The sequence below is a fragment of the Mya arenaria genome, chromosome 14, assembly GCF_026914265.1.
Source record: "Mya arenaria isolate MELC-2E11 chromosome 14, ASM2691426v1".
In the NCBI taxonomy this organism is placed as follows: Eukaryota; Metazoa; Mollusca; class Bivalvia; order Myida; family Myidae; genus Mya; species Mya arenaria.
Genome location: NC_069135.1, coordinates 924,431 through 996,519, shown reverse-complemented (window position 1 = coordinate 996,519; position 72,089 = coordinate 924,431). Strand labels below are relative to the sequence as shown.

Genomic DNA, 72,089 nt, shown 5'->3' with positions numbered 1-72,089 from the left:
CTACTGTACTACAGTTGGAGAAATGAAAAAGTTACAGACCCAAGGTCTGCAGGTTCAGTTTTCTGTTTTAAATGGAATGAGTGGATTTTCCTTCTGCCATATCAGGTAAACTGGATTGAGCGGGTCATGCCATTTAGGATTGCTAGCACGATTTCAAAATGAACATGACACATGGCAAGTTAAGGTGAACTCCCTGAAGTGTCCTTATCAGAGCTGGTCCTTATCAAGGGGCCAGTTACCACATTGGGACACCAGCCTGTTGCTCCCATACTTTCACTGATAACTTATCTCCTGACAGTGCCCATTAACACAAATAGTGTTACCAACATGCAAGATCAGCATGTCTATATTAAAATCTTAGTCAAGAACTAAATCAGTCACAGAAAAACATGGCGGCATTGCCACATATTAAGGACATTTTATTTGCTTTTAACTTACATTTATCACCTGAATGTACTACATTTGCCTAGTTAACAGACATTTTCAATAGAGAGACATGTAGAAATTTCAATTTAAGAGTGGATTATTTATTTTAAACCATTGGCTACTGGTGACAACCACAATTTAATGCAATTTACCTCATCCCAATGTGCAGTTAGTCATTAATTAAACGAACGAAGTATATCTGAATAACAAACAAGGCAAGGAGTGATTAATAAACTGCATCAATCAAATGCCCTTTTTTGCTACCCCAGTTCTTACCTTGTTCAGAGAGGGAAACAAGCTTCCTTTTCTTTATGGCCCACTGTCCCTCGATGTTTCCAGTAGTAGAGAAGGCCCAGCAACTGCCACATGAACCCTGATATACACAGAATTGCAGAGCTACAGATAACTTTTTAACTTAAAGTGTATTTTACACCCTTATGCAATCAAGTAAAGTGTATGGTACACCCTTATGCAATCAAGTAAAGTGTATGGTACACCCTTATGCAATCAAGTAAAGTGTATGGTACACCCTTATGCAATCAAGTAAAGTGTATGGTACACCCTTATGCAATCAAGTAAAGTGTATGGTACACCCTTATGCAATCAAGTAAAGTGTATGGCACACCCTTGGGTCATTCATTAAAGTGTAATGGTCGCGAATTACAAAATTGAATGACTTATTTTACTTATTAACTGAACTTTATAGTACAAATTTTATTAGAACTTACACAAAATTGAAATGTTGCTCAGCTAATTACAAGTCCTCATTAATTTAAACATCTTTACTACATTTACTTTGCTTTCTTGGCTTACAACCTTCTATAAGTTTCTTAGGATAGTGATTTTAACAAAACAGTTTAGCATTTAGTTAAAACCCCTAGTGTTAAACGGTAAAAAATACTCAGAAGAACGTTATGCCCTTTTTATCTTTTTAATCATACTGGTACAAACAGCTGTTTGATATTGTGTCTTAATGGGCGATTTTAAAGTGTATTTATGCCCATTACAACCCTTATCTGTAGCTCTGGAATTGAATAACAGTCATCATTTGGTCCCACACAAGTTCTTGACAAGATTGCCCTTTCTTAATAAATTATGCAGTATATTATATCTTATCAAACAGGTCAGTTCTCAAGAATATGGCCAAGTCCAAGAAATAAATGTGTAAGCAATCTTTGAAAAATTTAAATATATTAAAATACACATTTTTAAGCATTTTGAGGCTTGAAGAATTTTGTTTAGCTTCTTAGCTCTGCCCACTTCTGTCTTAGCACCCCTATAGTTTTAATTTGACAAAACTATTGAACAACTGAGTAAGCTAAAATGAGGACAACATAACATATGCTTTTAAGGTTAGAAATTACCCATACACCCACCACCCTTCCACCCAATATATTTCTAAATGATGAGCCTAAAAAAATCATTTTTCCTCTGGTCTATAAATCTTGGAACACTTTCAGTATCATTCTTATATATTAACAAATGACAAATATATCTAATACTAACAAATCACCTAATCAACCTTGCCATCATTCCAATGTACCTGGTTTTTGACGGGTGTGACAGCTCCATGATCACGCCAGTCGAAGGAGTCAGGGACTGGACCGCCTGGGATTTCAGCCTTCTTCATCCACCAGTTGGCCCCTGTGCCCCACCGCTTGCCCACGTGACGCTTAAATTCCTCCTCTGATGAAGCATAGATAAAATTCAAGGTTTTATGTAAGTCTGTTCAGACATTAGTTTTAGTGTCAAAATCATATATTTGTTCATTTACTTGCATTTCAATGCATTGTTACATCTTATTGTGCAATATTGGAAAGCCCTTTAATACCATGCAATAAGAAGTGCTGGATAAATTATATACAAATACCAAAAACACACACGCCACTTATTTCATGGTACCATCAAGTGACAATATGATACATAACAGTTACTACAACCACTGCCCTCTTGAATGAAATTATACATAACTTACCTTTTGCACTTGCCTATAGTTTCAATCAACAGGATAGTGAGTGTTGCAATGACCTCATAACTCTTATAAGCAATCTTATTTACAAAAAATGTGATACATTCCAAACAAAACAATATTTAAATCTGTAATTCGGATAGTTGTAAGATCAATTTACGTTGAAAATACAGACAAAAAATAATGCCTTACGGTATTATAGCTTTTTTATATACCGGGTAAATACATGTTAATCACCAAATTAGCCCCCCACCGTCACCACCTCCCTTCACCAACCCCTTGGGCCAAATGTAATTTTGTTTGTGTAATGTGAAAGCCAGTCTCAATCAGCACCCCTTTGCCCATACATACTAGTGAGGTCAGCAAACTTGGTGGCCCCGTATCTAGCAGACCCCTTTTCAGTTTGCTGCAGTTTCCTCGCTGCCCGCATGTTGTCACAGAACACCTGGTAACGCTTCTCCTCCTCTGTAACACACACACACAACCTTGTCACTTCTACCCATGATTCATAGAGTATACCACAGTAACTGGAAATCATTAAAACAACTAGAATTTCGCAGAATTGGATGTATCCCCTGTTTGATGCGCTCATAATAGTCAAAAGTTGAAAATCTAGAACATCAACAAAGCCAACTGTATTAGTTAGGAATAACTCTGGTGCTACTTCAGCAATACATTTAACAACAGGGCCCTGAATCGCTCCCTGATCCTATAAAGATCATCAACAATAACATTCTGATCAAGTTCCATGAACATATGGTCATAAATGTGGCCTCTAGAGTGTTAAAATACTTTTCCTATTATTTGACCTGGTGACCTAGTTTTTGACTACATATGATCCAGATTCAAACTTGGCCTAGAGCTAATCAATATAAACATTCTGACTAAGCTTCATGGACATACATTCATAAATGTGACCTCTAGAGTGCTAATAAGCTTTTCCTTTGATTTGACCTAATGACCTAGATTTTGACTGATCATGACCCAGATTAAAACTTGACTTAGAAATTATTAATATAAACATTCTGACCAACTGTCATTACGATATAGTTATAAATGTGACCTCTAGAGTGTTAACAAGCTTTTTCTTAAATTTGACCTGGTGACCTAGTTTTTGACTGAACATGACCCAGATTCAAACTTAGCCTAGAGGTAATCAATATAAACATTCTGACAAAGATTCCTGATGATACAGTCATAAATGTGACCTCTAGTGTGCTAACAAGCTTTTTCTATGATTATATGACTTTATGACCTAGTTTTTGACCGCACATGACCCAGTTTTAAACTTGACTTAGAGATAATTAATGTTAACATTCTGACCAACTTTCATAAAGAAACCTTTATAAATGTGACCTCTAGAGTGTTAACAAGATTTTCCTTTAATTTGAGCTTCATTGTTGGTGCTAAAAGCAGGGATAATTGGGCTGTTTTGAATATAAGGTAGGCCTCAATAAAAGATGGAAAATAGTATGGCCTAGTATATTATTTCCACCATAGAACTTCTTTTAGTATGCATTTTATTTTTTCAGTATTATTTAACATCTTTACAGAACATTGATAAAATATTTTGAATTTAAAAAAAAATATATATATATAAAATGAATTCATCTACACCTTCCTATGTCATAAATATATTGACGCTGATAAAAAAACCATTGTGTTAAACATCATAATTGTTATACCTTTCTGTGATCCATATAATTTATTGAACTGCTTCTTGAAGTCTTTGAACATTCCAATGTGGCAATCATCATGTCCGTCCCCACCCAGCATTTTGGTGCCATGCGGAACTTTATCATGGTCATCCCCACCTAGCATTTTGGTGCCATGGGAAACTTTATCATGGTCATCACCACCCAGCATTTTGGTGCCATGGGAAACTTTATCATGGTCATCCCCACCCAGCATTTTGGTGCCATGGGAAACTTTATCATGGTCATCAACACCAAGCATTTTGGTGCCATGGGGAACTTTATCATGGTCACCCCCACCAAGCATTTTGGTGCCATGGGGAACTTTATCATGGTCATCTCCGCCCAGCATTTTGTTGCCATGAGGAACCTTATCATGGTCATCTCCGCCCATCATTTTGGTGCCATGGGGAACTTTATCATGTCCGTCCCCACCCAACATTTTGGTGCCATGGGTAACTTTATCATTGTCATCTCCACCAAGCATTTTGGTGCCATGGGGAACTTTATCATGGTCATCTCCACCCAGCATTTTCGTGCCATGGGGAACTTTATCATGGTCATCTCCACCTAGGAGTCCATTTCCATGAGGAACCTTATCATGGTCATCCCCACCCAGCATTTTGGTGCCATGGGGAACTTTATAATGGTCATCTCCACCCAGCATTTTGGTGCCATGGGGAACTTTATCATGGTCATCTCCACCTAGGAGTCCATTTCCATGGGGAACTTTATCATGGTCATCTCCACCCATCATTTTGGTGCCATGGGGAACTTTATCATGGTCATCTCCACCTAGGAGTCCATTTCCATGGGGAACTTTATCATGGTCATCACCTCCCAATAGTTTTTGACCAATAGTTTTTCCATGGTTGAATAAGTCATGACCATCTTTACCAAGCATGTCTTTTAAATTGTTAACAAGTTCATTTTCATCCCCTGAAGTAAATGGTCCACGCCAACTCTAACAAGTTTAGGTCCATTCTGTTCAATCAAATCCTTGTCATTATTTATCACATCATTATCATCACCGCCACCAAGTATATCCTTTGCTTTATCCAAAAAGTCATCAATGGCTAACAACTTCCGCCCTGTTCCCTTTAGTTGTTCTACATTGATCTATTTTCAGATTTATCCATGTGTGTTACATAGTCATGCCTGTCCCGGCCTAGCAGAGTTTTCCCATGGATTTGCTGGTCATGCCAGTCCTCAGCTAGATACTTTCCATCATGCAGGTTCTGGGCTAAACTTTTGGCAACTGTCTTAAGCAATGGAATGGAACTGTCAGGGATTTTCTTAAGGCTAATTACAGTTCCTTTGTTTTTACTCATGTTGACATCATAAGCAGGCCCATTATCTTTTGGGTTTTGTGCATCCATCTGAAAAATAAAAGGATGAAGTGATGAAGTGTTTCCTAAAAATGATACACTGGATTTGTAAGGATTGCGTTATATGGATTCACTTGAGTTGAATGGATACACTGGCGTTATATGGATGCACTGGTGTTATATATGGATGCACTGGTGTTATATGGATGTACTGGTGTTATATGGATGCGCTGGTGTTATATGGATGCATCAATGTTATATGGATTCACTTGAGTTGAATGGATACACTGGCGTCATATTGATGCACTTATGGTATATGGAAACACTTGCCTTATATGGTTACACTTAAGTTGAATATGGATGCGCTGGTGTTATATGGATGCGCTGGTGTTGTATGAATGCACTGGTGTTATATGGATGCACACTGGTGGTATATGGATGCACACTGGTGTTATATAGATGCACTGTTGTTATATATGGATGCACTGGTGTTAAATGGATGCACACTGGTGTTATATGGATGCACTGCTGTTATATATGGATGCACTGGGTGTTATATATGGATGCGCTGATGTTATATGGTTGCACTGGTGTTATATGGATGCACTGGTGTTATATGAATGCACTGGTGTTATATGGATGCGCTGGTGTTATATGGATGCGCTGGTGTTATATGGATACACTGGTGTTATATGGATGCACTGGTGTTATATGGATGCGCTGGTGTTATATGGATGCACTGGTGTTATATGGACACACTTGTTTATATGGATGACCTTGAAGAATAAAGACACGTGTTTAAATACAACAATGTTACATGAACACATTACCGTAAATGACTGGTTATAAGACACACTTTTTTCCCTCATATTTCGATGTAAAAAAATGCCTGCCTCTTTCAACCAGTAACAAGCTTTTGACATTTTTTCTGAGGTCGATTTCAGGCCGAAATTGGCTCTTCAGAAAAATTAGCTAAAGAACTTAAGCGAACATGTTATCAATTACATTTTGGGACGTGTTAATGTGAAGTAAACATCAAAAAAATTCTACATTAAAGTTATGGAAGCCAAAACAACAGAGAAATAAATGGTAACAAGAGATATTTGTCAAACATTATGCCCCCCCTGAGCGCCATGTTGTCAGGATTATATGGACAATTGAATGAAATATGCATGGACCGAAATGACAGCTGATTTGTTGCTGTTTTAAGATTATGACCATTAAAGTGTGAGTATAAAGTGTGTTATGACCGTCATGACCTTTGACTCTATGAACTCAAAATCCAGAGTCATCAGCTGGTCACCAGAAACCTAAATGTCAAGTTTGAGGGCCATGGGTGCAGGCATTGTCAAGTTATCACAAGACAAGTTTTTTTCGTTCAAGGTCACTGTCACCTTGACCTTTGACCCGATGACCCCTTAAATCATAAGGGGTCATCTACAAGTCAGATGCAACTCCAAGTCAAGTTTGAAGGCCATGGGTTCAGGCATTGTTGAGTTATCACTCGGACAACCTTTTACCATTCAAGATCACTGTGACCTTGACCTTTGGCTCTATGAATCCGAAAATCAATAAGGGTGATATACTGGTCAGGCTTAACATCCATGTCAAGTTTAATGATCATAGGTTCAGGCATTGTTGAGATATCAGTGGGGGAAGATTTGTTAACTTTTTAGCGTTAAAGGTTACTGTGACATTGACCTTGGCCTAATGACCCCCAAAATTGATAGGGGTCATCTACTGGGCAGGCCCAACCTTCATGTCAAGTTTGATGACCATAGGTCCAAGAATTGTCAAGTTTGCTTTCAAGGTCACTGTGACCTTGACCTTTAACCCCTAAAATCAATAGGGGTCATCTAGTGGTCAAGCCCAACCTCCAAATCAAGTTTGAGGGCCATGGGTGCAGCCATTGTCAAGTTATCACTCGGATAACCTTTTACCATTCCAGGTCACTGTGACCTTGACCTTTGGCCCAATGACCCCTTAAATCAATAGGGACCATCTTCTGGCCAGGCCCAACCTCCAAGTCAAGTTTGAGGGCCATGGGTGCAGGCATTGTCGAGTTATCACTCGGACAACCTTTTACCATTCCAGGTCACTGTGACCTTGACCTTTTGCCAGATGACCCCCAAAAACAATAGGGGTCATCTCCTGGTCAGGCCAATTCTCCAAGTCAAGTTCGAGGGCCATGGGTGCAGGCATTGTTGAGTTATCACTCGGACAACCTTTTACCATTCAAGGTCACTGTGACCTTGACCTTTGGCCCAATGACCCCCAAAAACAATAGGGGTCATCTACTGGTCAGGCCCATCCTCCAAGTCAAGTTTGAGGGCCATGGGTGCAGACATTGTTGAGTTATCACTCGAACAACCTTTTACCATTCAAGGTCACTGTGACCTTGACCTTTGACCCATTGAGCCCAAAAAACAATAGGGGTCAGCTACTGGTCAGGCCCAACCTCCAAGTCAAGTTTGAGGGCCATGGGTGCAGGCATTGTTGAGTTATCACTCGGACAACCTTTTACCATTCAAGGTCACTGTGACCTTGACCTTTGACCCATTGAGCCCAAAAAACAATAGGGGTCATCTACTGGTCAGGCCCAACCTCCATGTCAAGTTTGAGGGCCATGGGTGCAGGCATTGTTGAGTTATCACTCGGACAAGCTTTAAAATTATTTTACCATTAAAGGTCACTGTGACCTTGACCTTTGACCCGATGACCCCCAAAATCAATAGGGGTCATCTACTGGTCAGACCCAACCTTCATGTGAAGTTTGATGACCATACGTCCAGGAATAGTTGAGTTATCACTCGGACAAGCTTTGGTCTACCGACGGACCGACCGACCGACCGACCGACCGACATACCGACATGCCTGTGCAAAGCAATATACCCCTCTTCTTCGAAAGGGGGCATAAAAACTAGTTTGTTTAGATTCATGTTATTGTATAAAGCTGAATGCGTCATCTCGATCAAGTTTATATGGGTTAAAATGGCATGGCAGTTGAAGATTGGGATGAGGTGTATCGTAAAACGTTTATTATTTTAAATTTTCATTATTGTACGAATAAAATTATTCAATATTTTGTTTAATAAAACAATAATTAAACCTGCAATTAAGAAGCATAGCTGTGCACTATCGAACTATTTTTAGTCAGTTTTTAGCCTTTAAGCAGTTTAACATACCAATAGTATAAACTGTTGCGATAAAAGTCTTGCTCCACATTCTTTATACTTTCCTGTGTTGGTGTTGACATTTTGAGAACAGAGACGAACAAGTTTTTTGCTTTACAAAACTTTTCATTCTAGACAGATTATTGTTTACGATACACCGTCAGAAAGAATATTTTGCTTTGTATTACTATTGTATGGTTTTAAAAATAACCATTGCCATTTTCACGAATAACTAATATTTGGTCACTGTCAACAAACATGGTGGCCTATATTTGCAGACGATTTTAACATTTTTTCTAAGAGTCCTAAAACCCACTTTTCTTGAGTTTTTCAAGGATTGTTTTGCCTGCATCCTATAACCCCTATCATCTTATAACCAGTCATGGTTTTTGGATATACTTGCATTATATGGACACACTGATGTTATATGGATGCACTTGTGTCATATAGATACACTTTATGTTGCATGGATGCACTCGTGCCATATAGATACACTTTATGTTGCATGGATGCACTCGTGCCATGTAGATACACTTTATGTTGCATGGATGCACTCGTGCCATATGGATACACTTTATGTTGCATGGATGCACTCGTGCCATATGGATACACTTTATGTTGCATGGATGCACTCGTGCCATATAGATACACTTTATGTTGCATGGATGCACTCGTGCCATATAGATACACTTTATGTTGCATGGATGCACTCGTGCCATATAGATACACTTTATGTTGCATGGATGCACTCGTGCCATATGGATACACTTTATGTTGCATGGATGCACTCGTGCCATATAGATACACTTTATGTTGCATGGATGCACTCGTGCCATATGGATACACTTTATGTTGCATGGATGCACTCGTGCCATATGGATACACTTTATGTTGCATGGATGCACTCGTGCCATATGGATACACTTTATGTTGCATGGATGCACTCGTGCCATATAGATACACTTTATGTTGCATGGATGCACTCGTGCCATATAGATACACTTTATGTTGCATGGATGCACTCGTGCCATATGGATACACTTTATGTTGCATGGATGCACTCGTGCCATATGGATACACTTTATGTTGCATGGATGCACTCGTGCCATATAGATACACTTTATGTTGCATGGATGCACTCGTGCCATATAGATACACTTTATGTTGCATGGATGCACTCGTGCCATATAGATACACTTTATGTTGCATGGATGCACTCGTGCCATATGGATACACTTTATGTTGCATGGATGCACTCGTGCCATATGGATACACTTTATGTTGCATGGATGCACTCGTGCCATATAGATACACTTTATGTTGCATGGATGCACTCGTGTCATATGGATACACTTGTGCGATATGGATACACCTTGTGTTAAATAGATATTCTATTGATTGTTGATTATACTTGTGTTATATGATTGCATTTGTTCCATAGTGATGCATTTGTGTTATATGGATACTATTGTATTAAATGGATGCAGGTGTGTTGTTTGGATGCACTTGATTGATATAAAATTTGACACTCTTAAGTTATACACACTTGTTTTGTATTCAATTGTTTTTTATATTTATACGCAAAGCCTGGAAACACTTCTTTCATACCCTTTCAAAAAAACAAACAGCAAGTTCCATTGTACTAAATGATTTTGTTTAACTGGACTGAATCTGAGACATAGTATAACTTCATAACAAATTCTGTGTCCTTGACTGTTAGCTTTGTTTTGGATCTTGGATGTACCATACTGACTACATAACAAGATCACATTATGTGCTTAGTTTTAAGGATATATTTCTCAAAGAATAACAACATGAATTTTTGTTGATACACACATATTTCTCCCACCTCAGATAAGTAGATCCAAGAAATTGACCATGCTAGAAATTCTTATCTTGCCCATTGGCAAAGATTATACGTATCTTCCATAGCCGAGTGTGTAAGATAGGTTCATTCCGACCAGAGTGTAGGGTGTTTTGCGGAAATGAGGTTTACCGAGTTTCCACAAAACACTCTGCGCGAGGGTCAGGAAGAACATATCTTACACGAGCAGCTATGGTAGATGCTTTTTCTCCCGGCTCAGTTAAACAAAATTAGGTAAAAATGTATTTTGTGCTTAGTGAAAATAATTGCGCATGGATATGCGATAATTTGTGTTTGTCATGGATATGCGAGCAGTGATTCAGATTATGTTAATAGTCAAATCGGTCTTTAAATAGTTCTAAAGAGAGTGAAGCATTATTTCTTGAAAGGTACATCAAAACTGTTTTATGGTGACATTTGAAGCGAGAAATAATTAATTAGCGTTCTAAAGATTGCCACAAGAGAAGGTTTCCATGATGCTACAGACGACAGTCTTCAACAAGGGAGGTTATTACAATGTAGTGACCATTAAAAAGGAGTTTCATACAGGCATTTTATCTTCGCCCGTGGGCAAGATAAGAATTTCTAGCATGGTTAAATTATTGGAGCTACTTATCTGAGGTGGGAGAAAAGACAAGTACCTGTATGAAACTACTTTTTATTGTCATCACAGAACTACCTCCCTTGTTGAAAACCATAGTCTGTAGAGTCATGGAAACCTTGTCTTGTGACAATAATTAGTATCTTTATTAATTATTTCTCACTTCAAATGGTACCATGAAAATGTTTTCTTAATACTGCATTCAAGAAATAATGCTGAACTTTACTCAGAACTATTTCAGGAACGATTTGACTATTTTTAACATAATTTGACAGGTTAATACTGAGTTTCCGCAAAACGCCCTAAACTAGGGTTGGGATGAACCTATCTTCCCTGAACCCAGAAATTGTGCCAGGCGACACAAAATGTGCATGCTTCACATTGTGTGATTGGGATGAAAATGTTTGTCGAATCATTTAGCATCAGATATGGATTGGATGGGGAACCTTTATCATGATGACCTTAATCTCTAGATATGACCATGATACAACCAGGCCTTAACAAGTGCTCTCCAAATTGTTGTGCCAAACTATGGTTGAAATGAAGAACACCACAAACGATACTACATGAATTGGCCTTCAAGTGTAACCTTGAATTTACATCAACATGGTTTGAGCATGTTGTTCCAAAAAAACACACCACAATTTAAATGCTCAACATAATGTGTGGCATTTAGCTGGCACAAAAAGGAAAAATCGACCTTGAAAACTGAGTCAACATGACTGGCATAATCATGTGCTCTTAATCAATAATGTGGTGACCATCAAAATCATTCAAACCATTAATTTTTTGTAAGCAAGACAGTCAAACAGAAAAAACTAGAGCTGTCACAGGAGTGACGAATACCCCCAAATGCCGCCTGGACACAGGAATGGCAAACCATTCCTTTGAAAAGAGGCCATAACTCCAAGGTTACTGCACACTGCATCTTCTTTTATCATGCATGTATTGTTTTATTTAAATCTGTTGAGTAATTTAGAAGTTACACTGCTGACAAGAAAAACTAGCTGATGCTCTAGCTGATCTCTTCTGGAATAAGACATCTAGAGCATTCACGAGCTTTTCTTCCAACACGATCATCATCAAATTTTACAAGTACATATTTGGGCTTGAATGCATCCTTATCCACCTGGGAATAAATCCCGGGATTGTTCCTGTAGCCGAATTAACAAGTCCATCTGACAGGTCAATATTTGTAGTAAGCACTACTGTGGCAAATATGCCATACTTAAGTTCTGCTGGTATTCCACTGGCATCTGGTTCAAATGAAGCATGCTGGATTTGTTTTGTTTGTTCATCTTTCCAAGTGTCAAGTGTCAAGGTAAATATTTGCTCATTCAGTTTTTGAAGTTATACAAAACAGAATATATATGTGGCCTTTCAAATATAGAATTACTACACAATTTATGACTGTAACATTTCACAGTGTGCAAAGTGCTTAAACATCACATATGAATACATAATATATCATTGTACATTCAGACCTAATATTTAGTACGCTTAATTAGGTTGAGTCATTAAATCGTGACAGTAGGTGTTTACAAAAAGTCTACAAGCTGCACTCTCACAGATTGACCATCCTAAAACTTTTTAGTACGAGTATATTGGCATGTCGTTATATGACAACTAGAAACAAACACGTATAAATCGCCGATGTAAGCTAACTAAAAAGGAAGTTAGGTTTTACTGTACATAGTGAGTGAACATGAAAAAACAACGCACCTTGAGGTCCTCATTGCAGAATGCGCCTAGTCGCCAGACGTGACTGTCCCCGAAAATTGCAACTTTCTTCATTTTTAATAACAAGAGTGAACACAACATACATGCAATATATTTGAACACACCTTTATACATACTGACAATCTGACGATTGTGCTCAAGCCATGCCAAGGTGTTAATTCTGCTACAAACACTCATTACACGGTTCTAACTTTGATATATCAACAAGCGCTTTCATTAGGTACTGCGAATTCACACCTTTTTACCAAACACGTGAAATTTAACATATCACGTTCTCAAGGTGTTCCGACTTTAATTAGCCAATTTTAAAATCCATATTCGCTTTCAACTCTTTCCCAAATATTCTTCGCCTTTCTTTTTAAAAGCAAATGCTTACAACGCTTTTCCTAAAATGTATTCACTAAATCTATATTGTACTATTATTATACCAAGAACAATACGAATATAATTGATAAAACATACATATATATATAAATAGAAACACTGACGTGCAATGTACTCTTGAACTGCATTGCATTAAGAAATAAATATTCCGACTTCAGATGTTTTTCTCATACACCGCGTACTCCTACTTGTTACCTTCGTGTAAATAGAACAGAACAGATATTTTAATAAGACTTGTACAACGTACATCATCTTCTTAACCACAAATGAATAATAAATAAACAAACACATGGTATGACATAGGTTATACATAATATGAAATAGAATCATAAATACATTCAAAAAAATATTCACATCAGATGAGGATGAACAAAACTATTATAATTATAAGTCAATGTTTAAAGTTGATCTTCAAATACTCCTTTGTGTAAATATAAGATTTAATTTCTGGTTCACAGGAGCATCCCGTTTTGAACCTGACCGCCATTGGGGTTCAATACACATCGTATTATAGTCATCAGTGACAGCATGGTTTCAAGTACTGACCGCACGATAAGAATCCGTCACAGCGGGGTGTCATTACTGATAGGTATCAGACATGGACCAACATCAGGGGCGTAGCCAGGCCATAATTCGAGATACTCCCGCCTTTCTAGGGGGGTCCGGGGGCATGCCCCCCGGAAATTTTTTAATTCACAGACCGTCTTAGACGGCATCTGAGGGCATTATGGCATCAAAATTGTAAGACTTATACCGTGCAATATATCTGGGGGTTTTAATGGAAATATGTAAGGAAAATGCAAAGTCACATATATTAACATTCGATACGTAACAAATACTAACTTCATTATACATTTTTGTAAAGTTGAAATAACATTCATATAATATCAAACATCTATCGTTGCGGCGTCAGTTAGTTCATTAAGTGTTTATGCAACCACTTAACCAATGTTTTCGTCTACAATATGGTTAAACTTTGAAAATAAGAGCAAGGCGACGATCTTTTTGACGGGCAAAAGCATCCACCACTTGCTCAACGTTAATGTTTCGCTCCTGGTAAATATTCAGTAGCCCAAGCCCGGATAACCTCTCTGTGGTCATGGTGTTTCGGAGGTAGGTCTTGACCCGCTTCATCGTTGAAAACGACCTCTCTGCCGTAGCTGTGGATACAGGCATACACAACAAAATCATCATGCATATCCGGATATTAGGATAGGACGCCTCAGTTGCCACGCCCAAGCTTGATTCTAGGCATGGATATGGAGCAGGGGATGTTGTCGTCCATTTAGCCGTCCATCTGTTGCACTCCCGCACGAACGTCTCCTGGTCGCACCCTGGTAGGTCTGGCTGGTACACTGCGTATATCTCTGCAGCCCGAGCAGGTGTGAGCCCAGCAGCCTATAGTTATAATAAAACAATAATCATGGTTATAAAGTTTGCAATTGTTTTTACCGCGACTAGTTTGTATCATTACCAATATGATGAAGACATTTAACGATATAATATCTACACGCCAATATATTATTAATAATAAAGAAACATGTTTCGCTACTCGTGAAAATATTATTTCTCTGACCACTCGTGAATGATAACATGATCATACACTCAAGTCAACAAATATCCTCTATATCATTGTTGAAACATGTATTAATTCACTAGTCATATAAAATATAAATATAAGACAAAATTAAAGACAAACTAATTTGTACTTTTGTTGGCAGTAGATACTGAGCAGTGAATCTTCCATGTGGATTTAACAGCCGATTCGTCAACTCCACAATGAGATGGTCTACGAATGGTAGATACATGTTGACTCTCCAGAATTGCGAAGGGGTTTGGGCCGGAGCGTTTGGTCTGTTGGCTTGCCGACCGTGGCAACGAGGAACGGTGGCCTCCACGCCGATGTCGTCTGCTAGAGAAACGGCTTTGTCATATAGGTGGTCCCACAGCATATCGTCATTTCGTTCATTCTGTAATGAGTTCCGGTTAAATGTATAAATATAAATATGACCAGAATACTGTTTTAATACCACACAGAAATGCGGTGGTTTGATATTCATATAAACGCACATTGTTTATAAGCATTAATCCAGCCATGACACAATCATACATAATACTAAGTCTTATATTAATGGCTAATTCATCATTTCATATAGTACATAATTATTTTTTTCGAGAGTTGCTATGCGTAAAACTTATTTGTTAATTCCAGTAAGTCGAATTATTATACTATATCTATAGACATTACGAACATGTCTGGAACAAGACAACTTGAACGGCAATTGATCATACATACATACAATATTAATACTATATTATGTATATACATATTACATATAAATGAAATAACGAAAATACCTCCAGCATGGTGATAACAACTCGTGCTTCCTCGGCTGCCTCAAGCAAGTCGCAGTCTTTCTTCTGGAGGATCTTTGATATGTTAACAAACCCGACAACGCATGCTCTACCGCGACCAATGTAATGACAAACTCAAAGTTCTGTATTGAGCGGCTATATCCCGCGGCTTTTGTGTCCCCATAGTCGCTCGCTAGGTCGTCCAATGACCCCACATCAACTCTGAAATATGAATAGTTTAATATGGAAGTAAAGAATTAATAAAGTGGTTTTGAAACATACTATTTCAGGCATTTACAGGCATTTTAATCGCAAAAATCAGAGAATATAAACTCAATTTAAAATGTTCTTATGTTTTTAATACAATCATGTAGAGTACAAATTATATTTAATGTTTTATGCATGTTTATAAATATAGTATGAAATAAGTTAAAAACTGTTCTTTTCATCAGAGTATTCATTATATTTGCAAAGTATTGAATGTTTGACTATGAAAATACCTATATGAACACAGGAACGTGTGCAACGCCTCTGCCCTTGCGGCCCAGCGGGTCTCGCACAAAGATTGGAGCTTCGTGCGCCGGTCCATCTCTTCGCGTGCAGCAGCGTCATTCTCAAGGTTTTCTTGGAACCTTAGAACGCGCTTGGCGGAATAGTTAAACTCAAAAGCAATTTGCTGGACAGTCCCCATCATGTTCCGGGCGTACATTTCCTTCGAGGCATGGATAATTGACAAGTTAAGGCTATGTGCCTTGCAATGGGTATACACTGCACCAGGAATACGCTGCCGAATACTAGCTTGTACACCCCTATGGATCCCTGACATGTTGGCTGCGCCGTCATATCCTTGGCCACGCATGTGATTGATGTGCACACGGTTGGCTAAAAACGCATTTGCTAATGATTCGCCTGTGGTCGATTCACATTCTGCAAAGCCTAGAAACTCCTCACGTAGACCTGTTCCATCAAAATAACGGCGACACATGGCCATTTGCTCCATTATACTGTCATCGGTGGCTTCATCTGCTATGAAGCCAAAACATTTTGCTTCGTTACACTTCGAGACAATACCGTCCGAAATCTGTTTACCGCAAAGCCTAATAAGTTCGTTTTGAATATCCGGACTCAGGTATCTCCATTTGTAAGATGATATTTCAAGACTCTATCATGTTTAGCTTGAAAGCTCAATAAAGCTTTGAAGTTTCCCCCATCATCATCGTGCCCCCTGAGTGCAATGTTCTGCTTTGCACAGAAGATAATTGCTTCAGTGATGCTTATCATTATCTGTCTGTTCTTTTAAACTAGAGTGTTGTATTGTGATGACAGTTTTCGCATTATGTCTGGTTGATTGCCATTCATGACGGACTGAAAGTATCAACAAAATCACAGTTCGCCAAATGTGCTTCAGACTTAGCATGATTAGCAACAATTTTTGCGATATTGCTCCAGTCACGGAGAACCGAGCTAACAAGGGTTTTCACGCGTGAATCAGGGCCAGAAAATAAGTGGCATTGGGCGCAATAGACACCATCCGTCGATAAAGAATATCGCAGCCATGGGAAGTCCACAAAATACTTCGCTTGTAGTGTACGAAATCGTCCTTGGGCGTACCTGAATGTATACACAAACAAAAAAATATAAATATATTAAAATATTTATGTACGCGAGTCATATTGTCAGTTTTATGTCACATTTAATGATTTTGGTATCTCGGTTTAATTTAAAAAATAAAAAATTTAAGACGTCGGCTCGGATCGAACTCACATCGTAAAGTTCGTACGTCCCCCATGCATCCTTTACACCACGGTCTCATTGCTGCTGTTGTCAGTGTATTGAGTACTATTTGTATTGAGCTGATGGTACTGCTGATTGAGATGGAATGAAATAAAGTCGTATAAACTAACACTGTATAAATTAATGCTAATATGTACCAATCATTTAATGATTATAACATATAAATCATTAACAACAGCAGTAATGATGTAATAAATACTGTACTATTTTACGCTTTAGAATTAAAGTGTGTAGAAGGGGGAGGGGGGTGTATAAAACATTTCTAATCTTGTTGGAAATTTAAATGTAGAAGCGCCAGTCCATTGTTGCGACATCAAATTGTGTTTGAAGTTGTCTTCATATGCTCTCGAAGAGGTACAGGTGCCATCTTCCCGAAAAAGAACTGGATACGGCGGACCGGCTGATGTTGTGGAAGCCATATTGGTTTAAAATTACCCGCTCAATAAACTTTACTTGGCATGTATATAATGTATGGGAGACAACTCAGATTTATACAGATATGTAATTGTACCGGTAGTTTACCTTCGATTGAAAAACAAGAAAAAAATATTGCTGAAAACAAAAGCTAGTATAGAAACACATTTATGAATGTGGTGAAAATTTTATTTTATGCGAATTGTGACTGTTTTCATTGTGTAATATGTTGCATGTACCCCCTTTAGGGTTCAAGTTTTACATCATTTTTAGGCCATTTGAAATTTTCATTTTTCAAAATCGAAATACTCCCGGGAGTATGGGAGTATGCCTGGCTACGCGCCTGAATATCTCACAATGACATGTCCATATCAATATTGAAACGAATATTTCATGTACGAATTTAAATAGTATGCTTTATGATATTAAATATTATATTAAGCCTTTATTCATTAATAACACTTTCCTATCATTGTCATGACAAATGTTAAAATATGTTGATGATTCTTATTTAGGTACAGTGATGGTATTTATGTGAAATTGTACAATTTGCATTTCTTTCTTCGCGGGATTGTGCAATGAAACATACCAAGCGATTCCACATAACAGTTGAGACACATACAAATCGTTATGATACACATAAGAACAATTGTATAAAGTAGGCACACAATTGTTAGATATTCTTTTTCTTCTGTACAAGTGATTCAAAGGTAATATTTCTACTATTGATACAACCTTATTCATTGTGATTTGACTATAATGTTTTCTGGCTTCATGTGAATGACCGTCCGACACTCGTATTGGGTATCATATGAATTGTAGTTAGAAATTTACATTATATCTGCCGACATGTATATATGTTTTGTATATGACCTCATTTGCCATGTTTATGGTATGAGAGAATAAACCGTGTTTGACTTTGACTTTGAATATAATCAACTCCCGCTTGATACCAATTATTCACCTTTCTCGACACACAACTTGTTCACAATACACAATTATTATTTATCGATTAACTTATACAGCACCATTTTTAACCATACGTTCAAAGGCGCTTTACAACGAAATAAACGGATAACTTATTACAGGAAATATCAATAACAAATAATACACCTTTAAAACATTCAATATACAATATACAATATACTTAAAATACGAATAGCAATCAAACACAATAAAATGTGATATTGAACTAGTCATTAAAACATTAACATATATGAAATTAAAAGGACTTCCCGGGATTTAGCCATCCCCCTCGTCCGACTTCCACACCCCCCTCCACCCACCAACAACTTTGGCATACAGGACGACCAAAATGAAGTATTAAATATCGGCGTACACACCCTCGCATACTTTTTTGTATACGGTAAGGTACGACCCTACCCTCCCTTACCTCTAATTGGAAATAAGATATGTGAATTAGTATTTGAGACTTCTTCGTAGCAACCACCCCCTCCTCCGACTCCCCCACCACTCTCCAACCAACCTCAACCACGACATACAACCCACTTAAACACAATACAGTTTTAAACCATACTGCATACTCTTGTGTATGTACTTAGAAATATGAATGGGGTTCCCGGGGTTTAATCACTCCCTGCCCCACCCCAACTACTCCGACTCCCCCACCCCTCTCCAACCACCAAGATATACAGCATACAACCTACTAAAACACAATGCAGTTTTGAAGGAACGGCGTAAGAACCTCCTCGAATACTCTTCTTTTGTACGAACTTTTGAAAATGAAAGGGGTCCCGGGTTTTAGTCACCACGTCCCCACCCCCACCCTCCCCAGACTTCCCCACCCCTCTCCAACCTCCAACAATTACGGCATACAACATTCGAACACAATAAAGTAGTAAATCCGGGCGTATTAAAGAAAACGCTATATACCTCAGAGAATGGAAGGGATTTTCGGTATTTACGGGGATTTTCGGGATTTCGGTAATTCCACCGACCGGATTACCCTCCATCTGTGAATTCATCAGTTTAAACTGCTACTGCGTTCTAGTCGACTACAGCCCTCGACAATATCGCCAATGAATGTAAATTAAAGCTACAGTGTCCATGCATGCCATGGTAAATCTATTTTACTATTAGTGAGTAGTCTAATAACCACCCAGATTATATGTTTTGTTAGGAAATTTACTAATACATGTAGGTTTGAAATAGTGTTTGGAATCTATTCCAGTTTGACTCTTGATAATCATATCCACTCAAGTAACCAACTGATTTTAATACCATCGCTCATCGGATCATCATTAATTGTAAAATAAAAAATCTTTAAAATTAGTAATATTCGGACTACCATCTTGTCATGAATGTGTAAAAACCTTCTGATTAGAATGAAGATGTGGTTGTGCAGGCTGAAGTCAGTCAAGTCAAGTAATATTTATTTATAAAGTCCGGTTTACAATATATAAAAACGCAAGCTCTGTAGAGCTTATAAAGCCGACTTGTACTTATATTACATGATAACAGACATAACACATATTTAAAAAATATTATTTAACACATAAAGTACAAAATACATCAAATAAAATTATATTTTACCTTATAAAAAGCATCACCTGAGCAAATTAGGGACTGAAGATTACAATAATATATACTATCAGAGACACAGTTGGTACATATATATATATATATATATATATATCACAGAATTATTTGAAAGAACTCTGGTAGTAAGTTTTAATATATGCTTAGATGAATACAAAACAAACATACAAGCTTATGAGTACAAATATTAAAATTTATGTGGAAGAGGCTGATCATGGCCTTGGCCTAAAAACTGCTCTAAAAGAAAAAAGAAACTGAAACACTGAAGAGGAATAGAAACACAAAAGTGTGACTGAAAAGAGGTTGCTAAAAAAGTTTATCCCCCAAAATCAGATTTTGAAAGAACTGATCAGCAACTACCTCACAAGGACACATAAGGCTGCAAACTAGAACAAAGCAGATAAGCAAATGAAGCAGCATGGACAGTCAGTGGCCTTTTTGCCTGCTTCTTTCAATTACATATCCGTGGTAGCTATAGCATTACAACAAGCAGAAGGCAAGTGACAAAATAAAGTGACATATGCAACACAGAAAACATGCATTAGCAAAGGAAATGAAAAAAGGATAACTAAATAAATAAATGCAAGCAACTGAAAATGAAAAGCAAGAACAATTTGTAACAAAGAAAGTAACAATAAAAAAGCGTAACATTACATGATAACTTACTCGTCAGCCAGCATGTGGACCCCTTAATCCGCACACGCAGAGCAGTGGCACTTTGTTCCATTCCAGCAACTGATAAGGGACTTGAACTGATTGTATGACGAACACTGTCTGAGTGTGTCAGGCAGAAAGTTCCAGGTTCTGGCTGCCGAGTAGCGGAAAGAGTTCCTTCCATACCTTTCAGTTCTAGGTTGGGGAAGTTCAACACAGTTACTGAACCTAAAATTATCTTTAGAGTCATTAAAAGTAACAAGATCGTTTAAGTAACTGGGTCCTTGTTTATTTAAAATTTTGAACGTTTGCAGTGCTACTAATCTCATCCTTCTAACTTTAAGAGACGGAAGCCCAGGGCAGGTGTCAAACTGGTGGTTTCTACTAGGATTGATGTTTAGTGATTAAACTTGGTATGTAGCAACTAACTAGCAAGCCCATGGAGCTTGGGATTGCATTTCGGGTCAAGGTCAATTGTACTTTAAATAGAAAAAAAATGGTTTTGGCTTAAACAGTTACATTGAAGATGCAATGTACATTTAGGAATTATGTTCATGTGTACGGTGATGACATTTGGCACGTTGCAAGCTATTGCGCAAGCATACCTTGCTTGGGATTTAATTAAGGATGGTGGTTTAATAACTTACGTTATGTTTAATATTAAGGATGAAATTTGTGTGTATAATTTTAGCTCATGTGAACACTTATTCATGTTTTTAGGGTTTGTATATGGAGTTGGAAGTGTCAAGGCTGTTAAAAGTAGAAAAAACAGTTTCTATTTAATAACCTTAGTAGGAATGAGTATAATGTAATAAAACTTAGTGTATAACAAGCTCATGTTGAGATATACATTGGGATTGCGTTTCCAGACGGTAGTAGTATCTTGCTTTTAGTTATTTATCTGGCAGAATGTCCATTAAAGACCATACTTCTATAACACAATGACCTCTTTCTTCCAGAACCATCCCACCTGCTGAACCAAGAGAGAGATGGGTCCATTGTATTCACCTGGGATGACATCTCAGACACAAATGAAGTATGTATACAATGTACATGTCTGTTTAATATGCTTGCTTAATTAATAACATGAAGATTAACTACATGATTATAAAATCTTGAATATCCTAACATTTCTGTCGAATATGTCTGAGGGAAAAGTCTTTAGCTATTTAGTTCGTTGTTTTGTTTATCATTGTATGAGAAATGTTTATATCTACATGTACATCACACCTTACAAATCTGTTTCATTTACCAGGAATGAATAATATATATTGTTTTTGATATATACTTTTTATTTGTTTTCTTTTCATATTCATGCCTTTGATTATGTTTCAGGGTGCTGTTGTTACTCACTTCGGCATGTACAACCCAGTATCGAAACACTTCAAGGTATGGATTCTCTTGTGTAATTTTGAAGAAATTGCTTTAAGAAGTTTATGAAATCAGGACAGATTTTATTGAGTGTTTATGGAGACTTATAAAAAATTGGACAGTACTGGGTTTATTAAATGTTTAAACTGCATGTTAAAATGCAATTTATTAAACATTGTCCTGGACTTCTTTACAACAAAACCATTAAAAATTAAGTTGGCATGAGTTTTCAAAGATGGCAAAATGACTATTGTGGCAAAAAGCAACAATTTGTGTGAAATTTGACCTTTCCTCAAAATTGAAAGTTACCTTAAAATTTATGCATAAATATATCCATTTTTGCATAAATATATCGCTCGTTGCTTGAAAATATATATAAAAAAAGTATTAAAAGTTTTCAACGCCTTGATTTAGCCAAACGTCGTTAAACCCCATTGATTCTAGCATTAGTTTTACTTTATATGCCCAATCAAAGTGGCCACTATTGCATGTCTGATGTTATTGAGTTGTATGAAAGTTTTATCTATTATCTGTCATTCGCCATTGTCAATTTTAACCAGTATCTGATAACAGACGTCATTCGATAAACATAGAGAGGGGTTCTTCCGATTTCTCTAAAAATATAAATGTTAGTTTTACTCCATGTTTTAAAGAAATGTTAAAAGTGTGTGAGTCTAGTCTTACGAATCCCCATAATTCTGACCCATAATTGAGTATAGGTAATATAAGTTTATCGAACAATGAAACGATGTGGCCTTATTTGATGTAGGTATATTTCGATTAATATTTGTTTAATTTGAAAATAGCTTCAAATGTATTATTAAATGAACCGCCGTTATAAAATGTAATTCCTAAATATGTTAATTTGATAACAATCACAATTTCATAATCTCCATTAAAGAATTTGATATTATGTCGTAATCTTCCGCCTTTCCGGAATACCATGATCTTAATTATTGACATTTAAAAAAACGTTTCCAGGCTTGACAGTAATTTTTGAGAATATTTAGTCTGTTTTGAAATTCTACTTCCGAATTTTTAAATATCGCTGTGCCGTCCGCGTAAAGCAGTAACAAAAGTTTTAATAAGTTTAAATAGAGTCCCTGAGAACCTTTGAGAATAGATTATTCCTCTTAATCATTAATGTAAATGGTAAATATGAAAGGGGATAAACACTCCCCTTGTCCTACCCCACGTGAAGAAAGAAATGCATCACTTACTCTTTTATATCAGATACAAATGGTGGAAATGATTGTGTTGATATTATCCAACAGCTACAAGCAGCATCAATTGAAAGATTTTGATAGCTGCAGAAGTAGACGTGAATTTAGTGGTAAATTTATCAAGAGTTAAGTGACAATGCATATAAATGCAATAATAAACATGAAGGGGAGTAAAACTGACAAGTTGTGATTTAAATATCTCTAATTGCTAGAAAAAAAAAGATTCATTAAAGGCGACCGAACTGGAAACTTGATACTTCACTTACAATGCTTCTTCGAAATGCGCCCATTCTTTGCAGCGACTGTCTACAATGCAATTGCGAAAACTGCTTACATTTACCTAAATAAAATGCTGAATTTTCCGACCACACATCCTTAATTTTGCAAAGTTTCCATAAATGATGCGCAGTGTTCAACCCGGAAGGGCTTTCAAAGGGGAAATGTGATCGACGAGGCTCAGCGGGTACAGTAGATTTTGTTCCGGCCAGCATGTTCAGAAATCAAATACAAAATTGAACTAATTCAGCAGGTCAGAAATTGGAATCAAGCGAACAAAACGAAGAAAGTGCAGAGTCAAGGAAGATAAAAGACAATGATGATATTCAATAAATGTTTTCATTTCTTGTGCTTAGAAACCCATTTATGGCAGAAAAATCATTGAGAAGTATTGCCTAGTGGAGTAGTTGTAGAGTAGCAAGTAAATGTGGACAAAGCCCATGGAGCTGGTGTGAATATTGTTCGAGCTATGAAAGGGAAGACATAAAGAATATTTCAAGAACGTTCAGGTTATCATTGTGAACATGTACATGTACATGTGGCTGTCCAGAGATGAGCTTCAGATCGATCCGCAGCTTCGTTTCCAAAGACTTGTACATTTGTAGTGGCTGCCCACGAGCTGTGCCTGTGTATGACATGCTTTATTTATTTTCGTATGAGCTGTGCCCCTGCCTACCAGCACTGTTAGAAAGTGTAATAAACTATTTTATATATACATGTAGTTTTTTCCAAGAGATCATATCTGGGTGGATAAAACCGCCAAAAAGGAGAATCCTACACTACCCAGAGAGACTGGACTGAGATTGAGAATGTATTCCGGATGTGGTAGAGTACTGTTTATAGATGTTCCAGGAGCGTAGCTATAATGTGCTCATTTAGAATCATGTGTGAACCATAGCGGCATTATATCAAAGACGTGCCCTCCTGACACAGAGACTGATCCTACCATCATCCCCGCACCTGTCCATCCCATGCGGAAGGATACTGTCTCTGCCTCGGAAAGGGCCGCCTTATACCACTCGCCCGCCCCACCTCAACCAACAAATGTTTCCCCATCTCGCACTAGGAAAGACACCAAACAGCAACATAATCGCATCCCAATCATAATCACTACCCGCGATAAGCCAGTTTTAAAACGGCAAAAGCAGTGGAACTCTCGCCCGAACGAGATCGTCCCTCGGTTTGCTGCACAAAATATGAACTTCTATCATGATCATGTAGAGCACCCCTTTCAAAATGAATCTCATCATGATCCACTTGACGAAACTCATGATGATTTTAGTCAATATGTACGCAAGCGTACAAAACGCTTTTACGTCGGAGGATTTAGGCGCAATATTACCGAAAACAAAATTGCAACTTTCGTAAAAACGAAGGGCCCCAAACCCACAAAGGTTACAATATTCCGAAATAAACAAAGGCGAACCACTGTGGTTCGAGTTAACGTCGAGGACGACGGAAATGCCAATATGCTGATAGAGGATCCATATTTTTGGCCCCGCGGTATATCCTGCCGTCCATGGATGTCTAATGGTAGCTTTAGAAACCGTAAAGCAGACCATAATTTAAACTTACAGGACAAACCATCTGAAACGGACACACGTCCGATCAGACGGTTAAGGTCCGATCCTGGGTATAGTAATTATGGTAATCAAAGCGGTTACGATAATGACGAGGACTTTAATCCGTTTACCGTCCTCGACTCCGAAGTTGACTAGGTCAACACGCTCATGAACAATCATTCACGGTCATTCCTAGAGTATTGAATTTAGCCACTTGGAATGCCAGTGGAATCATGTCAAGCGCAAGTTATTTAAGCCACTTGCTGGAAACGAATAACATTCAAGTGTGTGGCCTTTCAGAGCACTGGCTATACAGAGCAAATTTGTCATTTCTCGATTCTATAAATAACAAGTATATGAGTTATGCCTTTTCCGATCCCGACCTAGATATTATGTCCCGAAGGAAGGTGGGAAAAGGCGGTCTTGCTTTTCTCTGGAAAAAAGACATAAACCACATAATATCGCCTTTGGAACTTAATTCGGAAAGGATTATTGGTATACTAATTATGACAGCCCCAGATGCATATATCTTTGTCATACAGGTCTATGTACCATGTAAAAACCATCCTATGTCTGTGTATAATGGCTATCTTGAAGAGCTAGAAAACATTGCATGTAAATATAATGATAAGGGAACACTGATTATTTTAGGAGACTTTAACACTGAACTCCCTTCAGAGAGATGTATAAACACAATATTAGGATCAAGGGGAGCACAACTGTTAGATATAGCAAACCGACATAATCTTAAATCTTTAAATACAATGTCATTTTGTCAGGGTTCGAGGTTTAGCAATGTACCTTTTAATACTAACAGAGAAACGCTTATTGACCATATTTTTGTATCAAAAATGGCACTAGATTGTTTTACATATTGTGAAATTTTAGAGGATCATGCAACAAATGTTTCTACCCATAGGCCAATAATTTGTAAACTTAGCATTCCAAGTAACGAGGGCTCTCTTCCTACTAAACTTGGGGGCGTTATCAACTGGCACAACGTCAAACCAAACAATATAGATAATTATAGGATTTTTTTAGAAAACAGCGAGGTCCTACGTCTTGCGCTAGAACTACCCATCGTTTCCACATCAGATATTGACAATCTCTATTCGGGTATCGCTGTGATAATAAATCTAGCCACCGACTTGTTTATCCCTAGAGTAAAATTTAAACCGCATATAAAACCATATTGGAATGTAAGTCTAAAAACACTTCACAAAAAGATGGAAGTTGCGCGGGCAGCTTGGGTTACCGATGGACAGCCCCGCGACGTCACTTCCGGAAGCTACATACATTACAAACAATTAAAAGCAATATTTCGTCGAACTCACCACCATGAAGTTCTCGCATTTATTGAAAAAGAAGAAAACCGGTCTGATAGTGCCGCTGATCTTGATAACAATGAATTCTGGAAATTAGTTAACAAACACAAAACAAAAAAGAACTTTACACCCGGCTTTGAAATGAATTTTGATGGCAATAAAGTCTCAGACCCCGAACGTATTAACCATGGCTGGAAAACATATTTTTCAAAGTTATACTCAGTGAACGGAGACAAATCTTTTGACACCGAATACAAAACGTATGTTGAAAGGGAACTGAACGACTTAACAAATAATACACGTCAAGGGTGCATACAGTTTCCAAGAATATCTATCGATATGGTTACAACAGCGCTAAAATCATGCAAAAAAAGAAAAGCTTGTGGATACGACAATTTGTTTTATGAAAACTACATCCACGGCGGAAATCACTTAATTAAATGCATAACGAAATTGTTTAATCATATGATACAATTTTCGCACACTCCAACAGAGATGAAGAAGGGCGTGATTACAGTTCTGTTCAAGGGAGGCAACAAAATAAGATCTGACCCGTCAAGTTATAGAGCTATCTCCCTTTGTTCTACTATGTTAAAACTTTTCGAAAAGATAGTTTTAAACCTTCTTGAAAAAGACGGTTCTATAGAGTTAAACCCCTCTCAAGGTGGCTTTCAAAATAACGTAAATTGTACTATGACGTCATTTATGTTACGTGAATGCATTTACTATGCCAAAGAAAATAACTCGAAACTATATACATGTTTTCTTGACGCCAAACAGGCCTTCGATCATACTTGGCTATCTTCGCTTCTTCAGAACCGGAGTTGATATTTCTCTATTTAGTATATTAAAATCGTTCTTTGAAAATAGTTTCAGTTGTGTCAAAACCAACGGATTTTCGTCTGAATTTTTCCCGATCCTACAAGGCACTCGCCAAGGCCAATGCTGTAGCCCGCAATTTTATATCCTCTTTATTGATGAATTACTACATAAGATTGACGCCTGCAACAGCAGCTTTAAGATACATAACATGGTCTGCGCATGTCCTACATCAGCAGACGATATGGTCATTATCTCTAATGTAAAAAGGGGTCTCGACGATCTCCTAGATGTCTGCTTTCACCATGCCGGAAAGGAAAGGTATTACTATAATCCATCAAAATGTAAAGTTTTAGTATTTAATGAAAATAAACAGAGCCCTAGGACATGGAAACTTGGTGATTATTTAATTGATGAATCCGATTCATATAACCACCTTGGAATAATTTGTAATAAACAATTAAATATCAATGAAAACATATCAGAAAGCTGCCTTAAGCTTCGAAAAACGTTTTTCAGTGTGACAAACTGTGGAATCGGTAAAAACGGGCTAAACCCAATCACTTCAATACGCATCTACGAAACGAAAGTTCTCTCAGCCGCTCTATACGGGAGCGAACTCTAGAGCGGTGTCACTTCGAACCAGTTGCTCCCCTTGGAAAGAATCCACCGGCAATGCATTAAGTGGATCCAAGGGGTCCCAAAAGAATCACGCACAGACATTGCACTCAGTTGTCTTGGAATCCAACCAATTCAAATTTCATTGATTCGAAAAAATTAGCATTCTTATGTCAATTATGTCACGCTGATCCAAATATGAAAATTAAAAAAGTCTTTGTCAACAGACTTTTATCGTTTATATCACAACCTATAAAAGCTCAGGGATTTATCCCTGATATATATAGTATTCTAGGTAAATACGAACTCACATCATACTTAACAGAATTTTCTAAGTCTTCCGTGTTTCCAAACAAATTCGTTTGGAAAAGAATTTGCAAATCAGCCATTGATGAACATGTGACAAAATCGTGGAAAAGTAGAGTACACGATGACGAAAACCTCAAACTATTCTCCCTTTTTCACTCCAATTATGAATTTTGTCTGATATGGCGATTTCTAAAAAGCTTCCCAGTCTATAAAAAGCAATGTTTCTCAATGTTCGGTTTATTATGTAAATTTTTGGCACGGAAGTATTTCATTACATGCTATCATTGTAATGCAGTAACAAATGAAATTGTTCTGCATAAGGTGTTCTTTTGTCCATATTTTGAAAATGAACGATGCCGGTGTAACGTTGTAAAGTGACCCCCATAGAATAATGACCCCCCGGTCATTATTTTATATAAAATAATGACCATTTTCTATAAAATACTGACTCCCCTTATAAAATAATGACCCCCCGATTTTATCTGTAAAATATTGACCCCCCCCCCCCCCACTTAGCCTGTTACTAACATATCTATATCAATTCAAGTCACTGTCGTGTTTCTATGGCTTTTATATTTGTTGTTGTTGTTTTTGCTTCTGGAGCCGCTGCATGTTACTGCTGCAGAAGCTGCTGTGTCTACATCTATTGAAATGAAATATAAAATTGCTTCCATTTGAATTTCATTTAAATTATCATCAATGTAATACAATATACATAAGTCGCTTTAACGTAGCTGTATATGATTCAACTTCAAAGACAACATTGTTCTACTTCATCTGACGTTAGATAGCCTTTGTTCATACCGTGGAGGCATTGCTTAAAACGAATGTGTTAAAAATGCAAGGCTTTGAGGAGCTATTTAAGCAGTCACTGTTCGTGCCATGACTTACATCAAAGTCCATGATGTCACTGAGCGGTGTTTTTTATGTTTTATGCAGACTGCATCATTTCTAAAAATAGTTCCTTTGATTTACCTCAGAAAAGCCGCTCGTTCAACATCAAAGAAAACGACAGCGACACCGAAAGCAGTTCTACGTAAACGCGTGTATATATAAAGGTCTGTGGTAAGCAGTCAGTCCAACCTTGCAGCATGGACGAGAAAGATTACACAGATGTTGTAGAGTTTGTAAAAAATGGGAAGTATCCCGTTTCTGTAAAAGACAAGAACAAAAAGAGGAATTTTCGTAGAAAGTGCAAACCTTTTATTTTTGATGACGGGTTGTATTATAAGAAAACCAGCTCATCAAAACGTTTGCAAGTTGTTAAGAAAGGGAAGACAGATGACATCATTCAGAGCATGCATGCATCAGATCACGGAGGACATTTGGGAGTTTCAAAAACGTAAGTTTGATATAATGATTTCATTATCATGACCAAAAAGGAACTTGTGATTCCTGTGAGCCTGTGTTAGATATGACATTTAAGATTATTTAAATTAGTACGAAAGCTGAATAACAAAAGCGTCAAAACGTGACTGAACTCGTAATAACGAGATAAATATCTCGTAAAAACGACTAAGTATCTCGTTATAACGAGACAACTATCTTGTTATTAGACTTGTACGGATTATGACGGACACGGACACTGAGAGCGAACAACCGACAGGCAGGGGATACTCTCAAAGTTATTTCATGCTTTAAAACAGTCATGTATGTATAAATAAGGCGTATCAGATGAGTCGTTTTACAAACTAACATTAAGCTCTAGATCTTTGTATCAGTTATGATTAATTTTCGATTATAATAACTGTAAATATATTGTGAGAACAGTCCGAACGCAATATTTTGGTTTTCGCTGACAAAACCATTATACTGAAAAAGGTAAAGAATATATAACGGTACTTGATTTTAAAGTTTATAATATAGGTGAACAGGTCTTTGGATCATTCCATTATTAGATAAAACTGAAATAAAGTGTTTTGTCTATATATTGTCCGCTTTTCATGCCAATAGTAAATGATACTGGTTTATTTTGATATGCAGTGTGCAATATTAAAGTATAGTCCGTTTAAAAAAGCTGATTATGAGATACGAGTTTATTGTCAATAAATAGGGGTGTAATGATCGGATGACTCCAGGTAAATGTTATTGTTTTGATAAGTATTTTATTTACTTGATGCATTAGCATATTCACTTTAATTTAATTGTCCTCTAAAATGCTCTGTACTTAATGAAATTACAGATATTAATTTCTCATATAGAGTCGCTGGCCCAGTGGTATCGTTCAGATCTATGACGATAGCGGTTGTGGGTTCGAACCTCAAGTGAGGAAGTTTTTTTTATGCCCCCCCCCCCCCCACAAAGTGGGAGGCATATAGTGATTGCACTGTCTGTCCGTTCGTCCGTTCGTTCGTTCGTCCGTCCGTCCGTCCCGTTTCGTGTCTTCGTCATAACTTCTTAACTGTTGAATGGATTCGAATCAAACTTCACAGAATTGTAAAGCACCATGAGAAGGTGTGTCGCGTCCAACTCTCAGTTCCCCAGGTCCAAGGTCAAGGTCACACTTAAAGGTCAAAGTTCAAATCTTTCGTGTCTTGGCCATAACTTCTTTACTATTGAATGGATTTGAATCAAACTTCACAGAATTGTAAAGCACCATGAGACGGTGTGTCGCATCCAACTCTCGGGTCCCCCAGGTCCAAGGTCAAGGTCACACTTAAAGGTCAAAGTTCAATTTTTTCGTGTCTCAGCCATAACTTCTTTACTATTGAATGGATTTGAATCAAACTTCACAGAATTGCAAATTTTGAGTTCAAACATTTCAAGGTCAAGGTCATCCTTCAAGGTCAAAGGTCAAATTAAGGTCAATGTGCTAGGGGGGCATTTGTCTCTTACAGTGACAGCTCTTGTTATTTCATTTTTGGAAAGAATTACATAGTTTGTATTTAGTAATGTTATGTAAAAATCTAAATCACGAGAACCTCACTTATCTCGATTTTGCATGTATAATTCAAATAAGGTCCGAGTACACATAATAAGTAGACAGTATCCTCCAAGTAAACTATAAGAATGCCAGGAAAGTATTTGAATTCCGCCGAAAAGGAAAAGGTTGTATCTGTGCACTTATGAGGATCGAACCCATGATCATAACATGTGTAGTGTTCCGCATTCTTCCATTATACCACTACGCCACAGTCATTGAAAGTTGCTTATGTAAACTCAAAACTAATTCTAATAATTCTATCGTCATTTAGAACATTTAGAACAACATGTATTGGATTTCAACTTGTCTCAGGTGCATCCATGGCTAGCTTTATTTTTAGTAATGATACTACAGTGAAACTTGTAATAGGTGACTTTCCGTGAGACCTTAACAAAAAGGTCACGTATGACTGGGAGTCTTTTAATTCAGGTCCACTAACGTCAAGTGTTTCAATTTATTATTTGTTCTTGTAAATCCTGATGCCTGTCTTTTTCTTGGATTATGGTATTTAAATTGATATAAGATATTCCCTATTTAGAATATGTATACGTATTTGCATTATTATTTGTCTAATTCCTTTTTACTTGTTTTGCAAGCCATTTTGTCTGCCGTGATATCATATTACTGCACATCGGTTGAGTTTTCAAATCCCGCGTTTATTCATCGGGTAATGGATAGGTTTATATGAGATTATATTTCCATCATATTTTATTATTGTTTGGTAATACTAAAAGGAGCAGGGATTTTGAAATTTCGAAATTTTAATTAGGTTGGTAGCTCCAATTCGATTTTCTCACAAGAAAAGTTGTTCGTACGGATTATATAAAATGAACTCGTGCATCCACAGATCGTCCAATTTTGGACATATTAGAAGTTATGGTTAAATTGACTTAACTCAGATAATAAAAGAGAAAAATAAACATTTTTGCCATAGCACACAGTAAAGTTAACACGCTGGTAAGAAATCCAAGATCCGAAGCGCTATATGTTAATGACTGAAAAATGCATGAAATTCGTTTAATTAAGCCATATTATCATCACGGGGTGCAAACATTACGGTCGTTTGTGGCGTCAGACAGGGAGTCTTTTAATTCAGTCAGTGACTTTATATAGATTTTTTTACGTCAGGCGGTCGTAAACAGGGTCGTATACGGCAGGAAGTTGTCTAAATCAGTGAGTCGCTAAGGCAAGGTTGACTGTATTTTGGTAACTTATCTGGACTAATAGTTATGTTTGCTTTGTTTCAGATGGGAAAAGATTTCGACTAGGTTTTACTGGAAAGGATGTTTCGAAGATGTACACACGTTTATACAGAACTGCGACAACTGTCAAAGAAAGGTGAACCTGAAGAAAGCAAAGAAGCCACTGCGACCTATCACAGTTCCCGCCGAGGCTTTCAAGCAAGTGGGCATGGACCTTATAGGTCCTCTAGAAACCTCTTATCAGGGTAAGTTTTGTCTGTCGGTTTGTTGGGCTGCTTTGGTAGACCCTGGTGACTTTGACTCGTAGACAATATATGTCGGGGCATTGTGGTGCCGCATAGCGGTGTTGCTGCATAAAGATGGTCAAACAAAATTATGCGGCGATTTTCAACGCATGCAGAGGGCATGTTTAGGCGGCAGAAAGGCCCCCTTTCGCCGCATAAAGAAACCCATTAAAACATAAACGATAATTACTAGTTACTTCTATGAAGTTTCAACCAGACCAGGATCTAGTTTTATGTACTCACTCTCTCTTCCTCTGAAAAAGTCTTAAGTTCCGAAGGTCATTCCATCTTAAGTGGGGGCATATTTTATTCACTATACATTATATAGGGAAAAAAATTGTGAACGCAACTTCTCCTACACCGCTTGGTGGATTTTGTTCAAACTTTCACAGATGATCAACCTTAATGTGTAGATGATCGTAAAGACAGGAATTTTGGCTGTGATTGGTTTTAGCAAAATTATGGCCTTTTGATGTTTTATTCACTATACATTATATATGGAAAAAAAATTGTGAACGCAACTCCTCCTACACCGCTTGGGGGATTTTGTTCAAACTTTCACAGATGATCAACCTTAATATGTTGATGATCGTACAGACAGGAATTTTTGCTGCGTTTAGTCTTAGCAGAATTATGGCCCTTTGTTGTTTTATTCACTATACATTATATAAGGAAATATTTGTGAAGTAATAATTTTGGTATTAATATACTTATTAATTTCATATTTGAACACAACAAAGCTTTGAACTGGACCTTCAAAAAATTAATATGAAGATAACCTTGGCCTCTGAATGACCTTGACCTTCAAATTTAAAGCCTCATAAGGCCTTTGTGTTTGGAGTGGCTGCCACTATTTTTGTGACTAAAGTATACTAAAGAAATTATATATTTTTCAAGTTAAATTATATAAGAAATAACTGTTTTCTTAAAGCTTTTTAACAGATTTGTATATCCAATAAGCATTATAAGGAAAACAAAATATTTTATTACCTCCCTTAATTCTTTTTACTATATGTTTACATGTAGGATAATTAAAAGTGAGTGTTTCTTTACGTTTTATTGTTGACATTCCCTATTTAGACAAATGTTAAACCCATTTTTAACATAAAAATAAAAGCCTTATGGGACTTTAAAGTTTGAAATTTCCCAAAAGTGACTAAAACTTTGCTATTTATTTATTAGTTTTCTTCATGCTTGAGCACAACAACCTTTTTAAGACAAACTTAATATGCGCTAAAGATCAAATGATATAACATGTTACTAAGCATCATGTAGGGGTGCACCAGTGTCCTATGGACACATATCTAGTTGTTTTATGCGTGGCATGTCGCCGCATAAAGGTGGTCACCCTCTATATGCGTTGAAAATCACCGCATAAACGAGTCCGACCACCTTTATGCGGCAACACCGCTATGCGGCACCACAGGGCATAATAATGTTATGACCCCCGTAATAATACTATGACTGGGGGTCATAATACTATGACCGGGGGTCATAATACTATGACCGGGGGTCATAATACTGTGACCGGGGGTCATAATACTATGACCGGGGGGTCATAATACTGTGACCGGGGGTCATAATATTACGACTCCTCCACACATAGGAAAATGAGTCTCACACAAACCACTATATGAGGGTTATTTTCTGTGTGAGGCAGAGTCATAATATTGTGCCCCCGGTCATAAACTGTGACTGGGGGTCATAATTTTACATCTCCCCTACACATAGAAAACGCCCTTCACATAGTACCAACGGTTGCACTGCTCATTTTTAGTCACTATTATGCATAAAAGTAATGATGCGACTCATATTTCTATAAGGATCAGTTTGCTAAGTTACAATATACTTATATTGATAAAATCACCATGTCCAGTCTTCACGTGGTTTGACGGTGAAGTTAATGCTAAATGATGGTGGAAAACAACCTACTGGGTATTTCACCTCTGTACCACCGTACTCATTTGAAACGTTGTAATACATTGTAGTCAGTTTAACTTGAGATTTTTAGTTACTGGAGCGGTAGAGACGTATCGGTAATGCACCTGTTGAGTGGTGGTAAACTGAAATAGATTTTACGCAGTTTACGATTAGTTACAAGCAAAGCGACCGCCCATGTGAAACAGGGCCATGTGCGAAAGCAACTGCATTTCTTTTTAAGCACTGTAAATATATGTCGTATTTTTACGGGAAAACCATAGTTTATTAAATTAAATTTTGATAGTTCTGTATTTTTACGGGAAAACCATAGTTTATTAAATTAAATTTTGATAGTTCTGTAACTTAAACGCCGTCGACGGTTGCCAGCTGATATGTCAATGTACCAGCTGTTTATGACCTGTCAGTCAAATATGATCAGGCTTATTAGTCCCCTACGAGGACTATAGGAATGCCCTCCGTCAGTCTGTCCGTCCGTCCGTCTGTCCGTCCGTCCGTCCGAAAATCTGGATCCCGCGATATCTTCAAAATACTTAAAAAAAATTCATGAAACTTGGAATAGTGATAAAGGGCAATATGGAGATTATGCACGTCTTTTTATTTATTTATTTTTTTCGTTTTTGCGTCCGTCTGTCTGTCTGCTTTAAAAAACATTCAACACATCTTTAACCTAACTGGATTCCACTATATCTCCAAAAGTACATTGAATTTTTTTATGGAACTCCCCTACCGGTGTAACCGAGATAGGATTGCCCTCCGTCCGTCTGTCCCGTCTGTCCGTCCGTCCAAATTTTGTTTCCGGGCTATTTCTTGAAGACTATTGGCCAGATTTCAATTATTTTTTTTAAGAGTTATAGCATTTGACTAGCAATTTGCAATTTTCAAGCGAAATGAATGGGGGATTTTTTTCTTAAAGTAGTTTGTATAGAACATATCAACTGTAAACTTGAGAAAGATATTATTAAGAAACAGAGTAGTGCTTTTTTATTTTCCTTCCATTTTTGTCGAGCCCACCTTCGGTGAACTCGACCCTTAGTCGCCAGGTTTTGATGTTCGCTATATGTGCGTGCATGTGTCCGTCCTGATTTTTACGGACCATAACTCCAATTTGAATGAAAATGGAGGAATTTCTGTAAAAACTTCACACAAGTGATCACCTCCATGAGTTCTAGTTCTGCGCGCATGAACTGGGTTTATGGGTCAAAGGTAAAGGTCTTCTTAGAGATCACTGATAAATGCTTGTGCAGGGCATATCTGGTAACTGCATGAAGAGATTTTTTTTACTATAACTTCACACAAATGTTAACTACCATGAGATCTAGTGTCGCACGCATCAACCAGGTCTCCAGTTAAAGGTAAAGATAACAGAGGTCATTAGAAGTGCTTTTCTAGAGGATATCCTATATGCATGAGGGAATTTTTATGCAACATCTTAAAACTGCGATGCTGGCCCGTAGACATGCAGAATGAAATTCTAGTTTCTATGCAAACTCAAACTTGAAAAGAAACATCTATCGGCTGGGGATATACTAGTATTGTCTTTGACAATGCATCGTTGATTAAAATAAGTATTGTAAAATGCTTACATTTATACATTTCAGGAAACAAGTACATTGTCGTTATAACAGAATATTTGACAAAATGGGTAGAGGCAGAAGGGATTCCAGACAAGTCATCTGAAACTGTACTATCAGTATTCACAAAGTTTGTCACGACACATGGTTGCCCCAGCGTATTAATAACGGATCAGGGGAGAGAATTCTGCAACGACTTGAATGAAAAGTTTTGCAAGCAGTTTGGGATAGAACATAGAATTGCATCAGCATATCACCCACAAACAGGAGGACATACTGAAAGATTTAACAGGACTTTGTGCGATATGCTTGTGCACAGTGTAGATTTGTCGCAGAAAAATTGGGACATTAAGTTACCATACGTACTGTTTGCCTATAGAACGTCTAAACATGAGTCGACGAAACAAACACCATTCTATCTTGTGTTTGGAAGGCACGCACGCTTACCAATAGAACTAGACTTAGCAATGCAATCGGATGATAACCAAGACTCTGAATTGTCACTAAAGGAAAGAATAGACTCGTTCATTAAACTGTCGTGCAACAGAAAAGAAGCATCGTCCAATATTAAAACGGCACAATCGAAGCAGAAGAAATATTACGATTCTTCACTACCTAAAGACGATACAGCAGGTTTTGAAGTCGGCGACCAAGTCCTTCTTCATAACACCAGAAAATTGACGAGAAAAGGAGGGAAATTGGGTCTAAAATGGAAAGGACCATTCAAAATAACAAAAGTAACTGGAAAAGGCACTTATTTCCTAGAAGGAATGAAAACAAGTGTAAGTGGGAACAGACTGAATCGCTATAGGCAGAGTAATGACGATGCTGCTACAGATAACACAGAAAAGCGACCAACTGAAGGTCCAAAAGATGACCACAGTCTAATAAACAAAGAAACAGGAACCCAAGCAAACGAGAAAGCGTTTGAAAGACCTGCAAAAAGAAACGATAAATCTGACGACTGCAATCTCCCTCCAAAAAAGAGAAGAGTATCGCGAGAAGATGTTGCAACACAACCTACCAATTCTACAGAATCTACTAATCAAGAACCCCAACCATTTCAATTCAGACCATCTAATCAAGAATGGCAGGAACAAATCTCGAGTGTATTTAAGTCGGCAGTCAAAAACACGTATGCATCCGGTCCAGACAAATATATACGACGAGACGCCAAACCTACTAAAACTGTAAACATGCGTGGGGATGGCAATTGTTTGTTTAGAACATTCAGTTATTTAGTTTTTGGCGTACAAACACACCATAGCTTGATAAGGCAAGCGATTGTTGACTTCATGAAAGAAAACGAAACTCTAATGAAAGGCATTACACGTGATTCGGTTTCCAGATATCTAGACACGTCAATGATGGCCTCCGAAAACACTTGGGGAACAGAAGTGGAGATATTTGCTTTTGCAACTCTCACCAGAAGCGTTGTGTATGTTTATTCACAGTATGGCAGTAAGGAACAGTGGCGTTGGTTAGAATACAAACCGTTAGGCCTCATTGGTGGTAATTTAAGGGGTCGAGCAGTGTACATTCAGAATTCCAGCGACCATTTTGTCCCGGTGCTAGAGGTAGATGGCGAAGAGTTCTCAAGAAAGCCATACAAACGAATTCGGAACCACATTCCAGAAAGATACCACGCCCTTATAAGTGATGACATATTAGATGCTGCTTTAGTGAATTGTTACGCAGACGAAGCCTTGCTATTAAAACTTGACAAAAGTGTAAAGACTGTATATGTGAAGGCTTTTACTAACACGCCTTACAATGTAGAAGGGCTGCGTGGGTTATCTGACGAGGTGGATGCAAATATTTTCAATATAGTATGTGACTGGAGCGATGTCGAAAACATACTTAATTGATAAGTGACACGTGCAAGAATAAATCAACAACTCAGTGGAGAACGATACAATTTATGCTAAATTTGGTTTAACATATTGCATCTGATGAGCATAACAATGCGTGCTAAATATACCTTGTGTGATTTACTAACTAAAATAATAGCTTAAGATATAAACATATGTGACATGTAGTTTTACCAAAGCACAGGTCAACACCCTGGGACGTTTTGTTGGATTCGCCTCTATATTCCATACAGTTTTAAATAAAAAGTCCTTTCGTTTATGAAATTGTCCTTATTATATACCGAACAACACTCCCGAACCACGGATATATAGGATCTCACATGAGTTGTCATATGATATAAGATTTTATTAAACGAGCTCAAGAAAATGTTACATAGCGAGCCTCGGGCGAGCTTTATAACATTTTCTTGAACGAGTTTAATAAAATATTATATTTTTTGACAACGAATGTGAGATTCGTTTTATCACATGACTTAAAACATAAAAATAAAACATATAAAATAAACCCTTTTTAACGCTATGAGTACGCACGCTTTTCACGCCTTTTTTCTATATGGAATGTATTGGCGGAAATGAGTCACGTCAAAGTTATATTACACGTGTTAAATATAAAGAAATTCGTAATGATTATATTACATGAAAAACAAGCGATGTCATGTGATAAAATCAGATCTAGCAAATTCAACGATAATGCTACCAAGACCCGTATCTATATTCACACAAAAGTAAAAACACTCTAGAGGCCACATTTTTATATGAATCTTTATAAAATTTGGTCAGAATGCTAGTTAATTCGAGTGAGTTTAAAACTGAGTCATATTAGGTCAAAATTAGAAGTATGTCCGTCCGTCTGTCCGTTTGTCCGTCCGTCCGTCTGTCTGTCTGTCTTCCGGTAATGTCAAACACCCCCGGGGACGTAGACATGGTTGCGCGTCAAAATCGCAAGAAGGTTTAAAGAGTAGTTTAAAAAGATTTAAAAGAATGTTTAAAAGGGTTAACTAGAAATACATTCTGCATGCCCACGGGCAGATGTCGAGCCCGCTTTGTAGGTTTAAATTTTCACAGAAAGATTCATAATGGACATTTGTGAAGATGAAAGAATGATAATGACCTTGACCTTTGATATTGTGACCCCAAAAACAATAGGGGTCATTTACTCAATATGGGTGATCATCCTATCAGGTTTGGCAGCTGAAGGTTGAACAATAATTAAGTTATTGAGCGGAAACCGTTTTCAGTTTTAAGGTCTATGTAACCTTGAACTTGTTATTTGACATTTGACCTCTAAGTGTGACCTTGACCTTTGCCACAGAGACATAATTTTTTCGCGCGACACACCGCCTTGCCATGGAGAACATTTATGCCAAATTATATTAAAATCCCTCCATCCATATAGAAGTTATGCTCCGGACACGGATTTTGCGCCGACTCCAAGTGTGACCTTGACCTTTGACGAGCGGATCTGGGTGGTGTGCGCGACACGTCTTCTAATTAAGGTTAAAATATATCTCAAGTTAATGTTAAATTCCTTCAAAAAATGAGCGAGATATTTCGTCACGCAATCTGATTGGCACATACGAAATAAACAAGTCTCCGTGACGTCATATGGGCTGGCCACCGCTCTTCCGAATAACGGACGCGATCGTCGTGTTAATAAGATGCAATCGATTTTCTTAGAAGATAATCCAATAAATCGACTATTATTCTTTTGATATAAGTAGAAATAATATAAATGATAATATAAATATAAGAAATGAACGCCTTCTCGCTATAGTTCAACGGGTATATGAATACAACAAGTAGCGTGCATAGTTAACGTAAACCCCTTCGGGGTTTACGAACTATGCACGAGACTTGTTGTATTCATATAATCGTGAACCGACGCGAGAAGGCGTTCATTTCTTAAATATAGCTGCACTGAACTGCTCAGGGGTAGGGAGGAGGGCAACAGTAAGTGGTAGGTTGTTCCAATGGTACACAGTCCTGGGGAAGAAAGAACATTTATGATAATAAGAGGTTGCTGTAATTAACCTGTAACTCAGATCTTTTGCATGAATTGCTTATCCTTTTTGTGCTAAATGATTTCTAAAACCACTTTTCGAATGGTCATGAAAAGAAAAAAGGGATAATATTTTTAAGTCATTCATCATTGCTAGTTCCATTAATCTGTGTGGGACGTTTAATCACTATACAACTTTGATGACTACGAAAATGATTCAAATCACTAACAAACACTTGTCACTTACAGTGCACTTACAGTGATTCTGCTTGTATAATTAATAATTATTTAATTTCAATCGCAGAGAGGTTTATATAGTTGACTCCTAATCCAGTTGCACAGATTCGATTCTTAGGCGAGGAAGCTATCGAAGTATGTTACATCAGATCAGGATTAGACGAGTTCTGGTAAGAAGTCCAACGATACTAGATTGAAATCCAGCCACCCTCGCCCCCTGAAAACTAGCTAGTTCTGTGATTATAAATATTTTTGATTGTTGATATTCAAACAGGCCGTAAATTACAACAAGTAGTTGCGTATTTTGTTGATGGAACGTTCCTATGCAGTCCATCGCCTATGTTTTAAATGATAAACTGAGCAGCGCACAGTTTGTATGCCTGTCACCCATACACGACCCTGGTAGGCGTCGAACTCACAACGGTGAGGGGCAAGTGATTCTCGGTCGGAGACTTTAACCATTTTTTCTTTCCACACAAATAGGCATCGGTAGTGGTAATCCCTGAAGCTTGGATCAATTCCATCTAACTGCGGTCAAAAAAAAACGTGCAGTATGGACGCATGCACGGACGGGTGCCATCTCTCCTCCGATGTCTATGGATGAAGATAATTATGTTGTGCAAGTGTACCTTAGATAGGTTAGGTCAAGGTTTGGATTGGGGGGGGGGGTCCTTATTCTATAGGGGGTCACATTTCTACGTGAGGGGTCATTTTTCTACGTGTGAGGAGTCATAATATAATGACCCCCCAGTCATAATATAATGACCCCCCGGTCAATATTTTATATAAAATAATGACCGGGGGTCATTATTTTATATAAAATAATGACCGGGGGGTCATTATTCTATGGGGGTCACTTTACAACGTTACACCGGCTATGGTCCAAACTTATAAACCTCTTAGGTGAAGAACAATTTAGACGCTTGATTTTATTAAATCTGAACCATCAACTTGTTAAGATGTTAAGAGGATTCACCAATCTTGACATTACTGATGAATGTCGAATCCAGTGCTTTATTGTAGTGTCAAATTTTGCAAAAAATATAAATTGACAATAAATGCCATTGTAACCACAACACAATTGTAAACGGACTTTATTTCAATCAAACGATAAGCGTCAGTTCCTGTCAAATGACATAGGCAATGTATTATTTGTATATATTGTAAATAACCTTATGCTTTATATGTGTCCATAACGTTTGTGTGTTTGTTTGTTTTTTGTTGTTATTTTTCTATGTCCATACTTTGTATTGTATTGTATATATTTGTGTATGTGTATATAAACTATACTTCTCTTCAAATTTGGAGGATAAACAGAATAAACTAAACTAAACTAAACTGGGACACATCATGGTGAGATAAGCATCACATCTGAATATATCGAATGCCTTTTATATAATTTATATGTTTACGATTCAAATAATATAAACATATGAATACCTGATGTATTGATCGGATACCGGGTGCAGTGATCGGATACCGGGAGGCGAGATCTAGAGTTTTGTTTTTTTTGTACAAAGTCACATGATACGCTGTCAGCTGTCGCAATATAATATCAAATACATTTTTAAATAATGTTAGACTTAAAGAAAATTATAAATATAAGCGGAGAAATAAATGAACGAATAGTTGACGGTCGTAAGAAGCTAAAACTACCAGCTTCACATCATGCCATTGGTAAAGAATCACTTTAAATGTGTTTTGCAATATATTTTCGTGGGTAAAACTGTTAAGCTTAAATTACCCTCCATCTGTGAATTCATCAGTTTAAACTGCTACTGCGTTCTAGTCGACTACAGCCCTCGACAATATCGCCAATGAATGTAAATTAAAGCTACAGTGTCCATGCATGCCATGGTAAATCTGTTGTACTATTAGTGAGTAGTCTAATAACCACCCAGATTATATGTTTTGTTAGGAAATTTACTAATACATGTAGGTTTGAAATAGTGTTTGGAATCTATTCCAGTTTGACTCTTGATAATCATATCCACTCAAGTAACCAACTGATTTTAATACCATCGCTCATCAGATCATCATTAATTGTAAAATAAAAAATCTTCAAAATTAGTAATATTCGGACTACCATCTTGTCATGAATGTGTAAAAACCTTCTGATTAGAATGAAGATGTGGTTGTGCAGGCTGAAGTCAGTCAAGTCAAGTAATATTTATTTATAGTCCGGTTTACAATATATAGAAACGCAAGCTCTGTAGAGCTTATAAAGCCGACTTGTACTTATAGTACATGATAACAGACATAACACATATTTAAAAAATATTATTTAACACATAAAGTACAAAATACATCAAATAAAATTATATTTTACCTTATAAAAAGCATCACCTGAGCAAATTAGGGACTGAAGATTACAATAATATATACTATCAGAGACACAGTTGGTACATATATATATATATATATAATTTTTTATATATATATCACAGAATTATTTGAAAGAACTCTGGTAGTAAGTTTTAATATATGCTAAGGCGTAAAAAAAAAAAATTGTGTGTTTCCGGTTACCCGGCCGTGTCTGTTCCGCGCCCGCCGACCGTAATTTTTTTATCCTACCCAAATATTCCTCAATGTCGTCAGACGCTTTAAACGTGTATTTTATTCATCCCGGAAAAATCGATAGAGCGTCTGAGCGCACTGAGTAGGAGTAAGCAGGCGACAGATAATGGCGTCTGCCGATTAACTCAGCGTCTCATCTGTATGCAATCTGTTTGAAATTCAGAGTGTGTATTTTATCTCTGCTAGTGACTCAAATATAAAATTAAATGTTTCGCTTTTAATGATAATAATTCCGATATAACGATGATAATTTTGAGGTATGTCAATATGGTTATAAGCGGAGTTAACTGTCAGGGTTCCCGCTGGCGATCGCCATTGTCGCCATTTGCGACAAAATCGCAAAAGTGGCGACAACTTTTCAAATTTGGCGAATTTATGGCGACAACGATTTTTTTCTAAAATATTTTCTTAAAATGACGTAAGTGGTGACCATGCGGCCTGCATGATAATCGATTCTGTCACTGTCATAAATCAAGCGCATCTGCTGGTGCGACAACAAAAATTAATCCGATAATTAGGGCAAGCAGTCACGGCCCAGTCAACACCTCGCTAATTATTGCAGAATTTTATTGCTTTCACGGATAAACAATGACATCCTTTAACTGTTATGTCTCTTATTAGCAAACAATTTTAATATTTAGCTCAACAGCCTTGTTGTTGCGTAATTATCGTGTTAGTTTTAAATATGCAAATCATAGAATTTTATGTTGTCGGAAAGTCACGTGATATGCAAATTTCGTAATGACGTTTACGCGCTAAAAATAGACTTGCTTTCGGTTTTGTCGCAATTTGTAATATTGCTATAAATGCAGCATTCTAAGAGTTCAAAAAGTGTCAAAAAGATTAACAGAAATCAAATAAATAGGATTAAACCCCATTTGATAAGGCTTCTAATATGTTGGCTGGAGTAAAGAGTAGGTAGACAAATTTCTATTAGGAAAGTTATGGCCCTAGTTTGACAATGTATATTTCTTTGAGTTTCCATTTATTTTGCAGAAAGCTGCATTGTTTTTTAAATGTATGAAAGCAACACATACCCTTTTTGTTTGAATTAATAACATATACTTGTGTTGGAATTGTGAAGTTTGAAATACTGTGCACAGCCTTATCAAGTAACTGGAGTTAGGGCTATATATCTTTGACAAAGCTGCATGAAAGCTAAATGTATATTTTACTGACTCTACATTTAATCCTTTAATAATAATATTTAACATTAAAAACACAATACAAAACATTCATAATTGGCATTTTATTTTTACCCATAAAAACACAATACAAAACATTCATAATTGGCATTTTATTTTTACCCATAAAATTCCAATTAATTATTATGAATGTTTTGTGTTTAATAATATGGGAAATGGAGCATTTGCTCCTCAGGAGCAAATGCTCAGTTTTCGATAATATTTGCAAGAGTGATCAAAATTAGAATACAATGCATTTTTTTTTAAATGTAGCAGACATGGAGTCAATGGTTAATGGATAAAATAAGCCTTTCTGATTTCACAGTGTTGGTTTATTGATAGTAATTAAGAAACAAAGAAATAAAAATACAAGTTGTTTGTTTTTAATATTGATCTTTTAGCAAGAAAAATGACAGGATAATAGTACTAATTTGGTGTTTCCACAGACGTCCTAACAGAAACTGACAAACATAAACATGTGCAGCATCTTGTTTCCTTTGGTTTGCTGTAATTGGTTGTATGGGTCTTCATTTAAATATTGTACATGTATGGTCCTGAAAGTGCACCAATTAAATTATTATAATGTTATAAAATATTCAAAACATCGAAAAATGGCATCTTTAATGGCATCATATAGTAGTTGTCAAAGATACCAAATATGTGACGGTATAAAAAAAAAAATAAAAAAAAAAAAAAGCCTGCCTACCGTCCCTATTTTTATGCCCCCACAAAGTGGCGGCATATAGGGTTGCCCTTGTCCGTACGTACGTACGTCTGTCTGTCTGTCTGTCTGTCTGTCTGTCTGTCTGTCTGTCTGTCTGTACGTACGTACGTCCCGAAGATTGTTTCCGATCTAATTCTTGAAAACCGTTTGTCCAATCCTCACCAAACTTTAAACACATGTTTGTGACCATAATATCTTGATCAAGTTCGATAGTCATGGAAATCGCTTTAGTCATTTAGGAGTTACGGCCCTTTTTTGCCAAAAATACTTCAAAAATATATGTTTCCAATCTAATTCTTGAAAAGTATGTGTCCAATCCTCACCAAACTTTACATACATGATTGTGACCATAATATCTTGATCAAGTTCGATAGCCATGGAAATCGCTTTTGTCATTTAGGAGTTACGGCCCTTTATTTGCAAAAAAAGACTTGAAAAATACGTCCCAAAGATTGTTTCCGATCTAATTCTTGAAAACTGTTTGTCCAATCCTCACCAAACTTTTAACACATGTTTGTGACCATAATATCTTGATCAAGTTCGATAGCCATGGAAATCGCTTTAATCATTTAGGAGTTAGGGCCCTCAGATATCCTGAATAATCATTATGGCTTATTTTCTGTGACAAAAAATCGAAGTGGGGGCATCCGTGTCCTATGGACACATTTCTAGTTTTTGATCATGTAACCTGAAACACACATATTTTTTTTTTTGGCCTAAGATGAATACAAAACAAACATACAAGCATATGAGTACAAATATTAGAATTAGTGTGGAAGAGGCTGATCATGGCCTTGGCCTAAAAACTGCTCTAAAAGAAAAAAGAAACTGAAACACTGAAGAGGAATAGAAACACAAAAGTGTGACTGAAAAGAGGTTGCTAAAAAAGTTTATCCCCCAAAATTAGATTTTGAAAAAACTGATCAGCAACTACCTCACAAGGACACATAAGACTGCAAACTAGAACAAAGCAGATAAGCAAATGAAGCAGCATGGACAGTCAGTGGCCTTTTACCTGCTTCTTTCAATTACATATCCGTGATAGCTATAGCATTACAACAAGCAGAAGGCAAGTGACAAAATAAAGTGACATATGCAACACAGAAAACATGCATTAGCAAAGGAAATGAAAAAAGGATAACTAAATAAATAAATGCAAGCAACTGAAAATGAAAAGCAAGAACAATTTGTAACAAAGAAAGTAACAATAAAAAAGCGTAACATTACATGATAACTTACTCGTCAGCCAGCATGTGGACCCCTTAATCCGCACACGCAGAGCAGTGGCACTTTGTTCCATTCCAGCAACTGATAAGGGACTTGAACTGATTGTATGACGAACACTGTCTGAGTGTGTCAGGCAGAAAGTTTCAGGTTCTGGCTGCCGAGTAGCGGAAAGAGTTCCTTCCATACCTTTCAGTTCTAGGTTGGGGAAGTTCAACACAGTTACTGAACCTAAAATTATCTTTAGAGTCATTAAAAGTAACAAGATCGTTTAAGTAACTGGGTCCTTGTTTATTTAAAATTTTGAACGTTTGCAGTGCTACTAATCTCATCCTTCTAACTTTAAGAGACGGAAGCCCAGGGCAGGTGTCAAACTGGTGGTTTCTACTAGGATTGATGTTTAATGATTAAACTTGGTATGTAGCAACTAACTAGCAAGCCCATGGAGCTTGGGATTGCATTTCGGGTCAAGGTCAATTGTACTTTAAATAGAAAAAAATGTTTTTGGCTTAAACAGTTACATTGAAGATGCAGTGTACATTTAGGAATTATGTTCATGTGTACGGTGATGACATTTGGCACATTGCAAGCTATTGCGCAAGCATACCTTGCTTGGGATTTAATTAAGGATGGTGGTTTAATAACTTACGTTATGTTTAATATTAAGGATGAAATTTGTGTGTATAATTTTAGCTCATGTGAACACTTATTCATGTTTTTAGGGTTTGTATATGGAGTTTGAAGGGTCAAGGCTGTTAAAAGTAGAAAAACAGTTTCTATTTAATAACCTTAGTAGGAATGAGTATAATGCAATAAAACTTAGTGTATAACAAGCTCATGTTGAGATATGCATTGGGATTGCGTTTCCAGACGGTAGTAGTATCTTGCTTTTAGTTATTTATCTGGCAGAATGTCCATTAAAGACCATACTTCTATAAAACAATGACCTCTTTCTTCCAGAACCATCCCACCTGCTGAACCAAGAGAGAGATGGGTCCATTGTATTCACCTGGGATGACATCTCAGACACAAATGAAGTATGTATACAATGTACATGTCTGTTTAATATGCTTGCTTATTTAATTACATGAAGATTAACTATATGATTATAAAATCTTGAATATCCTAACATTTCTATCGAATATGTCTGAGGGAAAAGTCTTCAGCTATTTAGTTCGTTGTTTTGTTTATCATTGTATGAGAAATGTTTATATCTACATGTACATCACACCTTACAAATCTGTTTCATTTACCAGGAATGAATAATATATATTGTTTTTGATATATACTTTTTATTTGTTTTCTTTTCATATTCATGCCTTTGATTATGTTTCAGGGTGCTGTTGTTACTCACTTCGGCATGTACAACCCAGTATCGAAACACTTCAAGGTATGGATTCTCTTGTGTAATTTTGAAAAAATTGCTTTAAGAAGTTTATGAAATCAGGACAGATTTTATTGAGTGTTTATGGAGACTTAAAAAAAAATGGACAGTACCGGGTTTATTAAATGTTTAAACGGCATGTTAAAATGCAATTTATTAAACATTGTCCTGGACTTCTTTACAACAAAACCATAAAAATGTAAGTTGGCATGAGTTTTCAAAGATGTCAAAATGACTATTGTGGCAAAAAGCAACAATTTGTGTGAAATTTGCCCTTTCCTCAAAATTGAAAGTTACCTTAAAATTTATATAAATATTAATGCACATGAGCATACAACTGTTTGCAAGTGAACTATTGATATATGGGAGCATTGAATGGTCGTGGCTTTTGCTCTGCAAAAAGACAAGTGCACTGGTTTCAAATCAACCAACTGATTAAATCAAAGCTTGAAATAATTCTGTTTGTACTGCTTTAAAAAAAATTGAATCGTTTCATGGACGGAACAAATTGACTGCCTCTGCATAGAAAAAGGCTTTATGATCATGCTTTTATAAGCTGATTGACAACTACACTACAAAAATAGTATTTAAAAAAAAACAAAAAACAAAACGATGGAATGAACAAAGTCCTGTTTTGATAATAAAGAAAAAGATGAGTTTGTATGTGAGTTAATGTGTGTGTTGCATTATCTTTACCAGGTGGTGCACGTCCACAACCAGCGAGTCAGTGTGGTGTCTGCGTCCATCAGCCAGGACACAACGTTTATTGGTAAGATTTTCTTCTAGGGCATTTACATTTTATAGTTGGATACAAAATTTAGTATACTTAATTTCAGTAGTAGATTATGTGTTTTGATTCCTTATGCCTACTGGTGTTTTTAGTTGTGCGTCGCTCACTCAGTGAGTTGCTTCTTTGATAAGTATAATTAAGTACATGTTGGTCCAAATATAGTACCGCTTTTGAACTAAACGCACTTCTACTCAATTCATAAACATTTCCTTTAAAATGGATATTGTGACTCCCAAATTGTATACAATAATGTTCTTTTCAGCCTTCACCACAATGTCCCGTGACAGGACGGCCTCCAGTCTCGACAGAAGAACTGGCAAAGGTTCGGACAAAATATTTTAGAATATAATTTGGTTGGGAAAAATGTACTTCGTTTATTAAAATGGTAAGAAGTGTTGGTCTCATAATTTTAGAATCATGAAATAAATTAAGGAAACTACTTAGTGAATGTGATTTTAATTCCCGGAAATTTATCTTTTACTTTATTTATGAATTTGATCCTTAAAACAGGTTAATGATGAAAATGTGTGCTAGCCAAAAAGTAAAATTCTAGGAAATGTATTTTTATGCCCCCCTTCGAAGAAGAGGGGTATATTGCTTTGCACAGGCATGTCGGTCGGTCAGTCGGTCGGTCCGTCGGTAGACCAAAGCTTGTACGAGCGATAACTCAACAATTCCTGGACGTATGGTCATCAAACTTCACATGAAGGTTGGGTCTGACCAGTAGATGACCCCTATTGATTTTGGGGGTCATCGGGTCAAAGGTCAAGGTCACAGTGACCTTTAATGGTAAAATAATTTTAAAGCTTGTCCGAGTGATAACTCAACAATGCCTGCACCCATGGCCCTCAAACTTGACATGGAGGTTGGGCCTGACCAGTAGATGACCCCTATTGTTTTTGGGGGTCATCAGGCCAAAGGTCAAGGTCACAGTGACCTTGAATGGTAAAAGGTTGTCCGAGTGATAATGTGACAATGCCTGCACCCATGGCCCTCAAACTTGACTTGGAGGTTGGGCCTGACCAGTAGCTGACCCCTATTGTTTTTTGGGCTCAATGGGTCAAAGGTCAAGGTCACAGTGACCTTGAATGGTAAAAGGTTGTTCGAGCGATAACTCAACAATTCCTGGACGTATGGCCCTCAAACTTGACTTGTAGGTTGGGTCTGACCAGTAGATGACCCCTATTGTTTTGGGGGGTCATTGGGCCAAAGGTCAAGGTCACAGTGACCTTGAATGGTAAAAGGTTGTCCGATTGATAACTCAACAATGCCTGCACCCATGGCCCTCAAACTTGACTTGGAGAATTGGCCTGACCAGGAGATGACCCCTATGGTTTTTGGGGGTCGTCTGGCCAAAGGTCAAGGTCACAGTGACCTGGAATGGTAAAAGGTTGTCCCGAGTGATAACTCGACAATGCCTGCACCCATGGCCGTCAAACTTGACTTGGAGGTTGGGCCTGGCCAGAAGATGGTCCCTATTGATTTAAGGGGTCATTGGGCCAAAGTTCAAGGTCACAGTGACCTGGAATGGTAAAAGGTTATCCGAGTGATAACTTGACAATGGCTGCACCCATGGCCCTCAAACTTGATTTGGAGGTTGAGCCTGGCCAGAAGATTGTCCCTATTAATTTTAGGGGTCATTGGGCGAAAGGTCAAGGTCACAGTGACCTTGAATGATAAAAGGTTGTCCAAGTGATAACTCAACAATGCCTGCACCCATGGCCCTCAAACTTGACATGGAGGTTGGGCCTGACCAGTAGATGACCCCTATTGATTTTAGGGGTCAAAGGTCAAGGTCACAGTGACCTTGAAAGAAAACTCGACAATTCTTGGACCTATGGTCATTAAACTTGACATGAAGGTTGGGCCTGCCAAGTAGATGACCCCTATCGATTTTGGGGGTCATCAGGCCAAAGGTCAATGTCACAGTAACCTTTAATGCAAAAAAGTTAACAAATCTTCCCCCAATGATATCTCGACAATGCCTGAACCTATGATCATTAAACTTGACATGGATGTTAAGCCTGACCAGTAGATCACCATTATTGATTTTAGGATTCATAGAGCCAAAGGTCAAGGTCACAGTGATCTTGAATGGTAAAAGGTTGTCCGAGTGATAACTCAACAATGCCTGAACCCATGGCCTCCAACTTGACTTGGAGTTGCATCTGACTTGTAGATGACCCCTTATGATTTAAGGGTCATCGGGTCAAAGGTCAAGGTCACAGTAACCTTGAACGAAAAAAACTTGTTTTTTGATAACTTGACAATGCCTGCACCCATGGCCCTCAAACTTGACATTTAGGTTTCTGGTGACCAGCTAATGACTCTGGATTTTGAGTTCATAGAGTCAAAGGTCATGACGGTCATAACACACTTTATCCTCACACTTTATTGGTCATAATCTTAAAACAGCAACAAATCAGCTGTCATTTCGGTCCATGCATATTTCATTCAATTGTCCATATAATCCTGACAACATGGCGCTCAGGGGGGGCATAATGTTTGACAAACATCTCTTGTCCTGTAGGTCTTGCATATTGTTATAGTACCCAACATAAAATTATAGAAATTCCTGAATACATAGAGTTGAATGTTGAATAAATATATGTTCAGGTGAAATTATACTGGTATTTTAACAAGTAATTCTAATAATTTATGTTAAATGATTTCCACACACACATTAACAGTACAATTTATCAGTATTACATGTTATGAAGTGCCAGTGTTATTTTTAGAGACGTACAGTGCCTACCTAGCAGAGATAAAAGCCATGAGCCCACGTGTGTTCTCCTTGAACCTGGAGCGGCAGACATTCATCAAGGTCCAATTTCTCTACGAGGACAAGCCGGCGGAAAAGGAAGCAAACATGATCGTCATGCTGCACAGGGAATGTACGATTATTGGCCTTAAACTGGTTTTGTTAAAAGATATTTACATGTAACTGAAATCAATTTTGCTTCTGAAACACTGGAAAATGATCAGCACATTGAAAAAGAAATGAATTAAAGTTATTAGACATATTTTTCCAATTGAAAAAGAAATGAATTCTATATGAAATTAAAGCTTGATTTTTAGTTAAACAAGAGATTTATTAGGGTTTTATTTCAGCCATTGGTTTGTACAAAATCCCACTTGCAAGAGCTGCCCATGGAATGGTATGTCTCCACATTTTATTTCATTCTTTTTTTTTTCACAAAGCAAGAATTTGAAAAAATAATAGTAGGCAAAGTGTAATCAAGATGTGAGACCAGAAGCATGTTAAAATAAATTTTATATTAAGAATTCATCTCACTTTTACACTGAATTAGTCAATTTGTTATGTTTAAGGCATTAATTTTTCAAAAATAAACAGGGAAACCTTCCTTTTTATGCATGAAATTCATTTTCCCGTCTCATTGCCTTAGAAGGAGTAAAAAAAGTTCATTTCTGTATGATGTTATATTGCCCCACCCTTAAAGTCTACCTGTGTATATTCAGGTGATGAAGGGCCAGCCGAAGACGGAGCAGATCGGGAAGAAGTTTGTGTGGTGTCAGTGGGATAGTGGGAAGCAGATGTTGTTCTACATCCACCAAAGTATGGATGACAGCGGTGCTAAACAACACATCCTCTCCTCTGTACAGATGTACAATAACGGACTACATGATATGGTGGTATACGACAGTCTCCTAAGTCCTTGAGCATTTCTGTCTGTATATGTTTAAAAAGAAACAGTTATAATCTAATACCCTTTATTTGACAAATAATTTATTTATTTAGTTAGTTTTATTCTAAATGGCAGTTAAATCTTTTTTTTTTAAACATTACATTGTATAGCTAATTTTTCAAATTGAATAAATATAACTTGAAGTGCCAAAACTGAACCATGCCATTTGAGTAAGTTACAGTAGTATAAATCTTGAAATCTTGTTAATCTCTTTTCTGTAATGTTTCTGTAATGTTTCAGCTGGATGTTCCATTAAACTTTCCACTGACATCCAAGTCCTCGGGCAGATGTACTTATGCAGATATTCCATTGTGCAGTGGCATTCCAGGTTTGTAATATCATTACAAATGTAATAACTCCGGACAATGTCTTTTTACCAGTAGCAATTTCATGCTATTTCCCAAAATTTATTTTATTGTATGGAAAATTTGGTGTCAAAAGTATTAAGAAATATCATCTAGTAAAAAATGAAATAAGCAAAAATTCCCTTTAAATGATATATATAATTTACTGAATTGGGATTTCTTTAAATCTGTTTGTAGTCTACATATGCATGTAAATATTACTATTCAGTTAGTTTAAACTTTATTTAATTTTACAACGATTGTGAAACAAGCTATAACAACTTCTATTAATCACTCTCGTTGGCACGATGTTGCGCGAGAGTGTGGTCTTGTGTTGTGGGGGAAACCGGAGAACCCGGAGAAAACCCACTTGTCCGGCTTGGTGACCACTAACCAAACTCACATGCGCCCAGGCCGGGAATCGAACCTGGGTCGCCTTGGGATTCAGTTGAGTTGTGGAAACCAGAATTCTGTGTTTAAACACATGCAAGGGTGATCTTAAAAAAAAACACATTTAACAAATATGGAATACCTAGTGATGACTACAGTAACTTTTCAACTGCCAAGTCACATGAGGTAAAATAAACTTATTTGTTATTATCCATTGGTTCTATGATTATAGAAACAAACATTTTCGAACATTGCCCCATTCCAATGTTCACAAAATATCCACAGAAACCAGCATGAATGCCACCGTGTTGACAAAGAGTAACGGCACATTCTGTCTGTGTTACCAGAGCCATGTTAGTGCCACGTCAGAAAGGCGATCCAAGTCATCACCCCTGCCACGAACCTCACCACTACAGCGTACATCCCCGCTACAACACACTACCTCACACCAGGTAGAGGCTAGATGCTTCAAATTTCTGATAATTTTACTTAAGCAGGCTTATCATAGTATTCAAAAAGCCTTGTTGTATTTTAATTTCTGAGAATAAATTGATTAACATGATTAGAAAATAATACTTTAGTGTGGAACCTCAAGTCATGTATGTGAGGTTCTCTACCGTTTAAAAAAGCTAACATGGCAGTTCAAATGCTGAAAGTATTTTCTGACATGTGCAAATCAGTACAGATGCACAGATAAGTTTTTATACCCCCGACAAATGAAGTTTAAAGGGGGTATATTGGAGTCACCCTGTGGTTAGTTTGTCGGTTTGTCGGCTCTTCTAATTACAGAGTTACTGCCCTCTGTTACTTTTTCTTGTCCGGAGCATAACTTGAAAAGTATTGGATGAAATTTAATAAAGCTTCATACAGTGATAGATCATAATGAGAGGAAGTGCAGTGTACAGGATCCGCAATTCTATATCAGCTAATTACAGAGTTACTGCCCTTTGTTACTTTTTCTTGTCCGGAGCATAACTTGAAAACTATTGGATGGAATTTAATAAAACTTCATACAGTGATAGATCATAATGAGAGGAAGTGCACTGTATAAAAACCGCAATTCTATTACAGCCAATTACAGAGTTATTGCCCTTTGTTACTTTTTTCTTGTCCGGAGCATAACTTGAAAACTATTGGATGGAATTTAATAAAGCTTCATACAGTGATAGATCATAATGAGAGGAAGTGCAGTGTACAGGAACCACAATTCTATTTCAGCTAATTACAGAGTTACTGCCCTTTGTTACTTTTTCTTATATGGAGCATAACTTGAAAACTATTGGATGGAATTCAATAAAACTTCATACAGTGATAGATCATAATGAGAGGAAGTGCAGTGGACAGGAACCGCAATTCTATTTCAGCCAATTACAGAGTTATTGCCCTTTGTTACTTTTTTCTTGTCCGGAGCATAACTTGAAAAAAGTAACTTAACTCATTTATAGATGGTCATCGGCAATCGTAAACTGACAATCGTAGAACTTAAGGGGGTGTATAGGGGATAGCTTATAAGACATCTAACACAAACAGTAAGTCAATGTCACAGTGACCTTCAATTAAAAAATGAGTTTGATCCCTGATCTTATGCAGTAAATGTTCACTACTGAATATGGATGAATAAGGCCAAACTTCAAGGTAACTGTTGATTTGTCTCCTGTCCATAGGTTTGAAACAAATTTCATGTCCCTCATTGATTTTTTCTCAGCTATGACCAGACAATAGGGGTGACAAGCTCTTTTTCAAAAAGGCAATCTCTAGTTATCCATTTGAATCATATTACAGGGAAGCAGTTCCAGCTCTGAGAGTGAGTCAACAGAAATCAACTACTACATTTGCATGGTTCATCATGGTGGGTGATTATTGGTCAATGTTTTTATTTTACCTCAGATTTGCAAAGGCAATGCTGAAATTAACCTATGAATATTAAAAAAGCATTATATTTGTGATAAATTAAAAAGTTTAAAAAGTACCAAAGTTATTGAAGCTTGAACATGTAAGTTACTCTCATAAGTTCTTGATGGATATTACTTTTTATTGTTTCAGCCAGTACCATCCATGGTTGCGTGTCTCACATACCAGCTGCTGTGGTGAGGAGAGCTGTAGTTGCCTTCTCCTGGCTAGGTAAGACATGTCCACAAGACTGTTTCCTTTCTGCCAAAAATACTGGAGTAAATAACAAATTGAAAGGCTACATACTGATCAATTTTTGGCTTCACTGTAAGTTGAAGAATGTCACTGTTTTTGAAAAAACATGTACCGGTAAAGTGATTTCAGTTTAAACTGAATATTTTTATACTCAATATTTTATTTAACTCAGCATTCTATTTACTCAAGTATAACAAAAGTGTGTTACCACTCAATGAAAGGAACAATCAAATCCGAGTTTCCCATAAAAAATAAGCTTAAAAAATTACATGTGCACATTTCACATGCATTTTTTAACTTGACTTTTCAAAGAATAAGGAGAGCTTTTGTTCTCATCATGGCATTAATGTCGATTTATTACCAAGGCCATAATCTCTGTTACCACTTGATGTTTTTGATTAATACTTTATACTAGGATTCCCAGTAACCACACTAACTAAAAGAATGACCTAAGACCACTCTAGGTTGAATATAATGCAAATTATGAACCTTATTTGTCTGGTAATTCTGTCTTAATTTTATGTGCAAGTACTTAAGTGCATAGCTCTGTCCCCACATATTATATTTTATTACTACCTTTTACAAAGCTTCCCAGCCATCAAAGTGTAATATAACTCTACCTTGAATATAATGCAAATTATGGCCCTTGTTGGACGTCTTAGAAATTCTGGTTTAAGTTTTTTCCAAGTATCATTGAGTCCCTATCTGACCACCAATTAATGTAATTAATTGAAACTTCAACAAAGTTTCACTGTCAACAGACCTTAATTAAGTAAGTAGGGTCAATCTTCCATGATACAATGCAAGTAATGGCCCTAGTTTGACATGTAAATTGTGGTTAAAATTTTGTGTGCAAACACCATCAAGTGCACATCTTACATTCCACTGACATTTTGTTTGATTGAAATTTTAAAAAAGCTTTACAGACAATGGATTAATAAGATTGATATATGCAAATAATGATCCTTTTCCAAACAGAAATTATTGTTGAAGATTTGCATGCAATTACCATATCAGTCAATAACTCACCAACCACTCAATGTGTTTGACTGAGTCTTAAAACAACCCTTCACAGACAACAGACCAACTAAATTAAGAAAGTTCAGTAACTCTAGGATTATTTAATGCAAAGTCTGGCCTTTTTTACTTAGAAATTGTGTCTAAGCTTTTGCATGCATACCATTAAATCTATAATTCACCAACCACTCCATGAATCTTAAAAAAGTAAAAAAGAAATCAACATTTTGCAGTTCAAAACTAACTAAAAATAAGTTGAAACATATACATGTATAACAATTTTAATTATACACAATTTTCATAGACAAATTATCTACCACTACTTTTTCAAAAACTTTTCACATGATAAGTATACATGTAGCATTTCGATCAGCTATCTACTCCAGTATTTCTGCAGAACAGACAGCAAGGCACCACAGTCCCTTTTAACAAATAAGTTTTATTTGTGCGAAATTTCACTGAGCGGTTTTAAAAGAGTAGCAACAAGATGTAGTCAAATAATTATGCAAATTGAAAGCTTAACATTATAATAAACTTATTATCCACAAAACCTGTGCATCATGACAGTATTTCATTTGTTTGAGTCAAATGTATGTATAATATCTAATCTCTGAAGATACAAGAAAGCATCTGTTGTTGTGTAAAACAATGAATAAACTTTTTTCAGGAGACCAGATTCTCGTAATGTTACCAGGGTACTTTGCTCACTTACTCAATGTCTCCATAGAGTATGAACCTTGCAACCATATCTTGCTGCACAGTAAGTAGAGGTCTACATAGAGTATGAACCTTGCAACCATATCTTGCTGCACAGTAAGTAGAGGTCTCCATAGAGTATGAACCTTGCAACCATATCTTGCTGCACAGTAAGTAGAGGTCTACATAGAGTATGAACCTTGCAACCATATCTTGCTGCACAGTAAGTAGAGGTCTACATAGAGTATGAACCTTGCAACCATATCTTGCTGCACAGTAAGTAGAGGTCTACATAGAGTATGAACCTTGCAACCATATCTTGCTGCACAGTAAGTAGAGGTCTACATCGAGTATGAACCTTGCAACCATATCTTGCTGCACAGTAAGTAGAGGTCTACATAGAGTATGAACCTTGCAACCATATCTTGCTGCACAGTAAGTAAAGGTCTATATAGAGTATGAACCTTGCAACCATATCTTGCTGCACAGTAAGTAGAGGTCTACATAGAGTATGAACCTTGCAATTATATCTTGCTACACAGTAAGTAAAGGTCTCCATAGAGTATGAACCTTGCAATCATATCTTGCTACACAGTAAGTAGAGGTCTCCATAGAGTATGAACTTTGCAATCATATCTTGCCGACAGTAAGTAGCACTCTCCATAGAGTATGAACCTTGCAACCATATCTTGCTAGACAGTAAGTAGCACTCTATAGAGTATGAACCTTGCAACCATATCTTGCTGCACAGTAAGTAGCAGTTTCCATAGAGTTTGAACCTTGCAATCATATCTTGCTGCACAGTAAGTAGCAGTTTCCATAGAGTTTGAACCTTGCAATCATATCTAACTGCACAGTAAGTAGCAGTTTCCATAGAGTATGAACCTTGCAATCATATCTTGCTGCACAGTTAGTATCGCTCTCCACAGAGTATGAACCTTGCAATCATATCTTGCTGCACAGTAAGTAGCAGTTTCCATAGAGTTTGAACCTTGCAATCATTTCTTGCTACCCAGTAAGTAATGCTTTCTATAAATTAAATTAACATTTGGGTGTACGGAAATAAGATATGCAAAATATATTTATTTTTTTATTTACTTTTAGAAGCCCTGAGTATACTAGTACATGCAACCTTTTTATTGATGGCCATAATTTGAAAACTATCAAAGATATTAACATAAAACTTGGTACACATTGCAGCATAATGGTTTAACCATGTGCACTCATTTACCTAGTATCATCACACCAGCCTGTATTTAGTGGATTGTGGTATTTCCTCTGACAACTGTTGTTTTTAAGTAAAAAAGGGGATTTTTATCTATCAGAAGCACAAATCAAGATTATGCTGAGTAGGAATTATCAAAAATAATGAAACTGTAAATTCCACAATATAATGTCAGAATTAATTTCCAGGTAAATCCTGTGAAGAAGGGATAGAGGATGAGGAGACAGGTGGCAGTGAGAGAAGCACTGGTACTAGAAGTGATGACCAATCAGATAGCAGGAGACATGACCAATCAGATTTTAGGAAAAATAACCAATCAAACTCCAGGAAAAGTGACCAGTCAGATGCAAGTATCAGTGGCGCATCAGCCGAAGAGCTCATTCCTGTTCTTGAGTCTAGGATGGAGCAGTTTTCATTTGTTTCAAATACTGCACTGAAAATCATTGGCAATGAAGGAACTGGTATGTAATGATTAAAACAGTACTTGGTTGCCAAAGAATAACACAACAGAACATATGATTATTCAACTTTGTTATGTTGATCTGACTGTATAATTATACTTGAATTCTATAACCTGGTATTATATTGTTTTGTGCAGTACCATGAGATTGCTTATCTTCCTAATATAATCTATGCACTGTGGAACAGGTGCATATCTTCTGGACCGGAGATCGCGATGTGTGTACTCTGTGACCATAGATCCAGACAGGCTGGTGGACATATTTAGTCATTGTAGTATGACCATGACACGTACTGCTCTGCTACACTACGCCATCCTCAGGCAGAAGGGATTTGAACTTGTCAAACAGGTAAGTACCAAATACAGGTACAGTAAAACTGAGATCATTCAAGGACGTTGGGTCCCGAGCTAAAACCTCCAATTATCCAATGCTTGGAACTACCCAAGTTACCATTTTTGTACACTATGAAATGTATTTTTGAAGTTTGAAGTCGTCATACCGATTGTTGACTTCAGCACTGTTTATGTATTGCGTTGTGGAATATGCTCATGTGTTGAAAGGATGTGGTATACTAAATATTAAGATGTAAAAGTGAAACAAAGCAGCGAATAAAAAGCAAGGTTTATTTTAACCCAAAATTTAAATTCATTAAAAAGCTTTCATTGTGTTAATTTTTACCATATTCAGCCATATTTTGTCGTGAAATTGACGTAAGGGATGCCTTTCTTTGTCGGGTAATTATGCCGTTATCGCCCTCATGTGCCGTGATAATTTCACGGGTGGAAACGATAATCATAATCAGGAACGAATTTCTGAAGTAAAATGTAACTAGATATAGTGACATGTGTTTTATATCACAAAAACATTGCCATTTTCACAACATGTGAACATTTTAACACCTGGCATATGTTTGTTTTTTTTGGAACGCGCTTCAGGTATATGTGTGAAATTATTACTTCTAGGTATTCATTACATTTTGCACATGATTTGTGTATTTGGGACTAGCAATGGTACTTTAGTTCTCAATATACTTAGGTTTAGATCCTTTATTAAAAAAGAAGGAATAATGGTCGGGACTAAGCCTCAACCTCAACCAATTGCCAGTTCTCAAACATTCGTAGTTTTACTGTATAAAGTAAAAGTTCATAGTTTAGTTGTTCATGTACCTACATGATAAACAATATTGTACTTGTTTATGTACATATGTGTGAAAGTGACCAATTATAATTATTAAAGAAACACAAGCTTTTTCCATTAAAATAGTACACATATGCTGATATATAGTGCAGCCTTTAACAAAATGAGCAGGTTTCTTACAAATTTATATATTTTTTTTATCATTTCAGCTATTTTCTGTGATCTGCAATGACATAGCCAGTCCAGAGGTCCCAACTATGATGAAAGAATTCCTTATTGGTAAGTAGGTTTTCGATGGATCTTGGAAAGGTCTTAATGTTCAGTGTATTTTAAGAGATTAAGCGCATATTTGAAGAACTGGAAATAAATAAATCATTCATAACCTGAAATATATATTTCATCCTGTTTCTTAAATGTTGCAATAGTTGATTATAGCCTTAGAGTTTGATGCTTTTTACATATAAAACTGCTTTACATGTGTTAATGTATTTTTTTTACCGGGTAGTAAAAATCTTTTTTTTTCAAAGGAATCATTATTTTCAAACAGCAATGACATATGTGGCTGTACGTCGTCAGACAGATCGAGAGGTTCTACGTCTGCTGCCTTTCACGAATTCAGAGCCCTTCAGGGGACAGATAGATAAGGTACATACAAACTTGTGGGTTTTTTACAGAGAAGGTTGCTTTACTTTGTGGATGTCAAGGATTTGCTAGGTGGCCAGTGAAGGATGCCAGGGTTGAAATGATATGCTATGATGTACATAATAATGTCGCCCCTTCAACTGAAAGGAGACATAAAACCTTGGATGTCTCTCCATAACAAATTTGCTTCGTGTATTGCTTCAAGCCAGATTCATCAAACTTTTCTTCATCTTGGTTTATATGCAAGGCTGCATTCAGAAAGTGCAGAGTGAAAAAATGGCATATAGTGCATGAAATTTTGGGTAGCTTGTATCTCCAAAAGCACATGAGCCAGAGTCATAAAACTTCACAGGAATGTTAACCAGCATATGGAGTTATGCTCATCGTGTTTTGTGTTGCTTTGTCCAATATATTGAGAAAATTGCCTATAGAGAAAGCTATGTTGTATGCAATCTTGTTTCACTCTCGAACATATTTGACCTGCACCCATGGTTCATGTTTCTTCTCAGTATTAACATTTCATGTTTTTTTTCTAATTTTTGCAGACTAAGAGTGGTGACCGGCTGGCCCGTCTCTCCTACTCCCAAATCCATAGGCTGCACTTCCCCAACAAAACGGGGAAGGAGCGTACCCAGAAGAAGAGCGGTATCGGAGATGACTGGCTCGATATACTGCGTATACATTTGCGATCGATGCAGGTCACAAAGACATGCCGGTGGAGCTTTGACTCCGTAAAAACAGCTTACCAGCAGATGCAGGTCAAGGAAGAAAAGGTAGGGTGGATTCCCGATATTTGATCTACATGCATAAAACACAAAGATTGTTCTGAAATTGATCTATACACATTTTAAAGTAGTTCCACATTATTTGCCCTTAGCCTGTATCGGGGATATAACTCACTACTGGCACAGTGTTGGTGGTATTCCAGGGGAGGTAGATACAAAACCTAAACCTTAACCAGATACCTTAACACTCATATCACCTTCTTTGTTCCATCTGTGTCAACTTTCCAAGTAACTAATCAAATCTGTGATAGCTCCAGTTAACAACATAAAATTGGCTTATCCATATTTATACTGACATAAATGAATTTCAGCATTTACAGACCAGGGAGGAGGAACACTTTCTGACTCTTATCAGTATCAGCAAAGCGAAAGAAAGGTTATTTAATATTTTTCAAAATAATTCCTAATATTTTCATAAGTAATTTGATTGAATAGTTGAGTTTCTTTTTAACTGTAATTGTTAAATGAATTATAGACCAATATGTGATCATGAACATGTTAAGCTCGTGCACTGGAATCGGAGACATTAAAGGTTGACTTTATGGAGACTCCTAACATGCCCATGGCTTAGGTATGGATTATTTTACTGCCCCTGAAGATGGGCATAAACTTGTGTTTGACATACCAAGACGATGTGTTGCATGCAAGATTCTTGTTCCTACCTCTAAGGTCAAGGTCACACATAGTGTGTGTTTCCTTTGGAATACTGCGTATAAGAACATAGAGTATAGGTGGTAGTCTAGGGGTGTAACTTTTCTTGTATTGACAGGTTTTAAATCACTTGTCACATGTGTTCGACTTTCTATGATGATGTGTTTAGTGCATGACCCGTGTTCCATCCTCTAAGGTCAAGGTCACACTTAGTGTTTGTTTACTATGGAATGCTGCATAAAAGGACCTAGAGTAAAGGTGGTCGTGCCTTGGCTGTGACATTCACAGAATTAGACAGATTGTTATTACACATATACATATTGCAGTGACCATGCATGGGTCTTATGTGGTGGTCCAAACATCAATGAGATGTAATTAGTGTTTTTATATAATCCATTTGTTCATAAACATTCGTTTCTCTATCCACACATTTCATTGAAGTTTGTTCCTTTTCTGAATTATCTATAATCACACTTAAGTGTAACTTAAGGAGTATTTGTCTCGGTAACAGCTCTTGTTCTCTATGTTTTCAGACATGGGGAGGACTCTGGTAACCTCTACGGAACCAAGATGGAAAACGTCCTAGGACAGGCTCCCTGTTTCCTGCAGGGAACGTCCGTGTCTGAGACATCTGACACACACATGGCTTTGGTATAGATATATAATTCAAATTAACTTTTTAATTTGGGCTCACATGATACATATTTCTATATTCAGTTGTTGTTTTAAGCTGGACTTTTCAAAGAATAAGGAGGCTTTACTGCTGCTCTGGTGTCAGCATGATGTCGGCATTGGTGTCCACGTCCGGTTAAAGTTTTAGGGAAGGTTGACATTTTCACTTATAACATCAATTCCCTTCATTCAATTAGCTTAATACTTCACACATGTGGACCAGGACCATCACTCATGAAGTTACATAACTCCATATCATCATTAATACAAATTATGGCCCCTGGTAGTCTTAGGAACTTGGGTTTATGTTTAAGTGCAGGTTAAAGTTTTCGGGCAAGTTTGGATTTTTATTGATAACTTCTATACCCTTTATTCAATTGACTAAATACTTTGCACAATTATTAAGAACCATTTTACAATTAGGTAACATAACTCCATTTAAACCCTTACATGGAAACTATCAAAGCTATCACTTTGAAATTTGGGGAATTTGTTCATCTAATACCCTTCTTCACCTTGTTCCCTGAAGATGCTGAGCTTACCTGATTTTGGGGGTAAAAAACATGAATTTTGATGGATTTTGAGTATCGGACCCACACATTTGGGAGGGTGGGGGATATTTCAGTATTTTTTGACTTTGTAATTTTTAGCTAGTCTGACTTTTAAAGTTTTGTGGTTGGGTCACTAACATGTAAACCATCAAAGCTATTACTTTCAAATTTTGGAATACCTGTTCAAAGTCAAATGTAATAAATGAAACAAATAAACCGTGAAAGGACAAAATCAGACAAGCATTCGGCACCGGCAAGCGGTGCTTTGTTTTAATTCTTTTGACAAGCACACAAGGGGAAAACTGGTTATTTGAATGACTTGCGTCGTTGTTAGGGCGGGCAAAAGGGCGGGCAGCGTCAAACTCACCTATGGTATCGAAGAATTTTAGTTAGATTAGACATATAGTATAGAAACTTGGTTTATAGGAGGAGTTTATGGAGACCTTTCATGGAATCATGTTTGGGGCCCTTGTTTGGATCAAGGTCAAGGTCACTGTAGCTATAAATAGAAAAATGGTTGGTATTGAATATCTTAAGCTAAGGTTGACGTATTGTGACCAAAATTGGTACATATGAAGAGTTTATGGTGACCTTTCATGAGATTGCGTTTGCGGCCCCTAGGGTCAAAGTCAGTCTTACTAAAAAGTAAAAATAGATAACTGTTTGGTACTGAATCACTTTAGTTAGGGTCGATGTATTGTGACCAAACTTGATCTATAGGATGAGTTTATTGAGGACTTTTGCGGCATCGTGTTAGGGCCCTTAGGGTGAAGGACAGACACATATAACATCAGTATTGTATTCATTTCTAAGATAAAGAAGTTATAGATGAGCGTCATACAACAGCTCTTGTTTCATCAATTTTGTCTAGATTATTTGTTTAGTGTTGTTGTTCTTGACATAAAATGAAGGATTTTGCATATTCATATGTATTAGTATTGGCAGTTCAGGAGTTATACTGAAATGGAAGTATTACATATGTAGCCATTGACATCATAAATACATGCAGCAATGCCCACAACTGTGGCTGAAATAGTTGTTGAGTTTTGCCCCTTGGCTAAGCAAGGAAATGGATATCGTTAGTGTATGCTGGATAACTGAGGATATAGAAGGGTATTTGTGTACTCTGGCTTCCCAACAAAAACAGACTAGCCTTTTTGTACTCTGGCTTATCAAGGAAAATGGATTAGTGTTCGTTTACTTTGGGTAATCAAGGAAAATGGGGAGTGTCTGTGTGCTCTGGCTTACCAAGGAAAACGGAGGAGCTTTGTTGTACAATTGCTAACCAAGGAAAATGGACAAGCTTTGGTGTAAGTTGGCTTACAAAGGAACATGGACAAGCATGTGTACTCGGTTTTATCAAGGAAAGTTAGGCTTTGGTGAACTCTGGCATTGGAAGGAAAATGGACGCATTTGGTGTATGCTAGATAATTAAGGAAAATGGACTGGTACTTGTATCTTTTTGATGAGCTCTTGTTTTTCTTCAATAAAGAATTGAAGTCTAATCCCATATCTGTTTTGTAACTTCAGACCCGGGAGGTCCTCTCAAAGTACCTGATGTCATTCCTCATGAAAGATGGAAAGGTGAAGGCTGGCAATGTCTCCAAAGAGTATGTTGCCTGTCAGGTACAAAGCTGCTTGCTACATACAGAATGCTTGCTTAATTGTTTCTTATGGATAAGATATTTTATATTACCATATCGTTGCATGTAAGAGTTAATTAATTTGCCTCGGCCCTAGATGAGGCCATTATGCTTTTGAATTCCAAGTTTTGAATGTTGTATAATATAATTGGTATGCAATTTTTGTTTTTTTCATGTTTTTTTGGTTTTGTTTATCTCTCGCACCAATTTGTCGAGCAATCTGTAGTCTCTTATAATAGGATGAGGCTAATCAGACTTTTTTATACCGGGTAATTTGTGATATGATCTCATTATAAAGAGTATGCGACTTTTAATTTAAAAGGAAATTATCATTATTATTATCATGGTTAACTGTTTTTTGCTCTAATGGGCAAAGGCCTGAAGAGCTTTTGGATTGCGCAGTGTCTGTTGTTTGTGCGTCTGTTAACAATTGCTTGTGAATACGATACAGTCTTATATTATTCAAACTTACACAAAAGGTAGATATCCATAAAAGCTGGGCTCCTTTCTTAAAGCAGCCAGTGAAGCATCTTTGTATAGAGAGTTGTGAATTATTATAAAAGTTATAAAACTTTGCATATATGCCCAAAAAATCTACCTATCAAAAGTATTTTTTGAGGGAGTCAACTTTTTACAGAGTGTTGTCAAATATTGAAGAAGTTCATGTCCTTTGTAAAACATATGGTTCACTGATTGCTTCCCTTTGAATGTAAGTTCAGTGTATAAGATTAAACCAAAATATGTCATGCCAGTTGAGCAGTGGGCTTCTTGTTTAATTTTTAGTAATATGACCAAACGAATTATGAGACTAAAATTGTTGCACTTAAGACTTTTAGAAAAACTGGGGCCAGTGATTTACTTGATATTGCAGCGACAACAGAGCCAACTGCTGTGTCACCTGTTGTGGACTCTGAGGGGAAGACACCTTGCCTTGCGGGACCCTTTACCCACACTGTGAGAAATATATTATTGGTGTACCACGTCTTTTTATGTTATATTTGTGGACTGAGTTACTAAAAACAAACTTAAAATCAACATACATTAAAAATATATATCACCATACTTTGTGGTTCATCATATATGATATGCAAACTTTCATTCATTTACAATAACTTTTGCTCAGAAATCATGCACATTCTATCTACGGAGCATGTCTTTACATCATTTAAGCTCAACTGGCCGAAAGCTTATGCCATTGTGCAATGTCCGTAGTCTATGCATCATTCCGAGCATCCAATTGCTTGTGAATGCAATAAAGTTTTGATTGTATCTGAATCAAACTTATGCATGAGTTAGATAATCATGAGAGTTCTGTTCCTGTCAAAAACCAGCCACATGCACTGGATTATGACCCTTGAAATGCATAATAATTTCCTAAGGGAGACAATTTTGTACAGAGAGTTGTGTACTATTATATTGTTTGTCTCTCTTTCTAACATAGTAACAACTGACCAAAAACCAAAGGAGACAATTTTGAATAGAGAGTTGTGTTATTTTCAGGGAAGTGATTTGTTAGCGGATCTAATGGCACAAGGGACCAAAATAAACAAAATAAAAAATGTTTCTTTTAAATTTTAAGCTGATTTAGAAAATTAATTGGTTGCTATTGGTTGTTATTTTATTTGATGTATATATAGACACTCCAGTTTGCTTCGTAAGAGCCCTCAAAATAGAAACAGTTTTGTTTCTGCAGCAGGGTGCTTCATCCCCTTTGACTCCTATTTTATCTTAAAGCCCCCCTGAGGGTCAATCACATCCCTGTTATGGTAGTGACTGACTCCACTTCAAGCATATGATTCCATGCTTTGAATTGAAAATGACCAAAAGAGCCATGCCAGTAGAGCATACCCTTAATTCGGAACTTATTAAAATATTAACTCCTTTAATATGTCCCATTTAATGACAGATGAATGAGTTTTTATGTTTGTTATCATTTTGATACTTTCAAGTGTCCACAAATATTACGGATAAACCTTACACCTTAAATGCAATAAGCATTAAATAACATACCATGGGAACCAGCCCAGATTAAATGTATAAATGGATTACCTAATCTTGTTCTAAAATTCTTTACACATGTATGTTGTAGCATTAGTAATTCATCATAAGACATGTCAAAAGCATAAAAGAAATCAATTCTTATGACCACTGTATTAATATCATTGATGGCTTGGAATATAGATGTATATGTGTACAGAACATTGATGGCTTGGAATATAGATGTATATGTGTACAGAACATTGATGGCTTGGAATATAAATGTTAATGTGTACCTACTCTCTGCCTTACAGGGCAATGAAAGGAGGTCTGGATGAATATGAGTTGTTCCAGTTGCTGGATCGCTATGTGACGGTGACATCTGACCTCTTCTTTCCTGTGCCGGCCCGTCTCCATGGTTACCTTACCTCCCTTGCCTTTCGTGCTCTTCATTTCAGGTAAGTGACCTTAACCATCCTGTCCTGTCATTTATTAGCATGGTTACCTAACCTCACTTGCCATCCATGATATACACTTTAGGTAAGTGACCTCTGACCTCTACTTCCCTATTCTTGCCTGTTTCCATGGATACCTAATCTCCCTTGGCTTCCATGTGCTCAACTTCAGGTAAATGACCTCAACCCTCTCGGTGCATGCCTGTCTCCATGGTTACCTAATATCCCTTGCCTTCCACGCTCTATACCTCAGGAAAGTGACCTCTGACCTTTTCATGCATGCCCGTCTCCATGGTTAACCCCCACCTTTTGAGTTCTGCACTTTTTCTTTGTGACATCTGACCCCTACACTCCAACCTGTCTTGATGGTTAACAAACATCCCTATCCTTTTGTGCCGTATGCTTAAGGTTAGTGATATTTGACCCCTAGTTCATATCCTTTTACTTCAGAACAGCAGAAGTGCTTATGTACACTGATTTAACAAAATAGTACTATTTGTTTAGTATTTGCTGTAATGTTTTACAGAATGTTCCTTCAATATGTTGACCATGGAGTGCTGCAGCTCACAGGTGACTTTATGGCACAGCTGCTGAAAGGTTAGAGCTTCTATGAAATTCATTGGTGAACATTAAATGAGCAAGTTTGTATGTTATATTTTTATTGAGCAGGTTAAATTCTAAACATTATCACAAGCATATTGTTCACCAATAATCAATGCAAGTAGAATCACACGTCATCCCATTTTGTTACATTCAATCATGCCAGCTGAGATATAGTCATTCTTCGATGAATATATATGTTCAACACCTTAAACTCGACCCTTTCCACAGAGCTACCTGACAATGAGGAGTATGTTGGCTTAAAGCATTCCCTGATTTCCCGCCTGCCGCTAAGGGCTGGGGAGGAGTGTTACAGACTGTGGGACCATGTCACGTGCAGCACGTACCTGGCACACAAGCATGTGGACAAGATCCTTGCTGAACACAGGCCTTCTACTACTGAGGCTGCTAGCATGGACTCAATCAGAAGTAATAGGCTAATTCCCCTATATTCTAGTTCGGACTGCTTCTTATGTCATGTGCATATTAACTGCAGACATATAGGGATCATGTTGTCGACAGCAGCCGCTTTTGTGGTGTCACACTTACATGTTCATTCTTAAAACTCACACATTTCTTATCAAATCTTGGATATAATGTTTATTGGCCAAATTCGTGTTTTTGCTCCCCTACTTGAGATTTCTTATCCAATCTCGACCAGTGTTTATAAGAAAGCCATAACATCAATATTGTAGACATGCTGTCATTGATATTGTAGACATTCTTTCATTTCTATTGCAGACACCAAAACATCGATATTGTAGCCATGCTGTCATTGATATTGTAGACATGCTGTCATTGATATTGTAGACATGCTGTCATTGATATTGTAGACATGCTGTCATTGATATTGTAGACATGCTGTCATTGATATTGTAGACATGCTGTCATTGATAGTGTAGACATGCAGTCATTGATATTGTAGACATGCTGTCATTGATATTGTAGACACTATAACATAGATATTGTAGACATGCTTTCAATCTTATTGCAGACCCTGAAACATTGATGTTGTAGACATGCTTTCATTTCTATTGCATGCACAGTAACATTTCATTAAAGACACAATAACATTGATATTGTAGACAAGTTAACATTTTTATTATAGACACATTGACCGAGGCAAGGAGGAACAGCATCATAGAGGAGGTCTCTTTCCGGCCCCTTGCAGCTTTCTTCAGGCATCTAGAAAAAACTAGTAAGAGCAGTGAAATATTTTATCGTCTTATGACAGTGAACTAAATATTCATACCACAATTGAATAAAGATGACCTTTACACCTGTTTATACTCTGTTTCTAATGATATCCAACCTCTTGTATATTTAGACAGCCAGATGGGTGCAGATCGTGTTAGCCCCCTGGACTTTGTGGCCCTGGAGGAAGTGGCCCTGCATCACACACACTGTGAGACCAAGTACGATATGGGAAACGTCAACTTCTAAATGGGATCAGGAACCATCAACCTCTCAATTGGAACTGTTAACTTCTAAATACCCTCAGTGGAAATCGGACACCGGAAAAAATTGGTTTTTTCAACTTCTAAATGGACTCAATCAACTTCTAGATGGAAACTTGGAACAGTCAACTTCTAAATGGACTCGAACCATCTTCGAAATGGACTGGAACTGTCAACTTCTAGAAACTTTCAATTTCTGACTCATATTAAAGGTTGGTCTTGTGTTGAGCTGTATGAAGGATATGACTAGTTACTATAGACATTCTCAACTTAAGGCAGCATGCAACAACATCTTCGACTATTGCAATTAACAGTTTGTGACATCAATCACAAATGGTCATTGTTAAAAGTTTGACTTTTAATCGTTAAAGAAATAATTATGGAATAAATTGATTTAACTTGAAGGTTTTGTAATGGTGAAAAAACTATATGAAATTATGATTGGTATTATAAAATAAATATTGGCTGTCTACCAGTATAACAGTAGTAGTACATATTATCAACATTCGGGTCAATATTGTCAGGCGGGGGGCTAGGGCCAATAGGGGATTACCCAAACTCCTTTACCCTCTATCCCCCTTTGGTTTTTATTTCAAATTCTAAGACCGGTCAAAATTTCATTACGCATCTGCATATTTGAGTATACCCAGCTACGCGTCTGACTTACCCATTGGAATTGCCTTTGGTACTGTTTTAACAGTATTAGTTGTCAATATGTACTGTCACACTGGAAGCCATGTGATATTTACAGTATATAATATTCACTAACATTAACGCAACACATTTTACTGAACATACATTACTGTATCTGTCAAAATATAAATGTATTACTTTAACTTACACTGTATGTTGCTTTTTTGAAATTTGCTTTATACATTTTGTATTTTATTAAACATACATATATTTGATTTTAACTGTTATTACCCTTTACTGTAGAAAATGAAATATAATGGTTGAATTATATACAAATGATTTTGAAGTAATATAACAGGTTTTTTTAGCTATTTTTCCCTGTTTGAATTTCACAGCCAGGGCTAGATTGTATTTTCCATCTGTTAATAACAGAGTGTAAACTTGTTTTTCTTTGTATTTAACATTTTTATGATAATAATGAAAAGCAAGTTTGTGTATGCAAAAAAATCCTTTATTCATGCATCTCTAGGACTGAGAAAGCAATTTGAAATTATTTAAAATCACTTTTATGAAATATAGTGGTGTTATTCCTTTCTTTTTCAATTTTTAAAAAAAAAATATTTTGAGTTAAATTTGTCGAAAATATCTTTTAAATAACCATAAATATGTTATATGGTTTGTTTGAAAATTGTTAATATATGAATGTTTCAAGGCCTCAGCAATAATTCAACCTTGTACTTGCTTATGTCACTGCTTCCAATTTATTTGTGATATGTTTCCATTTCATTTCTATTTTATTATAAGTGCAATACCATTGATTTTATGTACTATATAAATAAATATGTTTATTTTCATATTTGTCTTTTTCAGTCACTTTTATGTGATGCCTTCCCTTTATCATTACACATTTTTGGATGGGTTATTTTAAAAGAATGGAACAAACATAGAAAATATCTCAAGAAAATGGCTTACAAAATACAGTTCTTTTATCTTTTTCATATACTTTACTGTTCGGTATGCAAGATTCAGGGTACCAGTTTGCAAGGGGTCAGGCCTTGGACCACCTGAATACATGTATATTCATATTTTTTCCTAAAGAAAAAACATAAATTATGTTTTAATGTTTGTTGTTTATGGAATAACAAAACAACTTAATTTTTTATTCCATTTATTCATCTACATATGTACACCAAGAACGCAGCAAGACAACTGTGTGCCTAGCAGTATATAACAGTATAATTTAAACTCAAGAGGCGTGTGTATCATATTACTTAAGCTATTAAAACATTAAATATCAGAACATCTCCCTTCTTTAATTTAATTTAAATAATTCTTAAATTTATATATATATAAAAACAAATGATCGTGTGTCATTATTTTTATCAGTTCATATTGTTGTCTAGAAACGTGTGTTCTGTTAATCAACCGCAAAGTTCACAGTGTTAATAAAATTCCATTCACTCAACAACACAAATATGATAACAATTTTCATCAGAAAACAATAATTGTAAATTCTCCAGCTAAATGTCATACAAACAATAGTTTATCCAAACGAATGTGATAATAATTGAAACAATACACTTTCACATAGAAGTAATCACTTTGGGTTTAACCTGTCTGCCATATCACTGGCTTGACAGATTCATTCACGGGCTTGGTTGGAGAATTTGGCGTGTGAACATTTTCACGTGGTGACAAATCTTGATTATCGAAGTTCGAGGGTGTCACAGGGGGGTTTTCAGCTTGTGCTGAATTTTCATTTTCGCTGTTACCCTGAAAGTCAATCTCTGGTTGTGAAATAAAGTGCTCATTTGTTTTTAAAAGGTGTTTTCTGTTACGGCGATAACAAGCACCATCCTCCGTTTCCACAACATACGAGCGATCATTTTTCGTTTCAGTCACAACAGCTTTACGCCAACGGTTATTAGAGCCCTGAATTCTAGCTGAATCACCTACATTCAGAATCGGCAATTTTTTAGCATTTCTGTCATAAAAAACTTTGTCTTTTTCCTTATGTTCTGCCAATTTAGATCTAACTTTCTGTGGAGAAATATACTAAGGATGTAGTTTCATTTTCTGAGTTGGCAAAAATGACCTTAATTGCCTTCCCATTAACAATTCTGCGGGGGAGTAGCCAATATTGAGAGGAGTGGACCTGTACTCTAAAATGGCAAACAAAGGATCTTTCTTTGTCCTTTTGGCTTTCATTAAGATTTTCTTGCATATTTTTACATAAATTTCTGCAAAGCCATTTCCTGATGGGTGGTTTGGGGAACTCGTTTTGTGTTTAAAGTCCCACTCTATAGAGAATGTTTGAAATTATCCTGATGAATAGCATGGCCCATTATCAGATATCACAATTTCTGGAATGCCAAATTTTGCAAATATGGCTTTCATACGGCTGATAACCGTACTACTTTTCCAGCTTGGCAATTCTTTTATCTCAAAGAAATGTAAGTAGTAATCTACAACAAGTAGATAATTTTGAGTGTCTACTGAGAACAGATCTGTGGCTACCATTTGCCATGGATA

At 36.8% G+C, this 72,089-nt stretch overlaps 3 protein-coding genes across 4 annotated transcripts in view; 1 reads left to right on the top strand and 2 right to left on the bottom strand.

The window, feature by feature from the left end:
* LOC128217412 (uncharacterized) overlaps window positions 1–5,463 on the bottom strand; it is a 7,993-nt gene extending 2,530 nt beyond the window's left edge. Inside the window, exons 1-4 of the mRNA XM_052924553.1 lie at window positions 4,081–5,463; window positions 2,747–2,860; window positions 1,970–2,112; window positions 703–799 (exon numbers count right to left, since the gene is read on the bottom strand). Coding sequence (XP_052780513.1) covers window positions 703–799; window positions 1,970–2,112; window positions 2,747–2,860; window positions 4,081–4,993 — 1,267 coding nt within the window. The 5' untranslated portion in view covers window positions 4,994–5,463. The remainder of the gene's footprint in view (window positions 1–702; window positions 800–1,969; window positions 2,113–2,746; window positions 2,861–4,080) is intronic.
* Window positions 5,464–14,148: 8,685 nt separating this feature from the next.
* On the bottom strand, window positions 14,149–15,733 carry LOC128217411 (52 kDa repressor of the inhibitor of the protein kinase-like). The gene is made up of 3 exons (XM_052924552.1): window positions 15,538–15,733; window positions 14,889–15,149; window positions 14,149–14,577 (listed from the first exon to the last, which is right to left on the bottom strand). The coding sequence occupies exons 1-3, from the start codon at window positions 15,544–15,546 to the stop codon at window positions 14,149–14,151; spliced, it is 699 nt and encodes a 232-aa protein (XP_052780512.1). The 5' UTR covers window positions 15,547–15,733.
* A 26,284-nt stretch (window positions 15,734–42,017) lies between these two features.
* On the top strand, window positions 42,018–70,411 carry LOC128217753 (protein pigeon-like). Of its 2 annotated transcripts, none has more exons than XM_052925119.1 (27): window positions 42,018–42,163; window positions 47,156–47,232; window positions 47,532–47,585; window positions 48,279–48,348; window positions 48,632–48,691; window positions 51,108–51,263; window positions 51,481–51,527; window positions 51,850–52,020; window positions 52,317–52,404; window positions 53,096–53,262; window positions 54,593–54,659; window positions 54,854–54,931; window positions 56,640–56,732; window positions 58,082–58,354; window positions 58,542–58,702; window positions 59,701–59,770; window positions 60,039–60,136; window positions 60,679–60,906; window positions 61,230–61,294; window positions 62,103–62,220; window positions 64,323–64,418; window positions 65,307–65,389; window positions 66,727–66,870; window positions 67,394–67,464; window positions 67,699–67,896; window positions 68,576–68,665; window positions 68,795–70,411. In XM_052925119.1, the coding sequence occupies exons 1-27, from the start codon at window positions 42,061–42,063 to the stop codon at window positions 68,908–68,910; spliced, it is 3,042 nt and encodes a 1,013-aa protein (XP_052781079.1). In that variant the 5' UTR covers window positions 42,018–42,060; the 3' UTR covers window positions 68,911–70,411. The 2 variants fall into 2 exon arrangements, with proteins under 2 accessions (XP_052781079.1, XP_052781077.1); XM_052925117.1 differs by having other exon boundaries at window positions 51,850–52,023.
* The last annotated feature ends 1,678 nt before the right edge of the window (window positions 70,412–72,089 follow it).

Excerpts from the sequence above, each read along its gene's own strand:
- LOC128217411 (XM_052924552.1), bottom strand. Across the intron at positions 14,578-14,888 it reads AGTATCTACTGCCAACAAAA|GCTGCTGGGCTCACACCTGC; the intron begins GTACAAATTAGT and ends TTATAACTATAG.
- LOC128217753 (XM_052925117.1), top strand. The coding sequence starts at position 42,061 with ATGTTAGACTTAAAGAAAATTATAAATATAAGCGGAGAAATAAATGAA. Across the intron at positions 53,263-54,592 it reads AACACACTACCTCACACCAG|GGAAGCAGTTCCAGCTCTGA; the intron begins GTAGAGGCTAGA and ends ATCATATTACAG. Across the intron at positions 54,660-54,853 it reads CATTTGCATGGTTCATCATG|CCAGTACCATCCATGGTTGC; the intron begins GTGGGTGATTAT and ends TTATTGTTTCAG.